The sequence below is a fragment of the Amblyomma maculatum genome, chromosome 2 (genome assembly GCF_055883805.1).
Source record: "Amblyomma maculatum isolate TAMU_Amacu chromosome 2, ASM5588380v1, whole genome shotgun sequence".
NCBI classification, from domain to species: Eukaryota; Metazoa; Arthropoda; class Arachnida; order Ixodida; family Ixodidae; genus Amblyomma; species Amblyomma maculatum.
The window spans coordinates 189,424,399-189,496,487 of record NC_139345.1 but is presented as its reverse complement, the minus strand read 5'-3'; the positions used below and the strand labels follow the sequence as shown (position 1 = coordinate 189,496,487).

General features: G+C 45.7%; 1 protein-coding gene and 1 long non-coding RNA gene across 2 annotated transcripts; both read left to right on the top strand.

Moving 5' to 3' along the window:
* Positions 1-29,837: 29,837 nt before the first annotated feature.
* Positions 29,838-70,060, top strand: LOC146200743 (uncharacterized). Its single transcript, XM_084592969.1, has 9 exons — positions 29,838-30,039; positions 31,401-31,564; positions 41,739-41,864; positions 44,204-44,416; positions 45,016-45,165; positions 47,832-47,976; positions 65,037-65,264; positions 67,423-67,784; positions 69,949-70,060. The coding sequence occupies exons 1-9, from the start codon at positions 29,863-29,865 to the stop codon at positions 70,058-70,060; spliced, it is 1,677 nt and encodes a 558-aa protein (XP_084449095.1). The 5' UTR covers positions 29,838-29,862.
* Positions 54,517-58,711, top strand: LOC146200744 (uncharacterized). The gene is made up of 3 exons (XR_014705266.1): positions 54,517-55,101; positions 55,210-55,557; positions 58,299-58,711. It is a non-coding gene; the product is annotated as an uncharacterized LOC146200744 (long non-coding RNA).
* Positions 70,061-72,089: the final 2,029 nt, after the last annotated feature.

Below are 72,089 nucleotides of genomic sequence, written 5' to 3'. Positions count from 1 at the left end.
TCATTTAGGACATTCTATCATTGACGTGAACTGATTCCATCTCCGTGTGGAGAAAACGCAGAATATGGCATTGCTTCTGCCTGTTCACGTTACCGATTTGTGAAATTTTGAGCTGGAATGTTTTTTGAGGTTCTTTGCAACTCACCACCCTGACTGCTCATGTGTTCTGGGATTCTTTTACATTTCATTCGATAAAAGCCATCTTCATAACTTCTAAAACTGAGTGGCAATATAAAATGAAGTTGTCATGAGCTGGAATTTTTCCTCTTCTAAAATTTTTTTATTGGCAGTGGGAGTTGGAAAGGCCAGATATTGCGAAGGAAGGCACGTAACATCATCAAAGTGTATTTTTATCTTTCCGCTTACTTGAAGGTCACAGGAGAAACAATAAAATGCGAATGCTAATTTACACGATAAAAAAATTATTGGTTGCACAGAAAATAAAAAATCTAAATTCAGGTTTCAAAAATTCAGTCACCAATTTTTTCAAAAGGGAGTTATAAACATTAACAGTGATAAAAACCTGTCGCTCGCTACTTTCTTTTTTTTTTTTTGGCTTCATAAGGTCAAAAATTAAGTACCGTCCCTTCCTATAGAAAGTTATAATACTAGTTAAAACAAATGAAGGTCTCCTCACGACATACGCACGAAGGAAGCTAAGAACATTTTGAACCCAGAAGAGCATCGATTTAGTTCGCGGTGCTCATGAGGGCAGTCAGAAGTATCAGCATTTTTAAAGTGAGAGTTAATGCTTCACGTTGGACTCAAACCCACTTCTTTCGCAAGCCTCGTGCAGTCCTCTACCAACTGGAATACGATGGCCGCTGAGTAGCCTTCACTTTTCGTGCGTATATATATTGCTTTTATTCTTATCTCGAGAGTGTTTAGCAGCGCATCATCGAATTAAATATTGTGATGGGTTTTGGTTTTGTAAGGTCTGTCATCCCAGTGCGACGAAGGATAGGAGGGGTGCCGTACTGGAGGGCTCCGGAATTTCTGTAACCTAGGATTCTTTAATCCCCGAGCACCTTGCTTTCTGATTCTACCGAAAAAGCGGCTGCTGCGGCGCGCATTCAGTACTCGAGCGTCGTAACAAGCGAGCCATTGTGGTCGGGAGAATAATCTAAAGGCAGGCTACACGCAGCCTAAATAAGTTCGAAAGCAGATGACTGTAGACCTGCCAATGCCAACATAGCTCAATGGATCATTTTGCAGTAGCGCACAACTGTTGCGGCCGCCAGGCAAATTTGTTTTCACCATTTCAAAATCTCAAGTGGTAGTTTCGTGTCCCGGCTTCGACATCACGGTTGTCACTAAATACCGAACGCTAATAGTTTACCTATGTGATAAGAAGTGGTTTTGGAGTGAATTACGTCCGCAGCACCTAAGAGTTCACTCCTAAAATTTTATTGTGCTATTTTGAACTCTCCACATTTAATCCTCTTTTTTGTATGCAGTAACACAAGGTATATGAATATTATTTAGCGCTCCTCCGCCTAAAATTATGCCAGTTGGTCCCCATCCTAGCTATTATACAACCGCAAGCCCCAATTAGTTCCGGACACACTGCTTCCTTCCCGTAGTGTTCCGCTTCGGAATAAGCCCGTGACCCAATTGCGCGCGCCGACCACGCCCGTCAACGAGACCACTCCCCACTTCCAACCTCGTAGACATCACAGCACGCCTATTAGGATCGCCGCTTCCATCATGTAACATCCTTCTCACCAACTTGGCGAGCGTCAGGATAGAGGAGAACTTTAATGGCATTCTGGCTCGTCCCGCGTACCGCGCCAGATCACAGAGGCTGCTGAAGAGGTAGCACCCACTTACGCAGATTCCCTGTTCCCCATCACTGAGCGTGACGCGGTGCTCTTCCCACGCTTGAAGCTCTACCACTCGCCGTTATACTTTCATTCCGATAGATGTGGTATTTCTGCGCGCCGCGCAACTAACAGCAATGTGACATGGGCTAGGAGGACAAATGCATATTTTTGTTACCCAGCGAATACTTTGTCCTCTGATCGTTTATCAATGCTACTAGTGGCAAATGTCTTCAATTGCCAAGAGTCGCAAAGTACCAGTCGCCTGTCAGTTTCTGAAGAGTCTGCGCCATCCTTCGCTTCCTTGCTCCGGTGGGTCACACAAGAACAAGCCACGGGTGCGTATATGCTTTCTTCAAGCCTTCAGTTGCCTCCTGTCACACAACCTGTCGCAGCTGGACTGCCTCTTACAAGAGCCCACTTCCCGTAGAAACAATTAGCCGAAGTGTAACTCTGCTTAACCCGATTAACATGTGAGAACCCACTGTGTGGTGGTTTAGCATTCAGACATTGGCGCAGTTTGACATAGTACCAGCCGCCTTTATTTCGTGGCGTACAACTGGAGGTGCATGTTCTCAGTTCGAGTCCCCGTCGCAAACTAGCCTCCAAGTTGACTAGCTGATTGAAGCTAAATGCAATGCGAAATGGCAATACACCACTGTGAACGATTCACAAAAAGCGGGTGCTTCACAATTGATAGAAAAAAGGGCAAATTAGGCGCCACTTAAATGGCTTGCCAGAAGAGATGGGGGGAAAAGGTGAACCACAATGATATCTGTTGTGCATGCCTTCGTCCCACCCGCCGTTTCAGTGGCTCGAAAATGACCGGCGCGCAGTTGCTATAACAACTAGCGTGGTACAGCAAGGTTTTCGTTTGTCTCCGGTTATCGTATGACTTCTTTCTCACTTAAAGCAAGATAAACTCCTCGAGACAAAATGACTGTAGAGCAGTCTCCGTAATTAGCCACCAGCCGCTTGCTCAAGCGAAAGAAGTAAGCTCATCTTCTCATAACTCTAGGCACTTCGGGTGATTGGTAGCTTAAAATCTTCCTAATGATTTTTGTTGTGCACGTTCCATATGAGTAATTCCAAGCATTGTACCACACTTAGCCATAGAATGAATTATAGAAACTGTGGTGCCGGCGACACATATTGCGAGTGGATGTAAAAAATCGCCAGGAGCTATGTCTCTTAAACCGATTAAGTGTGAAAGCACGGGAAGGTGTACTTTCAGCTGTGCATACGCTATCTAGGAGCCGCCTCGTAGGATGGCAAAGGTTTACTGTGCTCTCCGAGATCAGCTTCGGTGTAACGGCGTGCTTGTTCTGGAGGTGACGGGTTTGGGGCTGCATCCGGGAGCCACCGCGCCGACAGACGTATGTTCCACCCCACCTTAACGTAGTTTTAACAAGCGAAAGTATCCACCGTGCTGGCTCAGTGGTTAAGACATTCCTCGCCTACTGACCCGCAGTTCCAACCGAAGCGGTTTGAATCCACTCCGCAATTTTTTGTTTATGCGTGTGAGCGCAGTACAGAAGATCTTTGTCATTAACTGTTTAGTCATATGTATCATCAATCTCTCTGCTGGCTGAAGAAATCGAAATACACGTCAGGAAAATTCATGTGTTGGAGCCAGTATACCGAACTAAGTTTGAATTACGCGCATGAACTCACATGTTGTGACCTCACGAAACAGGTTATCAAATGAGAGCCACGGTACAAACAAGATCGGATGAGACGCTTAGTCGATGGTAGTGGTGTGAGTGAATGAGCGCTTTTGCACTAAAGAGTAAGCGAATCTTAAATACAAGTTAGAAATACTGAGATATTGCAGAAGTGGCGAAAAGTTGGTCACTCACTGTTCTCCAGACATGAAAAGGTCGCAACGTAACCACCGCAATTAAAAACATGATGTCATATGGAATAGAATAGAAAAGAATAGATTTATTTTCATGTATTATGAGTACATACATGCGGAGATAGGAGAAAAAGCTGCAATCATGCAGCTTGACTAGGCTCCCATCCCCTATACTTCAGCACAGCATCAGCTACAAATTCACAATGTATCAATGAAGCAAATGATAAATATATGATTGAACTACAATCAATAAAGTAAAAAAAACAACATTTACAATGAATAGAAAAGAGACCATAGGAATTCTTCACAGTGAATTGAGATTACAAAAGCACAGAAATTATATAACAGGAGTCATATGAGAGCCTTAAATAGTCATATATGCAGCGACGATAAGAAAATAATTGCGTTACTGCATGTTCTCCCCATTAATTTACAAAGCAACAACGGGCAATATATTTTAATCCAAAATTCATTCAGGATGATCAAAAGAACCGAGGTTTTTGGTGAAAAGGAACTCTGGGACATACATACATGATGCCATTAACAATGCAAACTACTCTTCATAACCCGTATAACCCGTGCTATGGTATTTCCAGTTGTGATGTATGGATGCGAGAGTTGGACTGTGAAAAAGGCTGACCGCCGAAGAATTGACGCGTTTGAATTGTGGTGCTGGCGAAGACTCTTAAGAGTTCCTTGGACTGCCAGAAGATCAAATCAGTCGATATTGTCGACCATAAACCCTGACTGCTCATTGGAGGGTCAAATTCTAAAGTTAAAGCTCAGCTACTTTGGTCATCTGATGAGAAGAGAGGAGTCGCTGGAGAAAGATTTGATGTTGGGAAAGGTGGAGGGTCGCCGGAGAAGGGGTAGGCAGCGAACGCGATGGTTAGATGGCATTCTCGAGGCATTGCAGATGAAGCTATGTGATGTTAAGAAGATAGTGAGAGACCGGGAAGCGTGGCGTGACATGGTCCATAGGGTCACGAAGAGTCGGACACGACTGAACGCCTGAACTGAACTGAACTCTTCATAACATAACAAATAGGCGCTTGCGCTCTTCACTAATTCACCTTTGTGAAATATAATCTCTGCTTTGAAAACATGGAGGAGGCCGTATAAGTTTTCAAATGAAAAAAAAAAAAAAAAAAAAAACAAGAGATAAATGAAACTATTTCCACGAGCACTTGTCTAAAGTTACAAAGCCGAGCTTAACGGCACATCCCAGAAACGCATCTCGCAATCGACGCACCTTCACTGTATTGTAAGGAAAGAGACTAGGTTCTGTTTTTCCTCGCTTTCATTCGTGTTCGCTTTGTGTGATCACAGAGCTTTCAGGCAGGTGTCGGATCCTGGCGCATTCTTTAACTGTGCGGAAGCTGCGCCACATTATACGAAATTGTTATTCGCATGTTTATTTGAATGGTATAAGCTTCCGAGGTGTCACAATAATTTATTTTAAGTTTTTTTAAGGCTGCGATCGGCAAAGCCGAAAGGAAACATGCAGTATACTGTACTAATGGGTCACTTCAATGCCAAGATAGGAAAAAAGCAGGCAAGAGACCCCGCAGTGGGCGCGTAGGACGTTGGTTCTAGGAATAACAGGGGAGAGTTACTAGTTGAGTTTGCAGAGCGCAATAACTCAAGAATCATGAATACCTTCTTCAGCAAGCGGAAGAAACGGAAGTGGACATGGAAAAGTTCTAATGGGGAGACCAAACATGAAATTGACTTCATAGTGTGTTCTGGCCCCGCCATTATGCAGGATGTAGAGGTAATCATGTAGTACGATGGCGTGACCACAGGATGGTAGGGTATCCAATTATTCTATATCTGAAGAGGGAACGAAACACGTTAGTAAAAAAGAAGTTCATCACCGAATTAGCGGTGAGGGGGAGGGCAGAAGAGTTCAGGATCTTGTTACAGAATAGCTGTTTAGCTCTGACTGAGGATGACGACATACCCTAGAAACAATGAACAATAATTTCAGAGATATCAATATCATTACTGAGTGCGCTGTGGAAGTAGGCGGTAGGATAGTTGGAGAGGATACCGGTAAGATGTCTAAGGAGACGAAAGTTTTGATTAAGAAACGCCAAAGTATGAAAGCTTCCAATCCAACCGACCATATCATATTGGCAGAGATATCAAAAGTAATCAATAAGCGCAAAGTGGTCGATATAAGGAAGTGTAACAAGGAGGAATTTGAGCATGCAGTAAAGAACGAGGGAAGCGTTAATGCGATTACGAAGAAATCGGGCATATGCAAAAATAAGATGTTTGCGTTAAGGGAAAAGGCGGGACATGTCATGACGAATATGGACAAGATAAAGTAACCGAGGAGTGCTCAACTGATCACCTGGGCCTCGTCAAGCTGCCTCGAGCTGCTTTTAGCCCAGGTTCTCCAACCAGCCAGCACCTGGTGAAAATAAACGATTTGATTTGATTTGATCTGTACAGTAGCCAAAGAAGTCAGGACATTAATGAGATTGGTGGTAGGGAAATGCAGTCAGACGCTCCGCCAGTGACGAGGGACGAAGTTAATAAAGCATTAGAATCTATGAAAAGGGAAAAAGCAAATGGAAAGGATCACGTAACTATAAATTTCTTGTAGGTCGGGGGTATATCCTGCTAGAAAAACTGGTCACTCTGTGTACACAGTGCCTTTTGTCCGCGATGGTACCGGAACCATAGAAGAACGTAAACATTATTCATAATTCATAAAAAAGGGGAATTGAAGGACTTGATAAATTACAGACCAATCAACTTACTGCCTGGTATGTATAAGGTATTTTCCAAGGTAATCGCTAATGGAATGAGGACAACTTTAGACTCCAACGAAGCATAAGATTGGGATGGAGCGCATTTGGAAAGCACTCGCAGATTTGACTAGCGGCTTACTGGTATCGCTAAAGAGGAAAGTATACTACAGTTGCATCCTATCTGTACCTATGGAGCTTACCTAGTGGCTGAAACGTGGTGGCTAAGAGAGTGGGTTCTACTTAAGGTGAGGACAACGCAGAGGGCTATGAAGATAGAAAATTTGTAGGGGCAACATTAAGAGTTAGGAAACGTGCAGAGTGGGTCGGAGGAGTAACTCGTCACTGAAATTCTAGTGAAAATCAAGAAGAAGAAATGGGCATGGGCAGGACATGTAGTGCGAAGAGAGGATAACCGATGGTCTCTTAGGGTAACAAGCTGGATTCCAAGGGAAGGAAAGCGTAGCAGGTGGCGGCAGAGAGTTAGCTGGGCGCATGAGCTTAAGAAGTTCGCAGAGGTCAAGTGGATGCAGCTAGCACAAGACCGGGTTAATTGGAGGAATATTGGAGAATCCTTCGCCCTGCAGTGGGCATAGCCAGGCTGATGATAATGAAGGCTGCGATTTGGGCCAGTTGGTATTGAGTCTTAGTGAAAACAGCGCGGGAATACTAGACGAACGATGAAAGACACAACACAATAGCTTCAACGTTTTTTCCTGTGCCCGTAGTGAGGTTTTTTTTCCTCAGCTAGTAGTTAAAACTGGAATAAGAAGCCAATGAGCTGCGTATTTGAAAGCAATTGTCTGGCAGCTGTGAAAAATTGCAAGAGAAATCCATGACTATATTGATAAAGACTGTCGATGCCTGTGATATTTAGGGAATTGTTTATTCTAAAGTTTGCCTTGCGCTTAGAAAGAGCATTGGGGCTTTACAAAGCAAAATAAAAAATATGGTTTTTAAATATTAGTTTGGCAACTGTGGGAAATCGCAAGATATTTTCATGAACATACTTATAGAAATGATTTAAGCTTCTGATACGTACCAAAATTTCTGTTCGGGAGTCAGTCCTTCGCTCACAAAAAATAATCAAGCTGTCATTAAAAAGAATTCAGGACCATGTTTGAAGAATAATAGTAAAAGACTAGAATTCTGCTAAGGGCACATCTGCAGATATGCGGATTGTTATCATGATTTTAAACAATACACAAAGTTACGTCAGTACATCTTCCTAACAAAATGTCAAACATTCACGAGTATATATGTAACAAAATGATGCACATTTCAGACACGTAAATATGGATTCTGAATCAGAAAATCGATTGCTGAGGCTGAATCGTGCAAGGGCAGCGCATGGGTGAATAGATGAAACATAGCACTGGTAAAGTCACGAAAACAATTGACGTTGCATGTACCAGATACAATATGCGAGCATAGGATATGAAAGGTTATGGCAGCGTAGTTAGGAGCAGAATGCAAACGAGGTCTCAGAGTTTAATAAAAGAAAGGGACAACCTTAGGAAAACGCTGCAGGTGCGAAGACAGCAAAATATAATCATGAGCTTCAGAAAGTCAAACCAATACTTGATGAAATTCATTTCAAAATCCGGCTGTACCTATGTCTGTAGTATATACAACTTTATGTGAAAAAGCATATAGTTACAAAATCAATGCACACAAATTTACACGGAATGCTGTTTTCGCGTAAGAATTCTTCCTGTGGGCCACACTTTCTCCCTATTTCCGTGATTGTTTCGTGTAGGAAATGCAAGTATGGCTTATTTTGATTTGGACTCCTTTACTGTAGTGTTAATCTTATTCCTGAGTTCTTTGTGCTGGGCTGAAAGTGTTTACCTTGCATTTCTGCTTCCCTTGTCGCTTATGACCTCTAGTGTCATAAGATTTGTTAGGCCTTAACTAAGTAGATATTAACTAAACTGCAAACAATATAACTACTCACTTATTATCTCCTAAATAATTAGCAATGATATATAATAATAAAATTCATTATTAATTATTATGTGCGCAGATAATGTTTAGTACTGCTGACTACTGTTTGCATTAATATTGTACCTTCTACATGAGTATTGTGGTGCTCGTGCACGTACCTGTGAGGATTATGTTATGAGTTACCTTACAAACTGACGCATTTGCGGTAGGAGTCGCCAAAGAATGCTAGCGCATACACATATCCTAGTAGGTGGCAACGCAGCCCATATAGAATCAGTGTGAGAGACCTGCGTAGTGTCGTGGATTTAATCATAATGAAAATGAAAAAAGCGTGCTGCAGTGAGGAAGTACATGGTTCATGAGTTTCGTGTACAGCGCCTACCACGTGATACGCGGACATTTCCATAACGCGTACATGCGTGGGCTACCAACGCGCCGAAATGCTTCAGCATCACCTTAAAAGCTCTATTTTATTGGTGACAGGTAACTAGAGCGAAGAACAGAAAGAACATTATCTTGCCGGACGTATCCCCTGGGTGAGAAAGCTAAAACAACACAAGCGGAGGGGCGCTGAAGCTATGCCCTATGCCACGCTCTTCACGCTCGCCGTTCACGCTTCATTTGTGAGGTCGTCCTTTCGGGAGGGGTGCGTGGACCCCTCAGGTCAGCTTACTCGGTTCGTTATATGCAGAACGTGTAGCCGTCAGCAGTCGGAAAGAACGGAGAGGGCGACAGGCATGTTCTTGCTGCCTTGTTCCCGCAGTAGGGCCAAATGAGCCTGGAAACAATAACCCAGTTTCACCGACGAAGTAAAGGAAAAGGGAGCACGCGGGATGAATGGGTCTGCATATTTAGGACGCTGTTAGCAGGCCGCGCAGCGCTCGAAATGAAGAGAAAAATTAAGCGAAGAAGTGAAGAGAGTGGGAAGGGGTGACGGGGTATGCAATTGGGGCGGGTGCTACCCTTCGACGCCGCGTGCAATATTACCGTGCGCCGGAGACTTCTTGCCTACCTTTACGTACCTGCCCTCCTCCCCCTCAGCTCAGCTTTTGCTCGTGAAGGAGCGTACGCGGACCAGTAAAGGGGAGAATATGGGTTGCCCTGCCCGCTTGTGGCACGTCGCCGGAGCGTGCGTGGCCGAAGCGAGGGGCCTCCTGGAATTCAATCATGGAAATGGACAGGGCGGAGTCCCGGCAACCTCACCACGCTACTGCGTCGCCGGCGCATCTCCCACGCAATATCGCTGAATAAGAGGAGGCGGAGGCTGAAAAAGGCGGCAAACACTGGATAGCCAGGTCGTGCAGCCTCTCCCCGCATACACGAATATTTGTGCTTGCAGGAAACATTTCCGCGGAAACTCTGAGTGAGGGATCAAAGAGCCCATAAAAGCGACCACCAGGGCACTCACGCGGCTTATCGAGGAGGGCGTTCGTTTATAGTCAATTAGCACATCCCTTTAGATTGATATAGCTTTCCAGGGGCAGCTGCAATGCAGAAAATATACGGAACGCGTCATATCTGTACCTTCAAACCAATGGAAGAAATTGATTCCATGATGCTTACTTTGCCAGTGCACTGTTATGAAAATTTAACGAAAGTTTAACGATATTTGAGCATACACGTAATTTCTTGCATCATCGTGATAATACTTGTGGACGAAACCTATACTTCCTCTTTCATATATAGCGTAAGCCTGGCTCAGAGCCCCCCCTCTCAATATTTCGCTGTACATACACGTGTTCATTTTGTGCACATTCAGTTTCCCACTATTGGCACAGAAGTGTGGGTGAGCCGAAGTGACTATAGGCTTCTATTTCTTTGCCATCTGGAAGCTTTACGATTTCACCCCGGTAATTGAGACTGCTGGCATGCATAAACGTCCGCTGCGTTGAAGCAGCCCGATCTACCATTTCCTGTGGCCTCCAGTTTTTCTCGACCGCAAATGGCATTCCAACGATTCAGTAGATGCTGATCTTCACACAAGCTAGTAGGTGAACTGTAGATCGGCATGAGATTGTAACCTTGTAGTGATGTTTTGCTGTCTTTGGCAGGTAGAGAAGCAGAAGACGATGATCTGATGATGGTCAGGAGAAGATATATATTTAAAGAAGCAAAATAGTATACATAGGCAAGGTTACAGCAAAAAGTCGCACAGACAACTGTAACTTAAAAGAAAATGAAGACTCTCGCACAGAGAAGTTACTTTACAGGCCCTTACTTTCCTACCGAGCGTTTCGGTTAAAGCCTAGGGGGTGTAAATACGTGCTAAGCACGGAGCCTCAATCTTGACTGTCGAACATGGTCCGAGGACCGCTTTTTGATACCAGACATCAACAAAGACCCAAGGGCGGTCACCTTAGGTGATCCGCCCCGAAAATGAAGCAGCCAATCAAATTATTTAAAAACATGCCACAACCCCAGTGGGTTGGGAATAATCTCGAACCCAGGTCCTTAATTACGTCAAATAAAAATACAACATTCAAAACACACACTCTTTCCACTCGCCGGTCCCCAAACCCACTCACACGGCGCCTGTCTTTGCCTCCCCTCCTCAGCGTGTTTGCGACGCGACCCTGCAGCTGGCGCCTTTGTGAAAGAAACGCCGCGGGGGATCTGGAGACCAGGCCACCCAGCCGTCCCGTTCGAGGAAAAGGGGGGGGGGGCACTGTCCCAGAGCAGCGTACAGTCGCCCAGTCGCCGTTGCTCGGACCCAATGTCTCGCGACACAGCGGGAGGCCGCTGGGCTGATTGCCTACTTGGGAGGGCCAAGGGTCGCGCCTATTGTCGCCTTCTGCAGGACATTTAGTGAGCGCTTGTGGCAGTGCAAAAAGCTTCATTAACGGCGTCTCCCTGCACCCATGCTTGGAACCACGGCGGGACATCGCTGGACGAGCTGGCCGTAAAGTGGTTCGCAGAAGCGTGCTGCTGTTGTTCCCGGCTGATAGGGATGCGTCTGCCGTTCGCTTCTTGGCGACGCCGCGGGGCGAAGGGGCGAAACAAACCAAGCCTCCCGCGCGCCCGCGCGCCCGCGCCCAAGAAAAGGGGAGAAAAGGAGAAAAACAAAAAAACAACAGCGCTCGCTCCTTGGCCTCGGCGCGTGGGGGTTCGACCGCCAGCTCGACTGCACGTGCGAGTCGCTTTTCACTGCGGCCTTACACTTGTGTACTAGAGTACACAAGTGAGTTCGTTTAAGGAAAACAATATCTTGGCTTCGGTGAATCGGGGCGAACGTATTACTGTACATGTTGTCTGTACTAAAACGCACTGAAACTTAAGATGTGTCAACTATGCTTATTCTAGACGCCAACCACTATAGCTTTGCTGAACATTAGCGGGAAGAGCCTTCAGCTCACCTCGCTGGCTTCTCTGTTTTTACTGCGCTGAATACAACGAATGCAAGACCCGAAAAGAAAAACTTAACAGTGGAAAAACCAGCACAAGCATAAATAGAGTGTTTCTAAAGTCGATGCAGAGATTCTTTTTATTCGTGTATGTCTGCACGCGGAAGGCAAGCACTGAAGAAAAGATTGAAATAATGTACTTGGAAAGATTAAGCACATCTAATTTCAAATATTCTAGTCCTTGGGACAGAAATGAACATGCGAAATTAGAGGCCAGAAACATCGATGGCCACATTAGGTTTTAAAGTTTCTGTATTGTGGTTATAGATATTGGCCCTGAAAAGAGTTTGATAAAAATTTAGCTTCCGTTTTCCGTACTGCGACTTGCTCAAATGGCGTCGCACAAAATATTTAAGGCTCATCTTACAGGCGAGGTTCAAGATTTGCTTTCTTTTGGCCTTAAATCAATATGGCACTTTCCTAATGCGGGGAATGCAACTGGTCGAGAAAATAAGTAACTTATAGGAGGCGTGTGTGTAGGAAAAATATAGATGAGGTGTTAATAATAGGTTATTGAATGAAATAGTGAATGGGAATTTTTTGATGTTAAACTCGATGAAGTGCTCCCAGTAAAGACACGGTGCGAAACGTCGAATCACGAGCAACCATAGCAATTGTTTTGCCTTCCTCTGAGTGGTGGTCATTTCTTTGGAGCACAGTGTGAGAAAAGTTCTTCTGTACTGCTTTTTTCCATGCTCGATATCTCCAGCCATGTTGGCAATTCTGAAACTCGGTTCGGTTTCCATTTATATGGCCCTCAAGATTCCACATATACTTAGTCTATAAAGGAAACTAAAATAATATGACTTAGTTCTGTTAACAGACGCCTTTCAGTGTGCTGCATAATCCCTCAGAGACCGCCACGATTCAACGGTTTGAAAAGAAAGGTCTGTGCCGACTGTAGAAAAAAGAGAACAGCCCGTATATAAAGAATTCTATAGTATAGCATTAGAACAACCTTTTATCAAACCCCTCCACTTCTCATTCGCATTTGCTTCTCATTGGGCACTATGTACTTTTGCACTAGAGCACGCTTACATGAATATCTTTATAATAATAACACTAATAATTGGTTCACAGGAAAGCAAAGGCGCGGTAACTGCCTCCTTGTTTTCTGTGGACATCTCAACCGCGCCGTAAGGGAATAGAGAAAGGTGGGAGTGAAAGTGGAAAGAGAGAAAGAGGAGCCGTAGTGGAGGGCTACGGAGTTATTTCGACCACATGGGGATCTTTAACGTGCGCTGACATCGCACAGAACACGGACACCACTTCGTTTCGCCTCCATCGAAACGCAGCCGCCGCGGTCGGGATCGAACTCGGGTACTCCGGCACAGTAGTCGGGTGTCACTACAGTGCCGGAGTACAAGTGTTCGATCCCGACCGCCGGCGGCTGCGTTTAGATGGAGGCGAAACGAAGTGGTGTCCGTGTTCTGTGCGATGTCAGCGCACGTTAAAGACCCCCCAGGTGGTTGAAATACTCCGGAGGCCTCCACTACGGCACACCTTTATCACCGCGTTTTGAGAATGTGTTTGCCTCTCGCAACAAGCCAGCTCATCACACTATGGCCCCACCCAGAAGTATTTAGCTGAAACCGGAGAAAAAAAAAAGGATTGATAAATATATTCGCAGCAAAGTAGTTTTATAAAGAGACCGTTCGATGAGCAGAAAAGAAGGCGCATAAGCGTTAGAGGTCCCCGAGGAATTTTACCCTAATGAGCTAATGCAGCTTTTTGGAAATAATTTGCCTTGGACGAAAGTATTCCGGCACAAAATAAACAATAAATAACATATCTGATATGCACAACGGGCACCTGATCAACCTTGACCCACAACTGCAGCCACTGAAATGATTTCGCTTTTTTTTTGGCGCCATCCTAGGTCGCTGTTTCATAGTAGCGTACAAGTCTCGGGTGCCAACCCAATCCCAGCCACACGCCTTTCACGCGTCATTTATGCGCCCAGTCTACGCCATGTAAGCGCTGTGGTCAGTGCACGGGCGTCCGCTCCCCTTATCGCCCCCTCCCCTTTTTGTCCTCGTGGGTGGGGCAAGCGACGTGACGCGGCCCCCTTCGTCTTGCTCTAGATGTGTGCAGTCGACGTCCACGCCGCCAGCGCACTCACACCGTGCCACTTCACCGAACATTGCAGCATATATTTCCCAGAACTGAAATAGATGCAGGCCCTCGTGTGTAACGGTATCCTAGGATCCAGAGGTAAAAGGCAGGCAATCATTGTATAGCAGGCAGACAAAAATACTGGATTAAAGGGTTCTCAAATTGTATACGATATTCCTACGCTCTGCTAGCAGAACATTGCACTTAAGTAACTGTCAGCTTCGGTAATCTCGCCTGCTTTCAAAGCAGGCATGAGCTCGTGAATATGTTCATATTTGCTAAACGGGATTTTGTTTTTGTGTACTACGTGATTCTAAATCGTTGCTAAGCGTCAGAGTTCTAGGTCCCCCTCCCCTTTTTTTTTTAATTTTTACCAACTTGCCATTACAGGCCACTGAGCGCCACAGTGTTGCGTGCCATATGCAGGAGGACCGTGCAGGCCAGAAGTGCGCATTATACGAGGTGACCCTGCTACGGTAAATGAACATCTAGCGACTGTTGTTAGGAAGCACACAAACCCATTGCAATTTTTTGTTCTTTCACGTACGTGAATAATTAATAGACATTAGCCAATTGCAATTTAAAATATCAATCTGAACGATCAAACGCCAACAAAAAAAGGTTTTAAGCACAAAGAAATAGCCCAACTTATGTGTTTTTCGACGAGATAGTCTTAGCGTAGCCCTTCTTATTGGCAAAAATCAAATCCCGCAAAGTTTAAACAATAACACGTGACAGCAGGCTCAGTGCGTCCTTGTGCACCGCGAGTATCATCCACGACCTCATAAAACTCTGTCGATTTCGTCCCTTCTGAACTTCTCACGACGGAGCTTTTTTTGCTGCTGGTCGACAGATAAGCGCCAAGGATTATGAGTGCGCTTTCCTAGTAGGTTGGCTGCAGATCTGGCGCTTATCTCCGAGCCAGCGCGCAGCGCAAAGCTCCATTGTGGACATCCCTAAAAGCGCAAATCTAGCAGAGCTTTACTAGCGTATGAGAGCACTGTAATCATCGAACGCTTGGCGCAGAGAGTGAGTGAGTGAGTGAGAAGATTTAATTTACACCGACATGGACCTCGAGGCAGGGGCTCAGCCAGGGGGAGGGTCTCCTTGCCTGCTCTCCTGCGCCATGGCCGCAGAGAAGGTCTTGAAGTAAGCCTCCTCCGCCAGGCGTAGGACGATCTTTGGTTCATCCACGTTTGGGCTGCGGATGTAGGACTCCCAGGTAATTTGATCAAGGGGACCAATTTCTTTAGCTCCCGGAGAATCGGGGCATTGCCAGATTAGGTGATTTGACTCAGAGTTACGTTGCAGAGATTGCAAGCCTCTGGGTCTACTGTCAACTCATTATGCAGAGTAACATGAGGAAAGAAACGATTGGCCTGAAATTTTGCCAGGCCCTGCATTCTGAGCGTATTAGGGACCTATCTAGTCCCTAATACCTTAGTCTTTGTCATTGTCTCCGGGCAGTGGGGTCTCTATGGGCACTCGGGTGTATGCCTAAAGCCCTTTTGAATGACGTTCTGATCATCTTCTCTAACTTCTCCACTTCACCAAGATTGAGATTGAGAAAGGGGGTGGCATAAGCTATCCTGCTGATTACAAAGGCACGGAGCAGTTTTATTGGGCAGTGTTCTCTGAGGCCTTTGTTCCTGAGAGAGATTCGCCTGAATATCCCCGTTACCTGGTCGACATACGTCTGCAGCTTTTTCAGGATGGTGGTTTTTTTCCTATTCTGCTGTAGGAAATACTCCAGGATCTTAATGGTGCTGACTCTCGGTACCTTGTTCCCTCCCACGTATACCTCCACTGGTTTCGATAGGTGCGGTAGGTGGGATTCTCTGGTTAGGTGTGATTTGCTGCACATTAAGAAACGTTCAGATTTGTGAGGAGAGCAAGATAGACCTCTATCTAGGGCGTAGTTCTCAACTATATACACCGCTTCCTGCAGCCTATGCGATATATCGGCGCTGGTGCCTCCATCGGTCTAGATTGTTATATTGTCTGCATAGATGCTATGTTTGATGCCTCCTATCTTATTAAGATGGGACGAGAGATATTTCATTGAAAAACTGAAGAGTACCGCTATTACGTGGTAGTGTTTGGACTTCGCGGGCTTTCATTTTATTGCGATAGCAATACTGCGCCAAGTTTCGTCCCATCGCGTCGTCCTGGGAACGGCCACATTTGACCTTGAACAGCCGTGAGAAAGAAGAAGCAAAAGACGGAGAAGAAGAAAGAGAAGAAGAAGAACGCTCAGTCACCGGCAGCTAATGCTTTCGCTCCACATTCGGTTAAGCAGCATTGAACCCTTCTCATTTATATGTGGGCTGGTAGCTTAAGCTCTCGCGTCATACTCTTAAAGGATGAGCTTAAGTATCCACGATAATGTAGCACCTTACACTGATAGGGCGTGATACGGGAAATGATGTAGCGGGCAGAAAACGTTTCCGTCGTTGCTATCGCAATTCAACACGGTTAACCAAAGGTAAACTAATTTTTTGTCAAATATAAAGGGCGGCGCTGAAGCTGATTCGATGAAAACACCCGGATTGCACTATTTTTGTGGTGGTTCACAACTTTATAATTTGGGCTAATATTTAAAAAGTTAATTTGGTAGTTTTTACCAATCATCTAAGTAGGCGGAATGTAAGAAATTCCAATGGAAACCTTATCTGACTCTAATAAACACATTTGTTTTCAGTTGGGAAGAACGCCAAAGATCTTTCTTTAAATGATCCAAGTTATCTAATGCACACACACGCGCGCAGAAGCACGCACGCACGCACGCAAAAGAATAAAAAAATTAAAAAGCCGACGAGCCGAAGGAAATTGCGCAGGATTTTTTCATTATTAGGAGAAAAGCTTTCTTGGCTCAGGTGCACTGTGTACAGAACGTGTGACCAGGAGCCATCCATCCCTCTGCCACTTAAAGAAAAATATCTGTCATCGCCACCGGCAATCGAATTGATGTGTCTTCGATTCGCAGCCGAGCGTGCAAACCAGTACTTCGTGCCAGGCGTTTTCAAATATTTGTTGCCTTCAAGGCGAGCCAATAAAATATAACAAACACACAACAATATGAAACAAAATATATCAACTCCAAACAGAGCAGTTGAATGCAATTTCACAAAAATGTAATGGACCTAGCTGGTAGTGAATACTCTAATTTCTTTATTTGTTTGAGTTTTCAAAACAGAACTGCAATTTAGTGTCTGTAGTCTTTGAAGGTCATCATATCGCGGACTTTCGCCACGTAAACCACTACATATTTGTACACAGATGGGATTCCGGACTCCTAGTGGCGGAAGGTCATTGCACTGCGCCAACCTACATGGAAGCCAAGAGGGAATACTATAATATTTGGGATCACTGCGTCCATTAGATGCGAAAACGTAAAACCGTGTGGTGTTAGGGTTGTTCTTAACTGTGCGCTGCAGCACATTCCAGAAGAATACTGCATTATTGGAGCGTATGAAGGCACGTCCAATGCTTTTATCTTTTTTTTTTACACAGAAAACAGTTTATCTCACAGGTATCGTTTTTCCCGAGATTCAAAGAAAGCCAGCAAAATACAAAAATAAATATAGGTTCAGTTCAGCTCGCATTTAAGCCTTAAAGGTATCATGTGATAGTGTAAGCTGTCATCCGACATATAAAGCATCGCTTTAAACAAGCCGTATGAACGCCTGCCCAGTGACTAAGCATCAAATTCAGCGGGGTCCAGAGTCATTTGGAATCCAAAGCAATGAGAGAGCAGACGCATGTGCAGCCCAAGCGCGAGACAATCAAATCAAGAAAGTAAATGCGCCTTTTAAATACTGTAAAAAGTGAGGGCATTGTAAACTGAGAGATAAATGACAGTCCACTAGGAGTAGCAAAGCAACAAACTCCAGGAGCTCATTTTGCCCGCTCAAACCACACTGAGAGCAGAGCAATCACGACATGCGCATCTGATGATGATGATGATGATGATGATGATGATGATGAATATGATGTCCTCGGTCATAATAGCATGTACGGCGGGGCGCATTGCAGATAAATTATTATCACTTGCGCAATTATGCGCAAGTGATATTTCTTTTCACATTTGCCGTTTTCTTTTCTTGTAGGGGCTGGGGATCTGTACAAATTTCTATTATTGCCTGAAGTAATTACTTATTTAGGTAAGCTATCTTAAGTAAAACGTCAAATAATTCCGAAACGAAGATTTCGTTATGCGTAAGGTGGCTGGCAGCAATATATAACTGGCTTCTATCGTCTGCCTCAAATTTTTATCTTTAGCCCTTGGCACAAGTTAGCTGGTTCGCGCGGTTTATATATGCATTTATACAAAGAATGAACCTTTGTTCGGGCTTAGCTGCCAATGCGAGGAAAAACAAAAAGCCAAATGCGATGATAAAGCTTTGATTTAACATCCTTTATTGAATAGGAAGGCTCATGGTCATGGATGGGGTAAAGGGGAGTAGGCAGAATCTTCATTGTTTGCACAGGTCGTCATATAAATCATATTGCTCTGATCAGGCCATAATGGAGCCGTACTTGCCAAATATCATCTATGTATTAGCATCAGTTTCTAGAAGGGAACGGTAGTTCCGGCGGCAGGCTTTGATCTCGGAGCATTCAGTAGAAAAAGCAGGGCAATCCCAGAGTAGATGAGATATGCCGCCGCGCGTTGGAGTCGTACAGTGAGGGCACGTAATGTTTTTTTTCTGTAGGCTGACGCCAGCGGGTCGTAATACGTGGCAAGTAAGCCGCATGGGCGATGAGCTTATTGAAGAAGCCTTTTTGACTTCGGGTTAGGTGGGTTTTTCTCGTAAAAAGTGGGTCTGGTGTGGTCACCTGCATGCGATGCTGACTGAGGCTACGAAGACTGGTCCGTGTATATATATAGTGAACAATTGGGCATATTTTGGCCGCGGACCGGCCTTCGTTAGAAAAAATATTAGGGGGTCCCATAGATATCTCTTCAGAGGAGAAAGGCGAAAGACTGCCCTTCCTCCCCCATCAATTGCCTCTCATAGTTTACCTCTTATTGGCGTTCGTTGCTGTGCTACATATAATTATAATAGATTTACAGGAAAGGAAAGGCGCAGTATCTGTCACACACTCTCCGGCAAGTAGGAGTTTGGACGGTACACCATCGCTCCAGTTGCGTGGCGTTTCTTGGCGCTAGTTCAAGAGAGGGATTGCAGATGGCAGGGACGCTAGACAAGAACACATCTGGCGGTATCTCGATGAATATGACAGATCTTGCGCACGGGATTTCGTTCCATGAGCATCGCTTGAAAATTTGAAGGACAAGAAGTCGCCATTATGCATGCTCTGGCGTTATCAGTGTGTGTACTTACGACGGTGGACAATTACGAAAAATATCATCTAGAATGAGACAGTAACCATGCAATAATTCACATATGTGCAGAAGGCGTACATTATAGGGGATCGCAGCTTCGCATGGGGGCGCTGCAAGCGCCAGTGAAAAGCGCCCTCTTCGGCGGCGTCCCGATAGTTGACCGCGTTGGCCGGTTCCCCCTCCTATTGAACAGCTGCGCGAGTGGCTCTTGAAAGGGGTCAGTTCTGCACGTGCTGGGCTGTTGCAGATTTGTTTATGCAGTCGCGTGCTTGCTCATGGGTGCGTGCGCGCTTACGCATGCTAATTCTTCAGAGAATTAGGAAAATCTCTCAGCGCGAACTCGAAAAAAAAACAACTTGTGGATAATGTCCTTTCCGTGAGGCAAATTGACGAAAACGCTATTATGTTAACGGCGCTTTTAGTGCCGCAAGTAATTAAGTGGCAAAACAGTTTACAGCGTAGAAAGTAAATCTATTTTTTTACATAGTCATCTTCACAATGCAAAATTTTATTCGATGGCTCAGTGTGGTGCACGGAACTTCGCTGACTTAATAGATTGGATTTTGATATTTTTTGTGCTAATAGTAAGGAAAATTACCGTTATTTTAACGCAAATTAAGAGTCCTGAAGGCGATATGCGTGGCTGAATAGAAAGACGCGACCATTCACCGAATATGTCTACCAACTGCTCGCTTATGGTTAAAAGGAAAATGTCGTGAGAGCAAAGCGGTTGCTTATTTATTTCAAGCTATCACAGCGCGCGCGTACCCTCAAGACAACCTATCTGCAGAGCCATCGATCATAAGCGAATGCTCACTGATGTGGATGACAAATGTTTTGACTTCAAAATTCTTTTTTCGAAACTGCATTCGGCCGCATGAACATTCGTAAGTAAATAACAATAATGGAGAAATGCTTAACTAAATGCTACGATTCCGTGCAAAAGTGTTGTAAATGTTTCTGCAATAAATAATGCCATACTTTTTCAATTGGATAGAAGTCTGGTCTAGTTGAAGGCCGTTCATGGCAAAACAATTATGGGCGCGTCTCCTCTTTCTCTGTACTCGTAAACTGTGCGACAAGGAAGTTTCATCGCGAACATTTTTTTAGCATTCATGGCTATGCTCTCCAAAGCAGCAGTTTACAAGCAGTGGCAAATGCACTTGCACGGCTAGCATTCTGTGGCACTGCAAGTATGGTGCTGTTGTGTGATTTTAATAAAAAGAACCAAGAGGGGCCATTCCGCACCCCTGGACACAATAACCTTTTTTTCCCTCTCTGAACGCCTTGGAATGCCGGCCAGACTCGCAGCGACCAGCAACATCTCTTTTGTGCACCTGCGAGTGAGACGGCGAGTGCATACAATGAAGGAGAGGGTGCCAACGGCGCGAGCAGTGCGCGTACCAGTCGGGACGTGGGTGGTTCAATGCGCTCCCCCGGCGACGTCCCCGACCAGTTGTTCAGAAATGACCGCCAGAGGAGGACACGGCGCTGGTGTAGTGGGAACAAACTTCAGGTGCGCTCCCCTATACATTAGTGACAACAGGAAGGAAACATGAACACACTGCTTAAGTACACTGCAGATGATAATGCAAGCGTACATGTGCCAGACCCAGTTAGCCACAGGAACAAGTTGTTGCTGTTGTTGTTGTGGCTGTAGGAAGAAGGAAAAGAAAATGTACGGGACTGCTACTGGCTCTGCAGCTGAGCCACCTGATTTGTTTATAGGAAGGGAAAGGCGTGGTAACTGTCTCACTTGTTTTATGTGGACACCGCAACCGCGCCGTAAGGGAAGGGAGGAAGGTGGGTGTGAAAGTGGAAAGAGAGAAAGAGGAGCCGTAGTGGAGGGCTACGGAGTAATTTCGACCACCTGGGGATTTTTAACGTGCGCTGACATCGCACAGCACACGACGCCTCTTCGTTTCGCCTCCATCGAAACGCAGCCGCTGAGGTCGGGTTCGAACCCGGCAACTCCGGCACAGTAGTCGGGCGTCTTACCACTGCACCACCCCGGTGGGGAGCTGAGCCACCTCCACAGCCTCGTGCGCACAGCCTCGTGCGTACAGAAGAGAGAGAGAGAGAGAGCAGAGAAAAAAGAAAAAGAAGAGGGAAAGAAAGACGCGCGCCGCAACAGCCGTCGTTCACCACCTAAGCGGTGGTGGGTGCAATGACGCCCTACAATAGATAAAAATTCGGTGGCTGGCTAGCCCCCACCGCAAGCGGCGTTGACCTACCGTCCTAGCCCCGTAGAGCCACGAACAGCCACCCTTCACCACCTCATACAGCAACAAGCTGTTGAATCCTGGTGAGCTAAGATAGGCTCTTGCGCTCCCTGGCGCAACCCCTGAAAGCTAACGCTGAGCGATCCACCCGGCTCCAGCACGGCTTGAAAGCGCCGTGCATGCAGTTTCGTGCCCAAACTGCACTTAGGCTAACATGCTTGAAGCGGTGATCCTTTTCTCCTTTTCTTCATCCCTTCTCTATAATCCCGTTCTCCTTTGCCGTCCACCGCAACAAAGCGAACGCTAAAAGTGGACGGTAAACTGTCCTCACTCACTTCCTATGAAACAATAAAGGAAGAAAAACGAAATCACATGGCAAAGCTACACTGCGATTGACAATGCGCAATCATCAATACGCACAAAATAAAATGAACCAAATAAAACCACACCAAAGGGTAATGACTCTTAGTGGCATGAAATATGACACAAATATGTAAACTGCATTTCAATAAACAGAGTGAAATCTGTGAGCTGATCTCCAGGGACTCATTCTGAGTAGCCAGTGTAATTTATGCAATTTAAATTAATCGTATCAAGTCTCAAGGGCATTAAGTGTTTTCAGTTGATGGCTAAAATACTTGTCGCCATCCTCCCCTCACCATTAAGATTTAACCTGGCGCGCACGGCTAACAAGGCAAAAAGAAAATGAGAATATTCGACCCTGAAAGGTCAGTAATTATGTTTAACTGTTTCGAAAGAAACCTTGCCGTTGATGTAAGAGAACTGGGCGTTGTTTTCTTGCTTCCAACCTAAACATTTATACTGATAGCTCCGCTCGAGCGATGGAAAGATAGTAAAATATACCGTAACTGCATGAACCAATCTCAAGGACTTGTGCGTATTTTTGCTCTAATGGTCATTGCCAAAAATAACTAGTGTGGCTGATTAGCTTGTTATCCCTGCGGTTGAGCTTTTATGACACTTCAGAAGTTCAAAATCACATGTATCAGATGGCATCGCTTCGTCAATGTCTGTTATTGACATTTTTTGTTTCCTTTTTGGGGCGGCTCTGCTACGCGCCTGAGAAGCAAGCCCTGCCACTCGGCTACTTTTTCCAAAGATGGCCCCTTCTCACTTCATATAAGAAATGCATAACGAGCAGTGGTTGCTTTTTAGTTACGTAATTCTAGTGACCAAGTATTGCAAGCACTTGAAACCAAAGCTCATCTGGGAATGATAAAACTTTCACTAAGTATCACCGTAGCCTTATTAAGTCTACAAAAATACGTTTGTGTTCCCTCCCCAGTTAAGGTCGGCCGTTCGTTGTGAGGAATAAAAAGTTATTGCTTGCTAAGCCTTCACTGTTCCAACACAGAGCTTCCCACGACTGCTTTAAATGTGCCTTACCAATATACAGTAAGAAGCCATGACGATAAGCACACGTTTTTGCGTTACCGTCGGTAAGCCTATTGGTATGCGAATCTATCAGCACCATGTCGACCACGAATCAGTTTGTGCAATTAATGCAATAAGCGGAGCTCTTTATATTCGCTCGGTGCCTTCGGTTTCGTAGTGTGCGTTGTACAGCGTACACAACTGCAGGACAAAACACTCTGTGGTTTGGTTTTCACAACAAAATTTTCATTTAATGACGAGTGTATCGTTGGAAATGTCGAATTCTTGTAAAGGCTCTCATATTTCGCAAGTATGTTTCTTTATAGCCACGGAAGCCAATGCTGTCGGTGCACGCAAATGCGTAACGAAGCGCTTTGAGTCATGTCCGTCCCCAAGCTCGGTCTCCTCAATCAAAGGAATGGAAGCGCAGCCTATCAGAAAACAGAGAGAGGGAGCCGTGGTGCATATCGATTCACTTTTGTAAAATGAGTCCTTTCTCGGTCACGGCTCACGTGTATGACAAGGACCCAATTGGTACCATTTTTCATCGAGGAAGCATAGTGACGAGCGTTGTGTATCGGTCATACTGCCTGTGCTGGATTTTGCCTGTCCAAAGGCATTAAGTCGGGTTTGTTCCCTGTAGGTCGTAACCTTATTTGTCCTATTTAGTGAAACCCGATTTCGGCAACTTGAGTTTTATCTTGTTCGTTTCTCTAAAATGAAAAGAGAAGCCCATTTTACTTTGTACTTGTGAACGTGACGTGTTTTAAATCAGGCTGACTTCCCCGTTCAAAGTAATCTTGTTAACTGCTTCCTGCATTTTACAAAGGTAGTGCATTTCGCGGAACCCATACCTTATTGGCAGCGACCACGTATACATTCATCGCCGTGCACGTGTGGGTCGACGTTGACGAGTACTCCGAAAAGACTCACCTCACTGATTGAGTGGCTTTGAGGCTCGGCTGCTGATTCAAAGGGCGTGGGTTCGATCCAAGCCGCGACGGCTGTATTCGGATGGAGGCGGGAAACAATTTTGTCGACACTTAGGTTCCACGTGAAGAAAAATGACTTTACAGACTTAACGGAACCTTTATAGCGGACTGGGATACTCTGCATAAACGTTTGCCGCTAATGTCACTGTTTTTTATTTTATATATCGCAAAATTTACTACACGGCACGTTAGATCTTTCTTTGACCGAGTCAAACGGGCATGCGTTCAAGACCTTAGGTTTCGTGTCTGACTCGCCAGACAAGGATTTGAAGTTCTATTTTCAATAATTACATAATAATGTTACGGTACGCAGTGAAAGAGACGATGACGAAGTGCTGGGCTAGTGGAGAAAGACGACGCTGCAGCTACGTCTGGTTCTCCTGTGAGTGTGTCCCTGACGGTGAACTGTTGCGGCTACGACGTACCATCGCCTCCTAACATCTCGACGTGCCTCGTAACAATATTTTAGCGCAACTACACTGTGACTTGTCACAAAGACGTTGAGAAATGTTGCCACCGTGTTCTCACAAACGTTTCTGATACTGTCTTCAATTTCAGTTCCGTGTGACATAATGACCCTCCGGAGCAATCTGTATTTCGTCGATACGGCAACTATGACGCTGTATCTCCGCTTCCGTGTTAAAAGTCAGTGGGCTGTTGCATGATGACAACACACAATGACATTTCAGGTTTTCGAAATTATTCAGATGCCTGCCATGCGACATCCCTCATAGCCAGCTTTTTGTCTCAAGGCGTTGAAAAAGGACAATTTGTAACCAAGAGTAGTCGGAAAGAATGTTAGCACAAAACTCTGGCGGATAAGGGGAGCAATGCTGGCTCTTCATTCCATTCGCCCATATAGAAAAGAGCTCTAATCCTGGTATTTATTATGTTCATAGTTTGTCATCTGAGAGACACATCAATGCCACACTTATGTTAGGTGGTATAGCTGTAGCCTATGGATTAGGTTAATAGTGGCCCTTTACGTTATTCAAATTTCATCCCTCTAAGTTATTTCATGAATGGGGTACTGCCTACGGTTTTTAGTTTTCTGTCTAGTTCAATATGGGCCCGAATTAATGCTTTGGTAATATAAATGTAAATGACGGTCACCTCACTGCTTCTGAAGAACGTGTTTTGTCATATGTATCGAGTTATTGCGGTTCGCCCTCCTTTTCTCTGTTTTCTTTTATTGTTGCCTTTGAATGATAAGCTTGCTAAGCAGATGTTTTTATCACCGTTTTTATCTATGTTCCCACCAGCTTGGACTTCTTTACTGCAGTAATTGTAAATAAGATATTAAATAAATTATGTAGAATTTTTTCATGTGAGCAATTTTTTTCTCGTAATATTTTTAAAAAGTTATCGAACATATCGTAAAACCCTTTGATGTATACTACTGTAAAAGCGTGAATTAATTATCTACCAGTATGAAAAAAGCCACCGGTACGTGACAAGACGTCTGTTATTGACAATGTACAGTGGTTTTTTATGGTTTAGTGATTATATTGGCTAATTTCCAACTTTTTTTCCCCTTTCATCGGTTGTTTACATGAACGGTGAAAGCAAGAAAAGGCAGCGAGGTCAAATTCCCTCAATTGTTAGGACAGTAAAATAGCTTTTAGAGTCCTCTATGTGGCACGTTAGTCTAGCTTCAGGTATAACAGTTTATTGACGCCCAAAAATGCTGTCAGCAGCATGAGCAATTGACCACCGATATTTCATTGGAACAGTGTGGTGGCGTACCAATCTTGCTAGCTTCTCCCAAACACCCACGGCATTTTTTCTGGTAATCTTTGACATTAACCTTATTGTTTTTCACAATACCATTCTCAAAGCTTACGATTTTGTCTTACTTTTAGCATTTCGTTTTCTGTAAAGACCTTTTGTAAGGGAAACAAAGGAGAGAGTGTGATACGCGGGCTTCTCGTATTGTGCAGTGCTGTAAAGCATCCCTTTGATCGCGCGTATCACTTCCTTTTCCTTTTGGGGCAGAACAATAAGCGCCACTACTCTTACAGGATATATAAGGCAAGATTGAAATGCTTATGGGACCACCACAGGTATATAGTTTCACTACCGAGAAACAAATTTAAGAATAATAAAATTTTATTTAAAGTCCCCTTTATACATATGCGGCTGGCGCCACACATTTCCGTTCATGTCTTTATGGAACAATAACTCACCGCTGAATAGAATAAGAATACTAAAGATAACAGGACTGGTCATCCCCAGCCTCTGCGTATTGGCTGTTGTATAGCAGATGGAATCCCCTTACGGCGACAATGTGCTTAAAATTTCTCTTAATGCAGGAAACCTGTACTTATATTCATGAAGGCCCTACCGTGAAGTATGTGAAGTATGTTCTGCAGGTCTGAACGCCCACTTTACATATAGGTTTTGCGAAGCACTGCCATGGAGAAATGCGAAGTGACTGGTCGTTGTTGTGGCTGGCTCACGGGATGAAATTATGAAAACCTGTCATTTTGATCCAACGTCTGGACTTCTGGGGTTTTGTCGAACATTCGCGCGAATATACTCCAATCAATAATGACCTCACCTATCATAAAGGGTCTTGATTACACCAGCATGCGCTGCGAATGTCAAAGAGGTAAGACGCTGCCTTTTTAGTCTGCAGGTTACCGTCACCGCATCGCGCTGGTGAAGACCATTTTGGCAAGTAGGCTGTGGGCTTTCAGCATGTGGCTTTTTCTCTCATCTCTCATGTCCAAATGAGTACCTAAAATACATTAACATTAAACAAATGTCACGGATCTGCTTGTTTGTTTTTTTTTTGTCCAACTTGGAGCATCGATAGATCGCTGTTGGCACGGACTACCTCACGCGGTATGCCGAATCGTGCGTGAACATTACTTTCCGGAACAACAGAGGATGTAGCCGAGATTTTCAAGTCAATTGTTCTTCGCCGCGGAGGCCTAAAGTTCCTGATCACTGATCGCGATGCCGTGTTTATGTCCCCACCTTATTTATTTATTTATTTGCATACAGCACCAAGCAGCATTGCAATCGCAGAGGGTAGTCGTAGATATTGCTCTTAAGTCCCGCTCACTACCTCAGAAATACTGCCATTTCCCAGGCGAACGGGCTGAACAAGCGCCTTAAGGCACCGCAGACATTATCTTTATGTGTGTGAATGTCGAGCGCGGAGAATTGGACGACATCCTTACTGACGTTACTTTTTAATGAAAACACCGCCGCTCAACCCCCGCGGTTTCGCCGGTCCGCCTGCTGAATGGAAGAGAAATGGTTTTAAAGCTTGATGCAATGCTGTCCCAAGTCAAGGCAAATAGATCCACGCTATTCATATGTAGCTTACCACGATATTCAACTCGTCCCCTAGCAGTCGGAGGATCTCAACAGCTGCAAAGACCACCAGCGCATCGATGCCGGTATAGATACAACATCCGGTATTGTGAAGTTCATTTGCAACCTGGTGCCAGAGTGTGGGTGTGGACTCCAGTTCGACGTCGAGGCCTTAGGGAGAAGCTCCTAAGACGCTTCTTTGGGCCTCATGAGGTGGTTTTCCGTGTAGGAGACGTTGATTACAAAGTGCTCCCGATTGTGGTTCGCCTGAAACCTTCCTGTGGCTTATAGAGGCACGTCGTCTGACTCTTGTTGGTCTAATTACGCTTCAACGTTTCAGATACACCAATACATGGGTGTTCAAGGAGTAGTGTCGCATGTCTGCTTGGGCCAGATAGGCAACTAATAAGAAAAGGATCGAGTGGAGTGCACCTGTACTCGGTCGCAGCCGCTTCGCCTGGTTCCCGCTTTTTCCAAGACGCTGGCTCAGGACGCCTTAGCCCTATCCTTCCCGGTCGCCTTTTCGGTTTCCCGCAACTACGCGTGAAATTTAATTAGTGAATAGTGTTAGTATTTTGTCATAATGTTTAAAGCCCGCCGGGAAGACGAAAGAGTACGCTCACATTTTGCAGATATTTCCTGTTTACTCTTAAACCTGATTTCTTGGACTAATTGGCAAAATATACATTTGAAAAATCTCAATATACCACTATTCAGGTGTTACAGCTGCACCCCTGTGATATAAAATGTAATAGCTTATTGTTGCAGCTTGTCGAACAGCAGGCATCAGTGATTTACATTGCATTGGTGCTTTCTCGCGCCTTTCCTTTATACCTTACCGAAACAAACTTCACACCACATTTTTGGCACGGCCCCTAAAACAAAATAGAGGGAACTGTTACGTTCCCTATGCCACTACAGGTTCATATCGGACCTTCTCACGGTCGGTGGAGCAGTAATCATGGGGATTCGTAGTCCTCGTCGCGCCAAGCTGCTTCGCACCCTGTCTACCCAGGCCAGAGTGCAGAGGCAATAGCGATTGCGAGATTAACAGAGCGTGAAGCGGTAAAAGAGAGGACGCTTAGGGCATCGCGTTTATTGCGCCCGCACATGTGCGTGCGTGTCGTCGCATTCCTAGATTCAGCAATGATGCCCAGAGCTTGCGCTCTACTTTCTAGCATTGCTGTGACCGAGATGCAGAGACGAGATATTGGCAAATAATTAGATTGCAACTTAGTCGAACGCGTCGGTGAACATCATGCTCTACATCACCTAAATATGATGTTCTTTAAAGCCGTTTAGAAAAGGTGATTTACGACTGAGCTTCCTCGCCGTCGCAGTGCCCGCATGTATTGCACTTCTGTACCTGTATCCTTTTATGGGCAAGTGCAGCAAGCTCACTGCAAATAAGAGATGTCTTCAGCATTAGCTTACGAAGTTCTCTGCTTTATTTCAGTGCATATTATCTCGAAAACCCTTATGTTTCATGCTTGAAAAAATTAATAATTGTCTAGTTGGAGCATGCTATAGAAAACCTAGCATTGAGCACTGCTGCTGACGAGAGAAAGCGGTGCGTCACAGTTGCCACAGTTAACAAATGCCTACGTATAAATCACTCTACGTTTTTTTTTTTTTTTTTTGGGGGGGGGGGGGGTAGGAGAGACGGTACACGGTGACACGTTATTTGACTTCCAGGCTCTGAGTGGCCGTCTAAGCCCCGATGCTGATGGCCGATAGAAGTAACAATCCCTGTGTAAACCGATCAGCCCGAAAATAATTGAACTAAAGATATCGGGCGCAATTTATTTCTTATACACATATATCTACGTCAGCAAGTTACCGATAAATTTGAATTCCGAAATGTCGGGAATGTTTAGGTTTCTATTCACGGTGGTTTTCAATGATTGCATGATGTGTTTATGCTCACTGCGGTTATTTCTGCTGTCTACGTCGGCATACTGATATGATGCTGTGCATCTTGGAAGTACAGTGCAGATGTTTGCTACTAAGTTACGTATTCAGTTTACAGATATAGCTTGATCAAAAATAACGCAACTGCTCCGGCAGCTGTCTGTTAGCGAGATATACGGGTCCATAATGATGGTTTGGGATGAGGCATCAATTAGGGAAGGGTGTGTATGTATAGTTCTTGTATTTGAGCAGGTGATATATGCAAACAGTTAACTTGGAGAAATGTATTGCAGAAGCTTCGCTGTTAATGCCACTGATATAGTGGCTTCAACACTTAAACTTTCGCATTCATTAAAAATCTGCTCATTAAAGGAACTCTTGTAGCCTCGTTACTTAATTGTGCTCAAAAGCGCTTCCCATTACCATGATTTCACGTAAAATGATGTCACCCATGTTGCGAGGAAACGTCTTGCAATCTGCAAAGATCACTTCTACAGCAGTGCCGAAGAACCACACTTGATCGCCCCGCCGGATTAACAAATGACACACTTCTGGCTATTTAAAGGAAAACAAATGCTTCGCATTGAAATCCACGTTGACGTTGCTAATGAGACAGGACCACGTTGCTAATGAGACAGGACAACATTCATATCCGGGCTTATAATGTACCGTTGCACGAAAGTGTGGATTATCTGAAGCCAAAATTTCTCACATGGTACTTCTCTTACAGCGCGCGTTCCTTGCGGCCTCCCCTAATGCAGCGCCGCAATGGAGGTGGAAATGAAGGCCCAAAATAGCCCTGGCGGCGGCAAGCTTGGGCGCAAGAAGCGCCTGACGAAGAAAGTCGGTGGCGGACGGAAGCCCACCGCCGCACCAACAGAGGAGCACCAGAATGGAGGAACCCCGCCACGCAGTGACCAGACTCCAGATTCACAAAGCAGTAGGGTAGGGTATTCGCCCCATTTTTGCCAAAATATTTTTGCTTCTATTTCTGTTTTTGGAGAGTTGAGCAAATGATTAGAAAATATACACGGGTACGTGCACCATAATAAACATTTCGGGGTAATGGTGGTAGAGGCTGAGAGCACAATAAAGCACATGGTAGGAATTAACTTGTGTTGCGCACCATTGTGTCGCCCTGCGAAATGCGCCAGTACAGTAGTTTCGCAGCGAGCTTAACACCAGTCATACGCCGCTAACAGCTTTGTTTCTTTTGTGACAACCGCGCTGCACGTAAGTCGTTGCATAACACACTGCGAAACATTTATTTTTCTTTACTTATGTGAAAGCTTACCCTTTTCTCCCAGTTTTACTGCTGGTTAGCGCGTAGTGACAATGCACGGGGACTCGTGAGTGTGTGGGCGTTCACTCGTCGATGTGAACTAAGCAACAGAAAAAGTGGGCGAAAAGAGTTGTGCAAGTGCAAGGTTTCTTCTGTGCAACGTTGTGCAAGTGCAACGTGTCCAGCGTCCACATACGCTGCATTACGATAAAAAACGATTGAATCTTTGCGCAGTTTACGCACCTAACCCGCTTGACCTACTTCCGCCCGTACTTCCTCCGCTTTGCGTGGCCTCATAGGCTTTCTGTCTTCAGTCGTTGAGCCGGATATCTATGTTTTCTGTAGTAATCATCACCAGCCTAAGCCCATTGCAGAGAAAATTCTAACTAAAAATGGTCGCCCGGACGCTGAAATGTTCTTTGTAGTTGTTTTCTGTGATTAAGAATGACATAGTATGATTTAGATGGAGCCAGATTTCAAGTGTTGATGACGCCTTTGAAGACAGTGCAATAATGAGCAGCAGTTAATGTTTCCGTTTCACGATTCTCGTGGGCTGGATGCGAAACGAGAGATCAAATGCCTGCTTTTTTGAAGCCTATACGGGCTGTTGCACATTAGGTGAGTGGTTATTCCGATTTCCTGCCCAGATAAATGCTGCTGGATCAAATTCTGGCCACAGCCACCTAGTCCCGTTGAAAAAAGGGTAACTGCGTTGAGCGATGTGTGTCTGCGTGTGTATGTGCCTGCACCGAAGAAAAAAAAAACCAAACAAAAATAAAAGAAACGCCAGTGAACGTACCTGTCCCTATATCAGCAAATGTGTATCAGCGGACGATAAAGAAAATCATATATTCAGAAGTGTTAAACTAGAGTTAAGCGCTTCATTCTATCTTTCACTTCGCTCCCCTCCCTCCCCTTCTCCTTCCCTCCTTTCGCCACGTCGCGGCTGATCCGCTGACTGAGATAAGAGAAAACTGCAGCGGCCTTGCTTGCGTGCATAACACTTTCGTATTCGTTCTCCCAGGGCAAGCAACAGCCCTCTGCCGGCGACGGCGGCACCATGCAACATGCTCCTCGGAACAAGGCAGCTTCGCTGATGCAGCAGCACCGCTCGGTTTGGCGAAACGAATTCCAGAAGCTGCGTGACGCGGAAGAGCGGCTCAAAAACGACATCGTCGACAAGCTCAGGTCGGGGTCCCATTCTAAGACTGTTAGCCTTGTTAGCGACTTGAACTTTTTTGGCCAGAAATATTTCGATACAAATGTGCTGGTTAGAATAAATGGGCAGGTCAATATTGTGAACACAGGATAACCGATGGTCACTAAGGGAAACCGACTGGATTCCTAGAGAAGGAAAGCGTAGCCGGGAGCGGCAGAAAATCAAGTGAGTGGATGAGGTTAAGAAGTTCGCAGGGATTAAGCGAATACAGCTAGCATATGATCGGCTCAGTCGGAGAAATATGGGAGAGGCCCTACAGTAGGTGTATTTCAGATGATGGTGATGTCATGTTTCGATATTTTCTTTGCGTCGTGAAGGTAGATGCATCATTGCATGCTTAAGCAAAAGCACATCCGCTCAAAAACGCATCGTATGCGCGACAAGCATTAGGTGGACTGTAATTCAGCTCTCGGCAGGCCAACCACACTCTCTTAGTACAGGTTGGAAGCATTATTCAAGTATCTTCCTACAGATGACACTTTAGGCTCTTGTACAGTTTTTTGTTAAAATCATTTATTTCCTGTGTCCGATGTCGATATTACGTACCCCATTGTATAGCTCTCCTGATGTGTTTAATTTCATTCGCAAGAATTTTGTTATCTTCAATAATAATTTTGCAGCTACAGCAATAGCCTAAAATTGTGAATTAAGCTGAAGATCAGCGACATTTTACGTTCTTAAAAAAAGAAAAAAAAAAGACAGTGGATAGGAATTAAGAAAGAAAGAATATGTTTAGAAGAAAATGGAGGTCATTTCATGCAATGGAAAGGGTTTCTGCGCAGCGCTCATTAAACGGCAGTACTGTCTAAATGTTGAGGTTCCTTACTGCTGCGCCTTCATTAGCAGAAAATTTTATTATTTAGGTAAATGTAACGCAACCCATACCGCAGTTGGTGTGCACGCATTAAAAAATGGATACCATGTGTGTCATACTCAGAAAAAACCACGTGCAATTGTGAAGACGGCGCCTAGCTCAGGAAAATTAGGTTAAACAGTTATAAATAAGCGACAGGAGAAAAACAGGGTGATCTTCAATCTGCGCTCGTAAATTGAGATGGATTTTTATCACTTCAGCCTTAAAGATACCGGTTTACGCATTTACCGTTCTCTTTATCAGAGGGAAAAAGTCTACTATCACATTTCTTGGAAAGACGACTAGTTTTGCGAGTCGGAAAGTTTTAGTCGATATCTAAGGGAATCTTAAAATTATTGAACACATGTTCAGGGCTTTCGTTTCTGCAAAGGCATATTGTGGGGCTAAGCTCTCTTCTTTGTCGCGCTGAAACATTATGTGCACCAGGCCTCCTGAATATTGGTCACTATAGGGGGACGTAAAAGGGCAGCACATGACTAAACAGCATGCGTCGAAACAGCATACAAAGAACAGCGCAGTGCAAAATCATCACATAGGAAAAACAGAGCATGTCGAAACAGCACATGCTGTAAAATAACAAAGCGAGAAAAGAGCAGACGGAGAAAACAACACATCGACGAAACATCACACAAAAAAAAAGACTACACCAAAGTGACGAAACAGCGCAGCCCACTACGGTGGAGCTCTGAAGGAGAGGGAAATTATCGTAGTCATTTACGCCAAGGTTAAATGAGAACGGATACAGCAGCAGGGTGTGGAGTTAGCGAGTGCTGTTTTTGTTACTTAATTAAAAGAACACGGGTATAATTTGACGTCTGAACATAACAGAAAGCGTGGCGAGTGGGAGGCTACTCTGCAAATGTTGCACTTTTCGTTTCTTAATGAAATAAATAGGACAATGATCCAACGTCTAAATAAGAGAGGAAACCCACTCTTACGCGGGACGTGCTTTTTTTTAGTGCATTTCATTTCAGGTCGAACAGTTGTTGACCGCACAAACTCTTTGACAGAGGACAATTACAAAGAATACAATGCGAACTATGTAAGCGAAATGGCTCAATTAAGAAGCGTTTGTTTGTGTGGTTTTCTGAACCGTGTAGAGATTAGTTTTTGACCATTTATTGAGTGCCAGGAATTCTATTACCACGCTTATGTATTACTAAAAAACAATGCCTATTGAGTAAACACCTGAGGTATTCGTAGCCACAGTGCCATCCTCATATAAAAATACTTGATGCTGGTGTCAGAAATCTAAGAACACATAGAAATATTGAATATCAACGGTACCAGCGGACTTCCTTGCGTAACACTGTATTTTCCAAGTTCAAATTCGGTGTATTTTTTTCATAACGTTGTTTGTTACCTAAGGAAATAAAGGAATAGGTAGAAAGAAAATTAAGATGGGTATTAAATGAAAGAAAACAGGTTAGCTGCTCTAATAAATTTTAAGGGGGAACGATGATAATGAATTTGCGTCCAAGCAATGAAAGATAATATCCAACCTTAAAGAACACCCGGAAAACATCAATGAAACAATGGTTTAGGTGCCAAATATTTAGGTGCTAAATATAAAATGGGTTATAACCGGACAACATTATTGAATTCTTAAATTCAAAGAGTAGGACATAATGCTGCAGCTAAAACACCAGCTGATCGAGGCCAGGAATAAAGACGCGAAAGTAGACCTGGGGCTGGACGTTTCCAAAGCTTCCGACAGCACCGAGCACGCAGCTATTCTAAACAGCTTGCAAAAAAAGAATTTCCTAACGGTTCGATACACAAGCATCGAATCTGGATATAAAAATCTCGAAGGGGCCGGCCGCGAAGTAATTCCGCAAAGACTAGTCTCATCACCAACGCTATTCAGCATCGCGATGTTAGTATGGAAGGCAAATGGAGATAGAAATCAGCAGATATATGCTGAACGAAATCGGCATTACACGCGCAAACTCGGCAGATCCGAGTGGAGACATTCCGGTCCACATGAACATGCTCGCTGTGCATCACGGCTTAAGCAGAAAGGGCTGGGTTGAAGAATTGCGGCGAAGATTCGAAGTTAGAAAAGATTGCTTCAACATTCATGCACAATAATAAGAGGGGAAAAGGGAAAAATCGGTGTTATCCTACGCGAAAAAGCGAACATAGTCGTGCTGTACGGTCAGGAATAATTCCATAAGGGCGGCAGAATTAGTCACTGCCCTTGTAACCACTACGAAACATGCAATTATTATAATTACAACTGCATGCCCGTCTCTGCGGTGGCAGCGAAACTTCTCTACAAAAACCAAATCTAGGTCCAGAACATTACGGAAAACAACGCTAGCAGACGAAGGACAAGGAAGAGGAGGACAAAGAACTGTTTATGTGACGCGGTTCGGCTGTTTTCGGAATAAAAGTCAAGTCGTTAGAGCAGTTGTGTTTCCTCTGTAAAGAAGACAAAGAACAGAAAACGCTGCGGCATCGCCATCACCATCGCTTGTCTCCGGCGCCAATCTCGCTCGCGCTGAAGCTGTGCCCTGCGGCTGGTAATTCGATCCCTTGTGCCCAAAGTACTGCCAGCGCTAGACGTTCCAACCAACCATTAAATCCACATTTCACTTGGTGGAGGTCAATCTGAAGTTCCCTGTACCCATCTCGCCCTGGAACTTCGCAGCAGAACATTGACTACCCCAATGACGGAGCCGACTTCATTGCACCTGCCTCCGCCCGTCACCTGCACAGGTGCGCTCCGTCAACGGGACCCGGCTACCTTCAGCGGAAGCAGCGATGACGACGTCGACGATTGGCTGACCACTTACGAACGGGTCAGCCGTCACAATATCTGGGACGACAACCGTAAGCTCAACAATGTCATCTTTTACTTGAGCGACGTCGCTAATCTGTGGTTTCGAAACCACGAGTCGGACTTTTCCACCTGGGCGAATTTCAAGACTAAATTTTCTGATGTCTTTGGCCGCCCCGCCGTCCGAAAACTCCGCGCGGAACAGCGTCTTCGATCGCGACTACAGCTGCCTGGTGAAACGTTCACCAGTTATATTGAGGACATTGTTGATTTGTGTCGCCGCGTTGACCCGACCATGACCGAGGCCGTTAAGATACGTCATGTCCTCACAGGAATTGATGCCGGCGCTTTCAACATGCTTATCGCCAAAGGTCCCAATACGCTCAAGGAAATATACGACCTCTGTCAAAGCTACGACGAACTCCGCAAGGAGCGTGCTTTGATTCGCCAGCCTGATGCATCACTCGCTGGATTAGCCGCGGAGAGGGAGTCATCTAGCCTCTCTGAAGACATCAAGGCTTTTATACGTCAGGAGGTCGCGCGCCAACTGTCCCTACAGCCATATGTTAAGGAGTCGTCAACAACTGGCCTTGTTCCGGAGCTTCGCCATGCAATCCAGCAGCATGTCTCTGAAATCCTCCCTAATCCTGTTCCTCAATCAGCTCCGGTCGCACCCTCAATGCCGTTACTCACGCCCACAGTTTCATCATCCGGCGTTGCGCCACTGAGCTACGCTCCAGCATTCGCGCCGGCTCCTCCTCAAGTATTGCGTCGCACGTATGCCGAAGTCACTTCAAGTCCACCGCCTGAGCCAGCATATGCCTATGCTTCGCCCCCCATGCGGTCCGCACCAACAGCCTTTGCTCCCCCCTTGCGTCAGACACCATCTCCATGGCGCACTGCAGACAACAGGCCTATTTGCTACCACTGCGGCATCCCCGGACACACTGCACGCAACTGCCGGCGCCGATTAAATATGGCCTTTGCTGCACGGCCTGCGCCACCTTATTTGGCCCCCCAGTTCCCAGTCCCATCGGGTCCTCCAACAGCACCCCCTGAACCTCCGGACTTCCGCCCTCGTCGTTCGCCATCACCACGTCGCCGCTCCATTTCGCCAATGCGCCGACGACCCGCTACCCAGCCGGAAAACTAACCGCCGCAGTTCGCGAGGCACGAACTGCGTATCCGACCGAATTTCAAAGTCCTCGTCTTAATCCCGCGAATGTTATTCCTGTCATCGTTGAAGGTGTTCATACTCTTGCGCTCGTCGACACCGGTGCCGCTGTATCAGTTATCAGCCAAAAACTCTGCCGCTCCATCCGAAAGGTGACTACGCCTCTCGAGGGACTATCGCTTCGTACCGCATCCGCTCACAGTATACAGCCGACAGCTATCTGCACTGCTCGCGTCGTCATTGTTGCAGCCTTGTACATTATCGAATTCGTCGTTCTCCCCACATGTTCTCATGACGTCATTCTTGGCTGGGATTTCCTGTCCCAGCATCATGCTATCATTGACTGCGCCAGTCCTCAAGTAGAGCTCATTGAATCGAGTGATGCACCGTCTGATGCCCTGCTCCACGAGCCGTGTCCTCGTTTTGCGACCAAACTCCTCGTAGCACATGACACAACCATCCCACCCGTTAGCGCTGTTCTGGTTCCCCTCACTGCCTCTTTTACCACCGCCGCGACAGTCCTCTTTGTGCCCTCTAACGTTGTCTGCCGCCGCCGCCACTTACCGCTGCCGTTTGCCGTCCTTGACATGAAAAACGGCGCTAGCACACTTCTGGTAGCCAATCCTCTTCCGTCTCCCGCTATGTTGATCGAAGGGGAGTGCCTCGGCCGCATCGAGCCCGTGGACCTTCTGTTCACCTTTGATGATGTGTCATTCCCTGTTTGCCAAGTTGACGCCTTGACTCCAACTCGTGTGGCTTCAGATCCGCTACAGCGGGACCTTTTTGACCATTCCGTGGACAGCACTCTAGAACCGCGCCACCGCGAGCAACTTCTCGACCTTCTACACCAATTCCGCGCCTCCTTCGACATTCCGCAATCTTCCTTGGGCCGCACGACGACCGTTTCCCACCTCATCGACACTGGCGCTCACCCACCTCTCCATCAGCGGCCGTATCGGGTGTCCCCGACTGAGCGCCGTGTTATTGCCCAACAAGTCGATGACATGCTGCAACGCGGAGTAATTAGAGAATCCTGTAGCCCATGGTCGTCTCCTGTGGTTCTAGTTAAAAAGAAGGATGGCTCCATACGATTTTGTGTTGATTACCGCCGCCTCAACAAAATCACTCGTCGTGATGTGTACCCCCTCCCACGAATCGACGATGCCCTAGACTGTTTGCAAGGCGCAGAATTCTTTTCCTCACTCGATTTACGCTCCGGGTATTGGCAGGTGCCCATGGCAGAGGCGGATCGTCCTAAGACCGCCTTTATTACTCCAGACGGACTATACGAATTTAATGTTATGCCATTCGGACTCTGTAACGCCCCAGCCACATTTGAAAGAATGATGGACACTGTACTGCGCGGCCTGAAATGGAACACCTGTTTATGCTACCTCGATGATATCGTCGTCTTTTCAACCGACTTCCCGACCCACCTGACTCGACTTCGCCAGGTCTTCACCTGCCTAACCCGCGCCGGTCTTCAACTCAACCTCAAAAAGTGCCGCTTTGGTGCCCGCCAGCTCACAATACTCGGACATGTTGTGTGTAAAGATGGAGTTCTTAAATCCACATTTCACCTCCTTTTTCTTGTCCTTTGTCTGTCAGCGCTGTTTTCCGTATTTCGCTACTAAATCGCCCAGCAACGTACATTGCTAGGGGAATATTATCTCTATATGAGCCCCCGCAAGCTATGGCAGGGAATTAAGGGGCATATATGACTGGCTCGAGGTCTCACATTCCGAGCCTGCTCACCTCCCCCCTCACATTCGGACATTCGGAGAACAAAGGTAGGTTGATATAGGTGCGAGGAAGCAGTCCAAAACTATAATAAACTAAGCCGGAAGCTATATCCGGACGCTAATCGCAAACTCAACGAGAAGGGGGAAGGAATTTGGAGGGGGTTACAGCAGCGAAAAGTGAAGAATAATATCGTAATAAGGAAATGTTAGCCGGGGCATTGCGGTGAAAAATCCAAACATTGCAGGGGCCATGCAGACACGATCAACATGATATGAACATGTACAGAGTTGGAAAAATATTCAGGGGGCATTAGAAATAAAGACACGTGGGATAGACAAAATAAAGGAATCATTCAAGCCCCCGCAGCCGCTAGTCCCATGAGACCTTGGCTGGTCGACTCCTAGCCTTGCAGTTTAAAACTTCCTCAAATTTTATCTTACCAAGTAGAGCTCAGTCTCTCCCTCTCTTCGGTTGAGCAGCTGACGTAATTTCAAAATTGTTTGTTGCCTCACTGTAGCCATTATTTGTTAGATTATTCAGAGAACTTTTTCGCAAAACAGCTGCATAACATATGCACGTGTTTTATTGCAATGCATTCAAGTGCATATATGATGGCTGTCGGGCTGCAGTTTGTGCAGTCACTTTACTTTTTTATACACATGCCATACCACTGCGGGTTCAGTTTATATCTTACTATTTGAGTAATCGTTTTGGTATCTTAAAAACTATACCTTTTAACTGTCGAAGTTTTATTTGAGATCCCTGCATTGGGTCTTACCACACGCCCTTGTGGATTTAATCTTTTAATTCTGCATGATGATTGGCGCTTGGAAGTCGCACGCCATTTCGAGGTTAGTACAGCGGCGCGGTTCAGGACGAAAGGGTTGCTCTATGCGGCTAACCCCGCCGTGGGAAACAGTGTTTTGAACAGCAAATTCTTCAGCTTAAAAGGTAGAGGTGTTTCTGTCTACAATCGCTTTGTCCAGCCCGAAGGCAAACGGCCTGTGTCTTCCCGGGAGGGGGGGGGGGAGGGCCTATCAGATTACTCCGGAGAGCATAGTATTCCCAGCACGCTAGTCGAGCCCCATTCCGCATCGCATCACAGACGTAAGGGAATGTCTCACTTTGTCGGCACCGCCGCCGAAAGCGCCTCCTGCGCCAGCGTCTGTCGAGTCTTCTCTGGAACGAGAAGAGCAACCCTCGAGTCAGTTGAACTTTGTGGATGGCGCAAACATGAAGGACTTGCCGTGCTCTCTGAAGAAACTCTAAACACACGATGGAATGACTGCGAAAAGGCATCGAATGGATATAGATTTGAACAGGCATTTTACGTGCATACCCATACAGCCTGGAGGACTCAAAGTCAACCATACAGAAGGGCCCCGATTGCGACCAGGAGCTTGAGGGAAGAGAGAACGGCAAATACTATTTCACCCGGCACATGAAAATTAGATATATTTGAACATCGTGTTAATAGGCCTTTAAGACTTATTGCGCTGCCTCGAGTGGTGACGCCTTCACATTAGCAATAATTTATTCGCGCTGGTATCAAATTCTGGACATGAGTTTGACTGCATTGAAGACCCTCTATTTTTATCAACTTCACTGCAGTTTTCACTTAGTCAGCCTTCCCTGAAGGCATTCTAGAAGGGGAAAAACAAATAGAATAATTCTACTGGGTATTGAAGCCGATGACAAAATCCCGCTCAGCGTTGTCGAAGAAGTCGCGTTTTGGAGCTTTATTGAAAAGTATCTTCCACTATTCAATCAAGTCTTCAGAAAGACATTAATTCGTCGGTAGTTGCGGATTTTACATGGGCATAATGGAACAATGCAGAGGAGTGATTATTTAATCTCGTACAAATTTGTATTTTAAAAAGTACGAGAAATATATCTCTGCTGCCTATGCAGGTGAATTTCTAAACCAATTAGACATGTGGCTGTAAAGAGGGCTTGATAATTGATCGATTACTTACCTATATTTAAAGAACTTCTTATTTGATTTTAAGAAGCAATAATATACTGCGACATCGTGAGCAGTCAGCATCCTTGGTGAGACCTTTTTTATGTTTTCTAATGCGGTCATTCCTGCCTTTCCCCCTCCTTTTCTCCTCCTCCTCTTCCTCCTCATTCGCCATCGTGGTTCGAAGTATAAAATGTTAAAAATATTCATCTGAAATCTCGCTGAAGTGCCTTTCCGGCACAATGAAACAGAAACAATCTCTGAGGATATGCTATGTCGTTTAACCTTCTGCGAAGATACGCTATGTCGTTTAATCTTCTGCTCCGCACTGCGCTGCGCGTTTTTGTCGTTTTGCAGTTTTTTACGTGTGATCTTTTGTCGCCACGTTGTTGTTGTTTTTTTTTCATTTGCTGAATTTTCGCTTTGCTTTTTCGCACCTTGTGCTGTTTTCTACCTATGTTGTATTGCCACAGTACTGTATTTGTGTGCTGTTTTGGCGCATGCTGTTTTTGACCTGTGCTTTTTTACCGCTGCGCAGTTTTTTGTGGGCTGTTTTGACCCATGCTGTTCTGTCGTGTGCTGCTCTTTCGTGGCGCCGTCACTAGAAACAGATAGTCTAATTAAGGAGCTCATTTGCCATTATGTGTGTAAAGAAGTACTTCCTTATTCCGAGCAGAAACCAACTCCTCTCCTAAGCGGTACAGTAAGCGTAGTTGAAGGAGTTGACTCGTTGGCGAGATAAGTGCAGCCGTATTTAATTACGGTGCAGTTCTTTCCTTGAGAACATTTCGTTCCTTCTTGAGGGCGTCTCGCTGCGTATTTGCAAAGTTTCTAGCAGCGCCCTCTATGGACGCAATTACGCGGCCTAATTAATACAAACTTACTCATACACTTTTGCAAGAGGTGAATAATGGAAGCAGGCTTGCGAAATGTTTCCTAATGTAACGAATGAGCCCGTTATAAATACGGCGCCTAAGTAGAAGAAGCGACTGTAACTAACCGTAGTTCAAGTTACTCGCTACCCCTGCGTGCGACGCCCGACTTTATGTCAAACCCCTGTAGACAAATGACAGCAGACTTTGTAGCCTTCTTGTCTCCGGCTTTTCTTGGTAGCTGAACACCCGATTTAACATAGCCTTGTGAAAAACTGCGCCGAAATAAACACACCACAAGACAGAAGACGGGACAAAGGCGCGGGACAAATAGCGCCTTTGTCCCGTCTTCTGTCTTGTGGTGTGTTTATTTCGGCGCAGTTTTTCACAGTACAAATATGAACCAACTAGCCCAAGAAACGGTATTAATGCAGTAACATAGCCTCTATATCGAGTGTGGTGTAGCTGCTTAAAAAAATGATTCTGAATCATTCGACACAGTGAATGCCCTTCCAGCATTTTGCGCGCTCAAACGATGGACACATTCACGTAGCATTGCTTTGATCTGAACCTCATGAAATCCGGAGCCAAATCGACTTCTGATTTAGCGTTCTGACCAACGCACTAAATGCTGGTGGAGGACACATGTGTCATCCCAACAAACATACCTTTGTGATGGCACTATTTTCTTTTCATAGTTTGTTGTGGCCAATCTGAACAGTTCCTATTGTGCAGGTATATATCGTCTACGGGTATCACCAGTGATGATGAGGCCGGCCAGTGTCTCGAAGACTGGATCGACTTCGAACTGGACCGCACAAAGTTCCAGGACAGCGCAGACTCCAGAGTTGAGTGGTTCAGGTGAGCGAACTACGCTGTCCTTCAAGAAATAGAGCGAAGTGGTTTTCGAACTTACGAATGTGATGCAATGTCTATAAGCGACTTGGTTACGCATTGCCAAGTCAAGCGTCACTAGTGCTCTGTAGAGAAGCCAGTGACATGATAAAAATTTGAAGCTGGACTACATGGTGTTACTTTAGAATTAGCGAACCAGCATGCAAAAAAGTAGGTGTTAGGAATGCGCGTGAGACAGAGGAGCGTTATAAAAATGTTTGCGTTCATATTCGAAAGCAGTTGATATATCACTCAATGTTGCTAGGAACTTTAAAGAGGAAACCTGCTATAAGCGGGGGGGAAGAACACCGTCAAATAAAAGCTTTAAAATTTAGAATAAGCGAGCATTTAGTGCAATCTAAAACCCACCCATCAGGTATGTAAAAAGGCTTCCGTTAAAGAAATATTACGGACGGTCACGGTGCACCCTGATGCGATCTTGTAGCGCATCTATTTGAGCGATTTTGTGATACATTAAGGCAAATAATTTGAATGATGCTTGCATGTATTTATGCGCAGTTACGTGGCACTCTGTGTTCTCACGAGCGAAAGAATATTTTTAAAAAGAGAAATAGGAGACACGAGTGAGCGACACAGAGCTCGTGGCTCTTCTTCCTGTGGAAAATTTTCTTTGGCTCGTGATACTCTCGTGTGGCTTGTCTTTTTAGTTACAGCCATAACGGCGACGTGGCTGAACCGCCGAACGGGCGCGTGAGAGCTGCTGCATTAGAAGTCGAATTTCTTGCAGGCGAAATAATGCCTCGCCGCAGGCGCTCGATGGCACTGGACTTCTGGTCCTGGTTTATGTACCTGTAAACGCATGTGTCGTTTGCGGTTTATTTGCTTGATTGCGTCTTTTTTATGCCAGATGTGCAGAACGTTTTATCATTTCACTGCTGAAGCTTCGAACGGAAGTCATTGGATTTGTAGTTGCTTTTGCCGGCTATTTGCCCGCGCCTGGGAAAACCTGCAAGATGGCATTGAGAGTATAGTGAATGAAAATAAATATATATAAATAAACTACTAGGTGCAGCAAAAGGGTGAAGAAAATGAGTTATGTTCATATTTCATTATCAAGTGAAGACTCAGCCTGTAAAATTACGACAGAATTCCACACCTACTCTGGATTCAGAGTTTAAAAAGATATTGCGAGTTGAATTTATTTTTCCTCCTTTTTCGCAACAGGCTTGAAATGAATCTGTCACTTAATACAATTCTGCGATGGCACTAGAAAAGACAGCATCACTAATACTAACTGCCACTCTTTTAGGCTCAAACTCGGAGTTAAAATTTCTCTTTTCTCCTCTGGCAGTATCGGCTACAACGATGACTGCTACATACTCACTAATGGACATACATATTTTTAGTTTGTTCTTGCTTTGTTAATTTATGTTTGCATCTGTACTAATGTCATCTCTCTGGACACAACAATTCGAAAATTGCAACACTAAATCTTAAAAAAATAAAACGAAATGATAAATATATCATCATGCCATGAGAGCCGTGCTTTCTTATGTATGGTGAGGCCCCTCATATTACATGACACCCATGTCATGGTAATAAAAAATTAACGAATGTGTTATGTGATGTGGCCTGTAAAATTATACACCCGCATGACATAATACTTAAGAGCCCAAATAATGTTCCTACGTTTTGTATGACGGCAAGAAGCGGCACAGCTGTAGCTGACTTCGGTCGTAGAAACAGAGGCTACTGCAGGTTCTGCTTTGTATGATAACGTGATAAACTGGGTGCTAATTCTAAAGCTGCCTGACGCACATTTATGTAAACAATGAAGCCAAACTTTTTAGATTGGAAACAGGCGTCATAATAAGAATTTGTTATCTGTAGTATTTAGAGCTTTGTGCTTTTTATGAAAAAAAAAAAACATGTCACTACGGTAGAGACAGTACAAAAAAGATTTCGTGCCCCTATCTGAAAAGACAACGTTTCGACTTGAATTCTAAGCAAGCAGCGAATTCAAATTTGTGACTCGTGCGTAGCAATTATATTTTTTGCGGGCTTGAGGTTGACATTTGGCAGGCCGCACCCATGGCGGTATTGGAAGGAAACGGGTCATCCTCGGGTGAGTGACAGGAGAGGCATCCAGGCCGCGGCCACTTAGAAGCTAGTATGCAATCCGAGCAGAGCTCTAAGAAGAATTGGACCATTCTAGTTAAGCGTGTGATTGTTAGCCTTCGCGCATTGCGGCAACAGGGGCAACACTCTCGCCGCGCCGCATATGCGTGGCGGCGCTGAGCGTAGTCCGTTCACACACGGCAGGTGGCCGTTTCGCCCACCACCAGGCGAATCCTGGCCTGCCGACTCGGGTTCATGGACGACCAGCAGGAAGAAGAAGGCGCGCAGCCGTCAGCCAACAGCGAGGCCCAGATGGTGTCCGAACTCCGAGAGGCCCATCGCGAGACGCGCGAGCTCACGGCTAGCCTGGAGGCCCAGTTCAGGGAAGCCGACGCCGAGGTGGCCAGGGCGTTTGAGGCCTCGCCCCTCAACAATGCAAGGTAAGCGCTGAACGATAATGCAACTACTACGTTCGCAAGACTGTGAAGTTCTTGTTTGTCTGGTACGAGAGCTGTCTGACGGTCGCAAGCGCTTTGTAGCGATAGCTTCACACTGCTAGATAAAGCCCGGTATCGTAATGTTTACAATAATCACGGTCATGTCGCTGGCAGGTGGTGCCTGACAGCTAACGTGGCCGAGCACTGACCGGAAGTAAGGCTGCCTGACATCACATTTCGCAGCAACTGCCTCTCTTTTCACATGGGGGATATCAGAATCAGCATGTCAAAACCGTTTGCATTCTCGTTACCCCAGCGACAGGCAGCCACCTAGGGGAATAATGTACAAAGCAAAAGAAGCTTCCACCGTTGCTTTCGCAATTCAACTAGGGTTAACCTGCGTTAAACCATTACTATTTTTTTTTCATCTCTTGACCCTATCAGCGCATAACGGTTAAGCAAAACTTCAATTTGCAAATCCGAACTGTGGTCAAGTCTATGAAACAAATACATTACGGGAGCCGTAAAGATTACTTGGCGATAATATTGGCCCTCCAGTAATTAGAGGCTTAATTTACAACTTACTTTATCTCCCCGTGCAGGTTCACGTTTTCACGCAACGTTGAGGATGACTTCCAGGCGTCATGGACGGGAGAAGAGCGCATGCGGCGGCCCCTGCTGGCTGAACTGAAGCAGATCGACCACAAGTTCGAGAGCAAGATCAAGGACATCGACAAGGCACACAAGCTTGAGTGAGTGGCAGGGCGAAAGGCAGACTCTTGACAATATAGGTTGTAAGAGACCATCTGCGCACCCCTACTTTTGTGTTAGGTCATCTTTTCTTTATTTTAATTGTTTTGCTTAGGCATCGAAATGGCAACATATTTGGGCCCCAGAGGTAGTGTTCTTCCCTAGCTGACATTTTGACATTAACCGACCGGTGTATATCACGTAATTGTAAGAGAGATCATGCAAATGCAGTTGCGATTGCGAGGCACGCGTCTGCAACCATCCAATATAGAAATGTAAACGACCGTGCATGACTTGACGTCGGGCGCTCCACGTTATTGCGAGCAGAACAGGACAATGTCACTAATGTAGAATGGCTTTCCTTATTGGACGAGCTCGGCTATTAAAAGCAGCCAGTGCGCATAGTCGTGTTTTTTAATTAAAGTGTCTCCATGACTGTCGGCCTGTCTCTATTCTTAGGAAGCCAGAGCTTCCAGGCTGAAGTGCGATAGCACCTTTCGCGTGGCTTAAATCTTGCCATATAAATGAGATTGTCTCCGACGGCAGCGTCTAGGAAATGTCTAACGACTAAAGGGTCAAACTGAAAAACAGATTTGATGAAACTGTTCCTTCTTGTTCCATCAACCCTAAACGACATATTTTTCGACATTTGCATATTCTGGTAAAACTTGTACTGTACGTTGTCCTCCCCGTCCTCACTCATTGTACCAAATTTAGGCTGCGTGCGGTAATGCATTCGTGTGCAACTCGACCTTAAATTGTGCAATATTCGTGGCCTCAGTTCAGACTATTTCGCCAGGCAACACTGCGCTTGTGATGTCACAAACATTACATCCGCGACGCTGCCCGCTCCCAGCGTCATCATGAAATTTTGAGGCTTGTATCTCGTACATTTTATGTATTGCGTCATGATTTCCATACTTTAATTCCACCATCCAACGCATGTGCGAGTGTTTTTCAAAATACTCAATGTGACCTCACCGTCTCGTGAACTGGAGCATCGTTTCTGGCCATGAAACCAACTTCGCTTTCGATTTGCTGTACTTTCTTTATAAACATAATTCTTGGAATTTCGAAAAACAGTTCTGTGTGTCGGAGTCAAGCAGACCAAAGAATGTAATACAATTTATAACTCGAAATGATAAAAAAACTGTCGGAATTGCTCTTTAAATACCACTTTTATAATATTTGCTAAGACTATCAATGCGGACGTCAATGGTTTATATTAAGGTTTAAATTTAAATACGGATATATGCAGGAGCAGAGCAGTGAACCTTCCATATGACCAAAACATTGAATTGAGAGGAGTGCTTCGACTTCCACGGTTGCTCAGTGGTTAATACAATCAGCTACTGAACCTGAGTACGGTGGTTCGAACCCGACAGCGGCGGCCGGGATTCTATGAAGGCGCAACGCAAAGTTGTCTGTATGATGTGCGACGTCAGTGCACATTAAAGATCTCCACGTGGTCGAAATTGTTACTCTGGCATCTCTTCTCTCTTTCTACTTTCACATCTAACTTCTCTTCTATTGTGGCGAGGTTCAGACGTCATCCGCCGGTATAAGTGACATGCTGTGTCTTTCCCTTCCTATAAAACAGTTTTACAGAAACTATTTCACTAATCCTTTGTGACCACATAGGACCCACGAAACCACCGTGGCAGTCAGGTACGCTCAATTACCCGCCGTGAAGGTTAATTATGCGCTCGCTGATGTCCTCACTCTGCGCATAAAAAAGAAGCGTGACATCAAAATACTGTAGGTTCGTTCGTGGCGCGTCCTTCATCACCTAATGAAAATTGATAAAAGTAGGTTTCGAGGTTGCTTTGAGAAGGGACATATTTGCCAGTATCCACTTCAGTGGCACTAGATGATAAGCTGTCAAAAATTCTACTACAAACAAAGAACAGCCCCCCCCCCCTTTTTTTTTCACGATTTCTGCACTATGATTTCCCATGAAAAAATTCTAGGGGGCACATTGAACCACTAAAGTGCGATGAGGCGAAAGCCTTTATAATAAAGCACGGTGATCCCCAGCCCTCCACTACCGACACCTCTGTCTCTCTTTCTTCTTCCACTCCTACCTTCCTCCTTTTCCTTACGGCTCGGTTCAGTGTTCCGTGGAGAATTGTGACAGATACTGGGCCTTTTCTTTCCTGTAAACCAATTTGAAACGGCGCTGATGCTTGCTGTACTGCGTCTTCTTCTCTATGTTATGTGGTGCGACGTTCGAGAAAGCGCTAAATGAAAAGAGCCGCGTGGACGCCTGGATCGAACGGCCGTAGGAACAGCTTTGTAGATGCGTAAATCGCCTGCTGACGTCACAGTCTCGCGGTATCTCGCGAAATCTCGCGACACTTCTCGCGATCGCGCGTACGCGCGGGTGAGTTAAGAGCAATCAAAAGGCTTCGCCTTAAAATAGACTTATTTCAAGGCATCTGGTGTAAACTATGTTTTACACGCCTAGCATTTGAACGGCTATCTTTAAAGCGCTGGCAGACTACCTTCACCCCAGCGAGAAGAAACGTACATATTTGAGCAATTGCTCTTGAATTTGTGGCATTTCAAGTCACGCTGACCATCATCGGCAATTCTGGCACGAGTTAGGATGGCTTTAATTTTATACTCCGCATCATGTCCATGGTTAGAAAACGCGGCATCTTCACAGAGAGGAGCCAGCCGATTGGAGCGCGGACGACTACGCTGTGGTGAACCACGTGCTGGAGCAGTACCCGAGCCACCTAGGGAACCGCAGGGCGCTCATCATGGACTGGCTGCGGAGACACTTCAAGAAGCGCTCAATTCTGGACATCGTGAGTGGCACTTGCTGCTTTCAGTGGGCTTTGAATGGTCTGTTACACCCATGGGTTCATATGCCAAGCAGAAGAAGCAGGTCATGTAGACTCTGTGTCACAAAACGCATTCATTTACCGGCAGCCGATTACGTCGCACTAGTAGCATTTTTCGTTACTGCCACATACGTGAGCAATACCGCTCAAAAAGGCAGCTTGAGAGTAACCATGGGAGAAAGCAGACTTTGACCGCTGCTATAGGGCGTGTTTCAATCGCCGCTGCTTCTTTTCGTGTCGCTTATCGGAACATATCGCCTCCAGCTGCACGGAAAACGTCTCGCAGATTGACATCTTTAGACAGTTGATTGCAGGAGTTCAGAACGTCATAGAGAAATTCGTATTTCGATATTGTATAATACTTAGAGTGCGTTTATTTCAACATTATTAAAAGAAACACAATATTCCTTTCTTTTATTGGGCAGTCAAATAAGCTTTCACGACATGCATCGCCAAGAAATTTTTCTCGGATCGGTACTTCGCAGAAAAAACATAAATGCGAAGTGATCGTGTGTACACTAATAAGGATGGCAGTAAAGCAATTTTATCCTTCTCCTTTAAACTCCATTTTAAGTTAAAAATTTATTTCTTATTAACAATATAATTAGTTTATATTCAGTGTGGCTGCATCACAACCGAACTAAGCACTTGCAGGAAAAAGCTAGTAATTATTAAGGAACATACGTGTTTCTAAAATCGTCGTTTGCCATGTATTCCATGTAGACGTTCCACGACATGTCAGAATTGTCACTGGCGTGCTTAATGATTCGCTTTTAAACTGCGACAGAAATGTCACTATAAAAAAACTTTTCGCGTAAGAAAAACCTTAAAATACCCCAGAGTGTCCCGTCCACTATTGCCTAATATCCGAAGTTAAAGCCGTACATTCTCGCAAAATCATATGGGTGCAGTCTGAACCCTATTTTTCTTTTGCCCTGCTGTGAGGGGTCAGTTGTTGCGATGCTGCAATACTCAGTCCGAGGACCAGAGTTCGAGCTTGGCCGTCGCAACGAGATGACGTCAATGTACACGGTAAAACAATCTCAGGTGGTCTCTCATGGCGGGCGTCACCGTATGTCACGGGTGTCGCATAGGAAGCTCGCCGCGCTCCTGAGAGTTCACGTCGCTGTAGGCAAGATAAATTTGTGCTCGCCGTCCGGGTAAAAGCCGATCGGCGCCATGGCAAGATAAAGTTGCGGCCTGGGACGAATGTCTCGCAGTAGCAAGAATGACGTCAGGAAGAATACATTGAGGGCGGTCCTTCACTGTGAAGCTACCGCCCCTGCTGTCTCAGACCGAGTTCGGACTTCGTGGGGCCGCGACAGAAAGAAAGCAGAGAAATCGTTAGCGCGAAGAACCACCACTGCTGCCGCACGCCTCAGGCCAATTGATCAACTAGGCCGTTGCCTGTACTTTAGCAGTTCTTTAAACGGCCGTCTGTGACACCTCAAAAGTTCGCCGATTTATTTATTTACAGCCAGTTTTTGCAAGCGTCCTAAAGCAAGTGCTGGTTTATTTCTTCGTGATTTTCTCTATAATGCAAAGCATACACGAGAGAGGAACTTTTGGTTCGAAAAAGAACCTTCTTTTTTTTTTCCCATGAGAGTGATGGATGCTCTCCCGTACCCCAGACGTATTACTGTAAAGAGAAAACTTTGCGAGCATGCTATATGTAGCCGAACTTCAGGCTACATGCTGACGCCGGGAAGTTGTTTACGCCACACCTAGGATACAATGGCCTGAAATCGCAAGTATACTTCAAATATCTGACTCTTTAGGCATTTCGATGATCAAAGCGTAAATGGTGCAGAGTGTTGGAATAGTCGATGAGAGTGTTTTGACGAAATGTTCTAACATTAGGCATATGATGAGTGGGGGGAAACAAAAGGGCAGGCCGAGTCTCAAAATAAATTTATTCTAGTAAGGTTAATAAAATGGTGTCATAATAATAAAAAAATACAAAACGTTTTGAAACAAAAATTTCAGAATTGTAGTTGGATATTCTTTTTGTTTCCCGAAGTGTGTTTTTTTTACGTAATATAATCGTAATATAAGGGCGACGCATTTAAACGCTTGTTTAAGCAATAAATTTGCAGGTACGGTTTCGGCGTTGTTACGTTTGAGGTCGCGAGTGCCGGGGTAGCGTACCGCTGCGGCGCGCGGCCCCTCGGTAGCGTTGGCCTTGCGGCTCCGTGGACGGCGGACGGCATCAAAGGTGCCAGCAAAGACGAAGCGTCTTCTAACGAAACAACCTTTACTGCAACATCTTGAAGAAACGGGCAGTGAAGCTGACCCGGAGAGATTACAGACACTCTCACACAGCTGGTGTCTAGCGTCGTGCCAACGGCGCGTCAAAGTAGTCTCTGTCCCAGCGGAGTCGGCCGCTGCTTTTTATAGTTTTTCCAGTTCACAGGGAAAGGGTAAACCCTCACAGGAAAGGGAGAGCCAAACATGTTGGTTCACGACGAATGACTCAATCGCAGGTGTTCCGACCTCATCTCCTCCACCTCCTGCAGACAGGAGAGGGCGACGCACTTTCCCTCGATCTCCAGGCTCGGCCAGCTTTTGCACACACACGCACGCACACACATTTGGCGCGTGGCAGGAACACGCTGAGACTTGTCGGCGGGAGGAAGCGTTGCGCGGCCGATGAACGGCGCCGAAATGGCCGATCCGCTCGCGGTTCTGCCTGTTGCTATGCGGTGGCCGCGTCAGCTGTCCCACTTCTCGGGGGAGAAACGTAACAGACTGCCCCGCCGGGGGAGGGAGATCCCGAAGGGCAGGGGACTGCATCCGCTGTCCGGAGGGATCGGGATGTTGCTGCTAGCCGGGGTCGTCCAACTCAGCTTCTCTTGAGCTCAAACAGCCTGAAGAAGTCCTTGGCAAGTCCGGGTTTCCAAGGCACACTGCAACTTGTCTTCAGGAGAGATTTCTGACAACCTACAGCATCACAACCACGTTAAAAACTCAACTGGTTATCCAGCAAGCACGGCACAAACTTCACTAAGTTTTGCCAGACTATTTCCCTCTTATGCCCCCATCTACATTAAAGGGCAGCTCAGCAGCACTTGGAACGCGTCTACAAATTTGAAAATCGCATTTTCAAAAACAGCACTTCAAACAAAAATAATGCAATGCAATCTGTTCAAAATCCTATGTCAGGAAGAAAAACAACAAGTGAAAATTGAGGCTTCTTCTCACGTTAAGGGCTTCGACTTAAGCCATCGGCATTACCGTTGAGATCACCCTTTTCACTAAAGCTTCGGCTGTCCGTTTCACGGAACAACCGTACCTTCCTGTTTCTGTGCAAAGAAACGCATGAGCATAAGTCACTAGCTTAGCTAAACAACCTATCCCTCTCTTTACGCTTGGCGCACCAGTCACGCATTTTCTCGGCATGGGCGCATTTGTGCCTTCGGGATAATCGCTTTCTTTTTCGCGATAGCCTCAACTTGCTCCATTCTTTCTCGCGCCTGCCTTTCCGTTTTTTTACACGACAGCACTGGAACACAGGCGTTTTTCTTTCTTTTCGCAATCGTTTGAGTGTCCTCTCCTTACGATGGCAGCATTCTTTATCGCGCCTGCCCTTTCGCGTTTTTCGTCGGCAGCACGGGAATACTAGCCTTCCGCTTTCTTTCTGCAATCGTTTGCTCTCCTTACGATGGCAGCATTCTTTCTCGCGCCTGCCTTTCCGCGTTTTTCGGTGGCAGCACTTGAATACTCTAGTCCTACTTTCTTTCGGCGCGAGCTCTGGCAAGCTAGCGGTTACCGGAGCTAGTAGGACACCGGTGTCGTCTGAGTGGTCAAAGCAGTCAAAGTGCGGCGCCGCGTCTGCATCGCGGCCAGCAGCGCATGACTCACTTTCCGTCAAGTCCGAACGACAACCGCTCACGCCAGCCCTCAAGCTAGGCATTTCCTCTGGCAGCTCGCCACTCACGTTACACGGGCCCTCCGATGAGCCGCATTGCTCAGCGCTAACCGGCGCACGATCAAGCTCATTCGACAGCTGGGGCGCTTCGGATAGCGTGAGGGTCATGTGTGCTACGTCCGCGTTCGCACTGGGGTTGCTTTCGCGAATACAACCTAGCGTGGTATCAGGGCACGAACGATTCTGACTCTGCTCTGGTCGCTCGCTGCCGCCTTCGCAAGTCTCGCTCTCTACAGCGGACGCGCACTCCTCGTCGGTCTGCCCTGGCTGATCACAACTCGCGGGCTGCGCAGTTTCGCTGATCGGCACTTCGTTTTTCGGTGTGCCCTGCTCTACGACACAGCTGATTTCGGAAACCGAAATTTTCTCATCTCCGTCGCGCTCTCCACAAGCTTCTGCTTTCGACTCGAGAGACGGTTCAGTTACTACCAGTTCCCCACTCTCATTTGATGGAACTGTACCTCCTACAGCTGCTTGGGTCGGCCTGCAGTTCACCTCGCTTAACGGCGTCACTTCGGACTTCTCGCCGATTAAGCCTGTGCTAACCGTCTCAGCTAGTGACTCGACCAAGGTAACACGATGCTCTTCTGTTCGAGAATCGGTCGGCTCACTACTGCGGTCACGTTGCTCGGCCGCTTCCCCAAGCTGTTTCTCACACTCCGGTGCAAGCTCGATTTGCTCCGGAACTTCCGCACTGTTTAGCCAATCGCTTACAGCGTCTTTCAACTGATACGCCAAATCAAAGTACGACTTGTAACACTTTTTCTCGCTCTCATATCTTTTCCGAAGATCATCAGGCGTTATCTGATATCGTATCAGCAATGACGCTTTTAGTTCAGCATAATTTTTCAAGCGGTCGCCAACCAATCGCTTGATTTCTTCCGACGCTTCAGCGGAGAGAAGAGCTACCAACATCTGCGCCCAACTATCTCGCTCGAAACGTTTACTTCTGCAGACACTTTCGAAGTCTGCCAAATACTTTGCCATATCCTCGGCGATGAGGAACGGTGGCGGACCGTCTCGCGGTATTGAACTGTTACAATGAATGGCATTAAAAGCTTTAATCTTTTCCACGCTCATTCCATGTGCTGAAATCTCCAGCTGTATCAGTTTGCTTACGCGGGCGTCCTCTTTCTCGTAACGTTCCCTACGTTCACGATCCTCTTTCTCGTGACGTTCTCTACGTTCACGAATCTCATTCTCGTGACGTTCACGTTCCTCTTTCTCATGAAGTTCACGTTCCTCTTTCTCGTGACGTTCGTCAATGATCTTAAGGCATTCCAAAAGCTCGTCATCTTCAGCTTCCAACGCAAGAATAGCCTTTAACACTTCTGGTTTTCCGAGTTTGTCTGACAAATCCAGACCCAACTCCTCCGCAAGCTCCAGCAATTTCGGTTTGCGCAACGACTTCAAATCCAAACCCATGGCTGTTCCGAATGCTGCCTTCTCTACTGCCCACTATTGCCTTGCTGCACTTAACCCAGCAACAACGACAACACAATTACCAGCTCTGTTCTCTACTTAACAAAAGCCTGGCAAAACTCAGTAGAAGAAAGTCCCGCACTCACCAAACCTCGCAGCCAAGAATCCAACGCAGTCGTTCCGCTGCAGGCAACCAGTCATCACACAGGGCTCGTTGCACTGCTCCCGCCTTTCCGCTGAGCTGCTTTGATTCACGAGTCACGCCTCGGACATCTCCGCTCTTCCCACCAGATGTTGCACCTCGGTCAGGCCTGGCTCGTTTCACCGACCACGGTCACTGCTTGGTCGTCCTCGTCTCTCCGCTGTTCACCAGTTGTTGGACGACGGTATCGCCTGGTTCGTCCCTCCAACCACGGTTACGGCTTGGTCGTCGTCGTCCCACCGCTGTTCACCAATTGTTACGTTTGAGGTCGCGAGTGCCGGGGTAGCGTACCGCTGCGGCGCGCGGCCCCTCGGTAGCGTTGGCCTTGCGGCTCCGTGGACGGCGGACGGCATCAAAGGTGCCAGCAAAGACGAGGCGTCTTCTAACGAAACAACCTTTACTGCAACATCTTGAAGAAACGGGCAGTGAAGCTGACCCGGAGAGATTACAGACACTCTCGCACAGCTGGTGTCTAGCGTCGTGCCAACGGCGCGTCAAAGTAGTCTCTGTCCCAGCGGAGTCGGCCGCTGCTTTTTATAGTTTTTCCAGTTCACAGAGAAAGGGTAAACCCTCACAGGAAAGGGAGAGCCAAACATGTTGGTTCACGACGAATGACTCAATCGCAGGTGTTCCGACCTCATCTCCTCCACCTCCTGCAGACAGGAGAGGGCGACGCACTTTCCCTCGATCTCCAGGCTTGGCCAGCTTTTGCACACACATTTGGCGCGTGGCAGGAACACGCTGAGACTTGTCGGCGGGAGGAAGCGTTGCGCGGCCGATGAACGGCGCCGAAATGGCCGATCCGCTCGCGGTTCTGCCTGTTGCTATGCGGTGGCCGCGTCAGCTGTCCCACTTCTCGGGGGAGAAACGTAACAGCGTCTGCTCTAATTATCTCTGCCCATTTCGTGTCTCTGGGCGTTGCCCTTCATACGGAAGACTTGTAAAGGGCCTGTCACACTAGCGCGACACGACACCGACGCAGACCCGACAACGACACCGACAGTCGGCCAACTCGTCGGCCGACCGTGTCTGCGGCCGACCAAGCTGTCACACTAGGCCGACGACGACACCAACACGACCGAAAACCAAATGTCTTCCCAGTGTGACAGGCTTTGAGGCCGGGGACACCGACAAAACCAGTCTGCCGACTGTCGGTGGCCGAGTCTTCGTGAGATCGGCCGCTGAGCAAAAATATGCCGAAGACAAGATCCAGTTCCAGCGGAGAATACATTTTGAATGTGTTGCGGCACTCATAAAACACTAAATTATCGTGACAGCCGCATTGACATCGCGTCAACATTGCTCCGCTCTCCATGCCTACCTTGCGTGAGGCCTGCGAAAGCGTGCACTTGATCACAACACTTCGGGTGTGCGATGTCGGCGGCTGTATTTTCAACGCAGACGGAGGCGGAGCTGATCTCCCTTGTAGAAGAACGCCGTATAATATGGGATATCAGAGATCAACATTATCACCGCCGAGAGCTCAAAGAAGCGGCATATGCTGAGATATGCGAGGCGCTGGGAGGCCAATACACAGGTATGTACGAAAACTTTGCGCTGAGATCCGGCGTTCATTTCGGGTGCGGTATCTGATGCTGTGATGTCTGTTTTTTATTTTTTCCTCTACCCACACCCTATAATTTAGCACTGCTTGTGTGGTTGCTGTGGCGTCGTGACGAGCCGACCGTCAATTGCATTAATTGACTGGGCGCCGTGCGTACGAGAAGCCAAACACAAGTCGCCAACTTTATCGCTGTCTCCCAATACCCACTGCGCATTTTCTTACTTTTCAGTTGCCCAAGTGCGCTCGCGCTTCGCGAATTTGCGGACCCAGTTTATGCGCGAAAGGCGGAAAATTAAAGCCCGCTCCGGTGCCAGCCCGGACGACATATATGAACCGAGGTGGGCACACTACAAGAGGCTGCTCTTTTTATCAAGCTCCTGTACCTCGCAGCCCAGTATGTCAACGTTGGACACGCAGGAAGAGGAGGAGGTATGTTGTATTCATCCCTTGCTAGCCGGGGGCCATGCAAGCGTCATTTATAAATGTAGTTTGTCTGGTCCCTTCATTGAAAGCTGCAGTTTATGTTTATAACATTCAGCTAATTTTTCAGGTATCTATGAAAATCCCATATCACTGAAGCTGATTTTTGTGAAGCAGATAATGAAATCTGGCTTGCTTTTTTGAAAAGAAAAAAAATGATAATCTTTTCTTCTGTCAAACTGCCCTGAAAGAAGTAGTAGTGGTCGACACAGACTATGTGAACTCAGATTTGCTCTGGGCCACAATACACTTTTCATATGCTGATATAGTTTTGCCCCTTCAAGCAGTATTTTTATATGCGTGGCTCTAATTGTGACCATTTTTTTAGAGACTAAGCTTCCCTATGGATTTTAACCGTGAACTATTTCCAGACAGTGGACTTGGTGCAAATATACAGCGGTTATTTAACATGTCACATAAATATAGCCACCAAACAAAACATTGACTTCCTCAACGAAATATTTCCATTGAATTTTGAGAGCCGGACACCAGTGCAAAATCCCGTATGATGACTGTTTTGTGGTTTCTTGCTTTTCTGTGCCGTGTTGCCATGTTGACTGGCGTTACCATTTGTCATATGGCATGAACAGTTGCTTTTTCTGCTGCTTTGCTATATTGTAACATTGGCAAAAAGACGTGTGAAAGCCGCAGAGCCAGTAACACAAAGAGCTGGTGTTGACGAAGTCCAGGGACGTACAGTCCGAGCGCGAGAGGAAACTTTGTTGTCTTCTGCTTGTCTTCATCAGACTGGCATAAATATTAGCGCTTTAAACTGTACGTCGTTATTTCAAAAGTAATGAATAGCACAATACCATGGTTGCAGCTGCCCGCCACTGTGCATTAAAACAGATATTAGTCATAAACGTTTTTTTCTTAATCTTTTTTTTTTTCATAATTACTTCACGCTGAAAATACTGAAATGGACAAGAGTTTTTCTCACTGCTGTCGACATTCAGTGAGACAAGGTTACTTGAATCCGTATACACAGATGACATTCTTTATGGACCGTTTAGCTTGAGAACCAAAGTAGATATAAATGAAGCACAACTGCTTTGCCTGATGTCACTTTACCTGTGGTGTCAAAAACTGTGTAGGTAATTTATGGAACTGTAGTGGTAATTTATGGAAGATTTGCAAAACATTCAGTTGAATAACAAAAATGTTTATTATTTAATGTTATTTCTCAAAACAAGTGTCAAAACATGTATTGCTTAATATGAGCAGAAGCTTATTCAACATATTGATAGTTGCTTATGGCATTATGCCATATAACATTCATCATATGATAAGCAGTCAGCATATGCATTGACAGCCTGCACTGGTGTTTCCACCTGTGTTCAGTGGCACAGAAGTTTTTCAATTTTTTTTATTCATGCTGTGTAGCTGTTCAAAGCCCTTGCACTGTGCTTTGCATTTTCATGTCTCATTGAAGCTAGCAGAAAGTATCACTTTGTTTATTGCAATTATGGCTTGCACACTTCTTATTCACAAACGAGCAAGTTAATGGGCGTACCAACAACAGGTTTGTACCTTGCATTATGATGTAGCTAACTTTATTAATGAAAGAAATACTCTGGATGCCTTTAGGTTGGTCACACAGATAATATACAGTAGGGCCTCCATCACAAAGCATTAACAAAAGACACAAAAGGACTGATATGCATGAGTTATTCGAAGGAAACAAGCAAAAGAAATTGGGCGCCAAAAACAAAAAAGAGCGCATAATGCCCCCGAATGCACGCTTTGCGATGCCAAAAAGGCCGACCTAACTCATATCTTACACATGTGCCCTAAGCTCCAATCCGAAGCCGAATGGCTATTATCTAACCCACTACAATGGGAGGCTGCGGTGACCAGCTCCGAACCTGTGGTACAACTGCGGGCGGTGAGCTGGGCTTTGGAAGTCGCCGAAAGACACGGTCTGACGGCCACATCACGAAGCCAACGGAAAGAAGCCCATTGATCATTTGACAAATGTCTTTCTTTTTTTTTCTCTCTCTCTCTTTACGGAAATAAAGTTTTCACCACCATCCACCTATGAGCCTAGTATAATTTAGGCCTGCACATTTTGATTTCTATACTTCTGTTATAAATTAACCCCATTTTTTTTTCCTTTCCATGTTGTCAGTAAAGGTGTTTGCTTTATCACCAATAATTTTGAAGTGCAATTGGTTGACATGTTCTTTTCTTGCATACTGCAGTAATACAGAAACTAATAACATCCATCACAACATTCATCTTGTAGCTCATTGTCTGAACAGGTTGCATTATTGCAGATCATTTTTTTCCTGGCATCATTTAGTTTTCCAAAACCGTGTCCGCAGTATTCACCGCAATATTTCAACGAGTGGCTATGACCTTTTGCTCATAAGCCAAAGAGTGCAGAATTAAGTTCTGGTCTTAGCTGCTGCATGTTGATGAAGACAACACATGAATTGCCCGCGTACTGTGCAAAGCCAGTACAGTGTAGGCCCAGGTAGTCAAAGTTATTTAGAAGCTGTACACTACACTATTTCTCATACTCTGTGTGCAGTTTTGGGTTTTGAGAAATACTGTATGGGATAAAATAATGACTAAATCTTAGCAGAAGTGTGGTTTCAGTTGTGGTCTCATACCTTAAATAAAAAACACAGTGAAAAACAGTTCAGCCTGTGTTGCTTTGTCTCAAGCTTTTGTGTCCTTTTTTTCAGGATATTGAACGCCAGTGTGACATCTGGAATTCTGAAGCTCTTGTTCCGGAAGCCAGTCACGAGGTGGAAGATTCGCCACCAATGTGTGCTGAGTCGTCGGCTGTGACCGCATCAAGACCTGCACAAAAGAGGAAGGCCTATGATGAAGAAAAAGAGCAGAGAAAAGTTCTGCTGACGTCGGCGGTTGAAACTTTGCAGAGGAGTCAGCAACGTCTCGCAGCTGCCGATGAGTGCGATGCATTTGGCAGCATGATTGCCCATGCTGTGCGGCAAATACCGGCAGGACCAGAGCGCCAATTGGCAATGTTAAATGCCCATCAGGCTATTGTTAAAGTAAGCCTATCGAAGCATACTACAGCAGTGGAGTACCTTGATGTAATTGACATGCAAGATTAAATGCATCTTTCTACTTACCTGGAGACAAGTCTCCATTGCCAGCTGACTTGGCCTTCATTGCAGAAATAGTGCTTAAACTGTTCTCTGACTTCTCGAGCACTTCTGCTTGAGTTCCCACCAGTCTTTGGCAGGGGCTGCATGGCACCACAAGGGCCGGCTTGATCTCTCCACGTTCCTTGGCGGATATGACCTGCATGTGAGCAAGCAATATGCAGCAGCAGTATGAAGCATGTGTTTTAGCACATGAACACAACAAAACCTTGTCATGGCTAAGATCCTTCCACATCCAATTCTTTTGCAAGAGCTGACAGTGCATGATTTATTTTGAGGTATCCAGCTTAAAAATATCCTTACAATACCTCATAACTGAACCATGTACTTTCCTGTTTTAGCTAAAGGTTACAGATCAGCATCCACCAGTAAAAAAAATTGTGGCACTGCTGAAAACTAAAAAACACCGGTTTCTGGTATGTTCGTGCTAGCCTATGACTTACTCTTGACATAAAGCTTCCCATTTCCCTTCCCTTCAGAGTACAGAGAGTGGCTAGCAAGCATTCAAAAAGCAAGAAGTCAGGGAAGGGGGGGGGGGGGTTCCAGAGGTTACACCCTGCTGGCTGCCTAAACACTTGCTAGCATCTCCAGTTATCAATAAGTCAGATTCTCCCCCAGGCCTGTTTTCTGACCGCAAGGACTAGTTCCCAGACAATACTCCCACATTCATTCTGGAATAGTAGTAGGAGAGCTGCTAGATGAATTCAGTAGGTACAAAAAGTTTGGCACATGAAAGTGTTACCACCAGTACACAGTGTGCGTTGTTGTCTAGCCTTCTTTGTTTTGGAAACTGCATGTGACTGGCCAGTATATTAGCCCAAGTATTTTTACGTTTTCCTACGTCATGCACTAATGCTGAGCGAGTACTCTCAAAATTTCATGCTTTCAATACAAAGATGCACGACAGTCTGTCTAGGTATGCTTGTGTCTATTACAATAAGCTCCAATAGCAGTTACTCCAAAGTCAGCAAATTGTCTTCGTTATGTAAAGCTGCATGCTTTGAGAATTACTTTTCACCAATAATTGCCATGTTTTACAGTTTTGCACCATGAAACTAGTTTAAAACCACTGATTTCAAGAAAGCATATAAATTTTGAAAAATATCCAACAAATTTTCGAAAAACTTCAGAAAGTATATGGCATACACATAATCGCTATTGAAAAGCACTGAACCTAGCTTATCCTGTTATAAGGTGGTGTAGTGGCGCGTCGAAGAGAGAAGTATTCTGCATTTTGAATGAAAGCGTCACCCTCCTATCTTTATCCATGTTATATGATGGGCAGAAATGTACATTGTTCCTGTTGTAGGAAAACTTCTACCAGGCAACATGGACAGAAAGGTTGTGCGGTTGTGCCTCATAACTATGGGCAGGCCAGTCTGCAAAAAACGAATAGTGAAGGGGAAAATGTTTAGGAAAAGGACAGCAACTTTGTGATTAAGATCCCTGGACCGCCCGGTGCATTATCCGCGTAGCCAATGGCTGAATTTCACCATTGCACTTGCAAAACGATAAAGTGCTACCTTTGATGACATCTGGCCCTGTGCATGCTCCAGCAATCAGTACTGCAAGCAGATGGCTGTGTTAAGTCAGGTCATCAGCGACCTGTATGTTTATGCAGCCTAGGAGTGCAAAACTTTAAGGCAGACATTTTAAAATATTCACAGCACTAAAAAAAAAAAAACTAAGGGTCAAAACATCGGTGTTGTTTCAAGACAGACAGACCAAGGTTTCTGCAAATATTACAAGGTAGAAGAAACTGGCATCTTGCCTGTAAGGACATCTTCAACGTCAAGGCTCTCAGGTGGCGTATACAGCTGCCTAGATGTCCTCTTCGACCGCAGGAAATTGTGCAAGGCTACAGTTGCTAGCACAAGCTGCATGGCCTTGATAGGCTTATGCCTCATTGGCGCGCGATATATCTGCCAGCAGCTGGCAAGAATGCCGAAGGCGTTCTCGGAGGTGCGTCTGGCACGAGATAGCCTGTAATGAATAGGTTCGAGCATGAGGACAAATGTAAAACAAATGAGCCCTCATAGCTGCTTTATGCGTTCGTGACTGAGCAGTAAATGCTCTCGTAAAGTGCATAACATTCCAGGGCAATGCTGAAAGCATGGTTTAACTGCACTATAAGACAGTCTGAATGAAAGAAAATGAGCTATAATGCAAACTAAGTAAGTTGCAACACCACTGTGCCTAAACTGCATCCAAAAACTGGGAAATCAACTACCTGAGGGTAAATTCAGTTAATGTGCAACCTGCTCCCTGGCCCTCATCATCCTCAGCTCAAGACACAAACATAGCTCCCACCACCAAAAAGCTTGTTGCCATGAAACTAATAATTTTTTTGCACTAATTTCAGAAATAACTGCAAAGGCTGAAAAAAAAAAAACGAACAGTTGAAAACAGTGAAATAATTTTTTATTAATATTACGTAGACCATACCTGTAGTTAAATATCCTTTTGTCTTGCTGCAGCTCAGCAACAGGATAAGGCCGCATAAGGTACGGCTTCAGGCCAAATCCTTCATCCCCCACTATTACATAGGGTGCAGTGCTGTTTGAGTTGGGCAGGTGATCTGGAGGTGGAAGGCATGTTGGGTCTGACTCGATTCGCAACCGCAGCTTTCCTTCGGTCCAGACCCCACTGTCATTTAGGCGTCCGTTTTTGCCAACGTCAACAAATATGAAGTTGAGGTCAGCATCCACAAGTGCCATGAGAACTATACTAAATGTTCCCTTGTAGTTTCGATAGGCAGCTCCACTTCTGGCGGGTGGAGCGACAACAACATGCTTCCCGTCGAGCGCCCCCAAGCAGTGTGGAAATTGCCACATTTCTTCAAACCCTTTCGCAATTACTTGCCATTCTTCATGACTCTCAGGTGTCTGTAAAAAAAAAAAGTGCAATATTGTTAGATACTGTGCTCAACTATATTAGTACCGGTGCACAATTTCAGTGTAAAAATACTGTGCTGTAAGTCTCCATGATAACGTTTTCAGTGTACTAGTTCATAGATAATATATGCACACATTTTGTTACTGCTAATCAAGGAACCTTGGCAAAATATGTATGCTTATATGAGCTTTTCTAGTGACGCACATATTTTTGTGCGGCAGTTTTGACCAGACTTGTACACCTGTGGACCGGGTCCAACATTACCTAAACTACAGGCAACACATTAAACTATTGATATGCATCATTGATTACATGTGAACTGCAGAAAATGGCAGTGACAGATACACACCTTCAGCACCTTTGGCTTCAAAACTTTGTACACTGCTCTGCACACTTCAAACACTATTCCAGCAATAGTGTTGTGGGCTACATAAAAGGCGAACTGGAGCGACATTTCGCTGTTTCCTGAAAAAGAAAATGTGGGCATTAGTGTACTCTGGTCACCTGCATTTCCTCTAGCGATAAGATATGTGGACGCAGTCCCACCAATGAAGCTGTGCTGCTTTTACAGTGTGTCCGATGCCAAAAAATGTACCTGAGGCGCCATGCACGCTCACCTGTTGCAAGGTACCGGAGAGTGATCGCGAGCCTCTCTCCAGCCTGGATCGCTTCACGAAATGGTGTATCCTGCTTCGTGATAAGCGGCGAAACTGCACTCAGCAGGGACTCAAACGTAGCCGTGTCCATTCTTATCCAACGGCGGTAGTTTTCGCCATCTTCGAGGGCTAGCTCCCGCATAAGGTTCTCGTATGCGCCCTGTTGCTTCCTGCGCTGTAGCCACGACGACACCCAGGAAGTACGCGGCTTCTTTGCCGGTGGCTCGTCGAGTAGCTCTAGAACTACTAAAGCTGCGGTAGCAGCAGCCGCCGCCGATTCAATGGCTTCCATATTCGCGGAGAGCGGAGTCTGTGGCCGGTGCCGAGCAGCGCAATGACAAAGTGAGAAAGAAAATCTCGGAACTAACACTGTAGTGCGCCCCGCTCGTGAGAAGGAGAGGGCGTGAAGTCGGCGAGAGGTTTTCGAGGGCTGTCTGGCTAGTGTGACATGGGAGTTTGCAGACCGTCGGCCGACAGCCGTCTTGCGACCGACACGAGGAGGACGCCGACAGTCGGCCGACTGTTTCCGTCGGCGCAGTGTGACATAGACGCAGACATCAGGAAGACGCTCTGTTGGCAGACCAAATCGGCCTCGTGTCGCGCTAGTGTGACAGGCCCTTAACAGGTGTAGCCTTCTTTTTTACTGACCGGACCCGGTTCTGATCCAAGTTGCTGGGCGTGTCGAATCAATGAGCCGCGTAGCGACACTCACCAAGGCTCTCCAATTTCTCGTGGTCAGCACCGGAAAGTTTTTATGTGCCCGCTGAACACCAAGAAAGAACTGTCTTATCCAAGGAAGTCTAAAAAAATCTGTTGGAGTGGAGGTCGTCTATACCTACCAATGGGCGGAAGTGAAGCCGAGCGACCATGTTGCCATGGGCAAGAAACCGGAGCCGGATCTCGCCCGCCACGTTTGATGCCTTGCCCCACCACGGTTTTTTAATCGTTATGGTGATTGTTGGTGGTAGTTAATGAATAATAGGCGGTTATAATAGACATTGAACAGGTAATGAATACAAATAACAGTTATGACTCATCATGACTGGTAATGACGAAGAAACGACCAATATGTCAAACGACGACTTGTAACGAATGTGAATGATTGAAAACGAGTAAACATGCTTAGCGATGAGTGGTAATGAGCACAATGATCGACTGCAATGACCGGCTAAAGCAATCTGCCGTGAAGTACGTCAAACATAAAGAGCCCCCGTCGTTTGGCTGCAAGCCTTCCCGCCGGACCGCGCCAATAAAACACCACGGCGGACGGCGCGATTTTTTCTTCTGACAAGATGGCGGCACGCAGCTTCAGCTCTGGGGCGTCCCCTCCCCTCCAGCAGTTTTTTTCTTTTTTTTTTAAACCTGGTCTTACGACTCGATAGCGAGAGGAGAAGCACAGTTACAGTGCCGATTCTCTCGCCTCATGTTGGCTATAGACAAAAGACGCTGAATTTGACAGTTTATATTTCCTTTTTTTTATTCTGTTTTTTTTTTTTTGAAGAGGATTGTACTCCATTCAAATACTTTATTTTTGAAGTCTGCATTCACTTGTCCTGCAAAAAGAAGATAGAACAAACGAGTGTTTGTTTTTCAATCTCTTGATGCGGCTGCTTTGCCAAACTGTAGCTTGCGCCTGTATTCACAACCAACTTTGTAACACTTCGTTAGCCAAGCCACAATTTAAAGCTTTGGTTTATACCTAGTATTGGTTATGGTGTTCATTGGACGTGTCGATTTTGGCGTAAGCGCCAAGATGCCTGGTATTCCAAATTCGTGGCAGTTGACGCCTTCATATGATCCAAGAGAAACAGAAATTCTATCCGCTCATGGTGCGCTTGTAGCCCTAGCTCAGCAGGCTCGTACAGAACGTGCTGTTGGGTAAGTTGGCTCGACGGCAATAGAAGCCGAGGAAAGGACAAAACGGAGAGCGCACGCGTAAGGAGCTCTAAATACTGACAGTTTACCTCACCAGTGGTGCGAGACGTGAACCTTGCTTCTTTTTTTTTTATTGGCTGGAGATGTACAATCTGTGTTACATGAAATAAACTCTTAGCATTAGGGCGCCTTCTGCGTATGTTATCCGTTTTGTCCTTAGCGCAGGTTTCTTTTTCACCAATCTATTTTAGGGTAAGTAGAATATTCATTTAACTTAGGTCGGTATCAGCATATTTTTGCTCCATCAGATGAAGATTAGACTACGTTCTTCACGATTTACACTTTTATTGAAAAAGTATTGCCGGAAAGTATTTGTTGAAAGTATCAAGCTTGGTCCTTGGCTGAATCGCAGGATAGCGGTGATATCATTTTAGTTTATGTTCTGTAGAAAGTCATAGACCTGACTCAGTACTGAATAAGACGCATTACTAAAAGTAGATAGCTGAAATGAAAGTGAGGGTCTCGTTATGATACATGAAGGAAAGAAGCCAACAGTTCGCGTGGCCAAGGAAAACATAGGGGAGTTAAAAAAGCTAAAAATCCCACTCACTAAAACGATTGTATTTGTTGAGCAAAAAATACATTCCCGGCTTCGATCTGAGGTGATCTGCTTGTGCTCGAAGTGCTTCCCGCTGAGTAAGTTTGGAATAACGATGTTATAAGTTTCGTAGAGGTGGCTTCATTCAACCTAAAGCAAGACAGAAGCAACTCTGAAATTTTCTATTATGAAACATATAGCTTCAGAACGTATCTCCGGTTAGATTCGTCGTTCTGAGTGCATTCCCACGGTTACCTTCTTGCGCAGTCGACGTACATGACCTGGTGCCAAAACCAGCGCTACCACCGGGACAAGGTCCAGTCGTGCCTGCAGGAATGGGAGCGCGCACGGGTCCAGTGGCTGGCCAAGGCCAAGCAGACCCCGACCACACGGAACGGTCCGGCGGGAACCGCGACCGCTTGGAGTGGACCGCCCCAGCGGCGGAAAACACTGCAGCATGTCGCGCTCCCACCGCCTCAATCGCAACTGAAGAAAGTAAGCCCGAGCTTCTAAAGGTCACTGGACGCGAGATGACATCACTCGCTTCACAACCGATGATCTACCCTGCTGACCATATGCGTTAACCTGGCGGAGCGGTATAGATGGTTGCCGAGAGGAAGCGAGTAAGCCGGGGGCGCACGTCAGTTTCAATGACACGGACTTTTTCTTGTCACTGGTGCATTATTACGGCTATTAACTATTTGCACAAGAAGCCACGCGCTGCACGTTCCAGGTGTTACGTTGCCTGCAAAACCGAATTTTTTCCACGTTCCAGTCGCACCACCAGTTGTTTCACAGGATATTGCTGAACTTGCTTGGCGTGACTTCGGGTTGTGGATGTTGCGTCTCTCTTATACGCATTCTAGTAAATACCTCCATTGTTGAAAAAATGCGTTTAGGCCAAAACCATAACTGTAGACTCCACTGGGAGAGAAGACGGCGCACAGAGGTCCCAAAAAGCTTCTCTGTAAGCCTTTCCTGTGCCAAACTAGTAATCATCATCCAGCTATTTCACTCAACACCCAAACAATGCTCTCTATTGTACAGTTTAGGGTTGGTGGGGATCAAATGCACGTAGCTCGCTACTCAGGCTATACAATGACATCGAAATAATCCGGTCCTTATCCCATGTCGCTACTGGAAAGCACAAATTCTTAATGTTTTCTACTGTTTTTGTTTTGCCTTGCAAAATATGAATTCTCCAAAAGCGGGAAGGTAGCTGGACGCGATGCGAGCGAACATGACCGAGGGGTTAAAATATATGACAGAAGTGGAGGACTGAATGCCCATAGTACAGTCTAGATCTAAATGGACAAGAACCGACACTGTTTCAGTGCCTTTCGCACTGCGCTACTCACCCGCAGTCGGCACGCAGTTTGACTTCATTGCTGTGCAGAAGTCTATCGGTAATTGGAAGTATCTCGTCTACTGAGGACCCCACGTAAACGGAAACTCGTGTGCTGTATATTATATGACCCTTGAATTGATTCCGAATAGGCAAAGGTCATAGGAAGCACTCCGCTGTAAAGCTTTTTATTACAGCGGTGCTTTGCCACTTGAACCTGACACTTTTTAGCAAACTTCTTAACAAGGCAGCCGCAGTGTTTCGGCTCATGAAGAGGAATGAATTAAAATAACAATGCCTTTTAAATGTAAAACAAGATCACTATAAGAGCACTATAAGTTCACCGAGCCCAAAAATAATTTGAAATGCTCACCCCGCCGTGGCTATTTCCCCTAGAAATGGTTTTGGTGAGGAAACTGCCATTATTTTCTTTCTCACGAGCCCAATTGTAATCGGATATTTTAGTCGACGCAGCATTTGGAAATTTGTTGTTTTATATTACAGCACAAAATATCCTGTTTGCAATTTTAATCCATGCGTAACCGACTGTCACGAAAATTTGCAACCATTCTGGGCTCACCATTAGTATTTTTCTCCGTAGTGCATCTTATTCAAGCTATTGAAATGTGCCCTTTGACCATGGTTCTGTAAACTTCCCGAGTGCTTTGTAGCTGGTGCACAGAGTAAATTAAAACGTGCGTACCTTAGCACATTTGTAGTTCTTTCTTTCTCAAAAGTAAATTCCTTTCATTATTTGCACTCAGTAATGAAGCGTAGACTAATTAAAAGATGCTGACCCGAAAATATCGCATTATTAATTACCGCTTCCTTTTTTCAACGCACTGTGAAACGTAGCTTTCATTCTTGTTATTTTACTAACGACTAGTTATAATTCTCAGAAACGTATACGCAGGCGCTATGAATACATGTAGTACATGAAACAATGAAAAACTTTGGTGGAAGGTGTTATTTTGCTTAGAAGTTTGAAGAGCTGGCATCTCAAGGTAGCTAAATGCTATATACACCCGAGAAAACCACGGTAACGCATCAAGAAAGCACTAAACTGGAGTCATTTACTATAAGTGCCTCAGTGATGTATAAAGCTAGAGGATGTATGGTGTATGACGAGGTGTAGCTAGCAAGCTTGCTACTTCTGAATACGGTGGTCGGCAACAGAACGCGACTACGTCTCGATGTTTAGCCCTCGGCTCGTTAAGTGGGGCCCCAGCACAAAAGTAAAACAAAAAAACAAAAAAAAACGAAGTAGCCTCCGCTGAGTCCGATCTGGACTGTGCATCTGTCGCGCAGCCTGGACGCCTACCGCCCATAGAAACAGAGGCCAAAGAACAGCGCTCACCGCGTCCAAGGGCGCGGGTGCGCATCGCACCGGCTCCCGCGTCAATGCCGTCGGCTGCCTCCCCGCCTCCACCACTGCTCAAGTCGGGCCTGAAAGCAGCGTCGGCGCGCAGCAAGGCCGAGCAGCTGCAGGAGAGCGAGCGGCGGGCGCTGGAGCAGCGCAACCACGAGTGGCGCCTGCGCTCCCTGTCCACAGTGCGCGAGATCGAGGTGCTTCGCATGCGGCGAAAGCAGTCCATCGCAGCCACGGGAAACGAAGACACGCCTGAAGCACAAGAACTGGCCAAGGTGCAGAGGCGACTCAACCTCGAGAGGTAGGAAGCTGCTCTGGAGAGGGCACCACCTGCCATCGTGCTCACTTAATTTGAGCAGGCTGACAAAAAGGCAGTGGCCCGCAGCTGTTCAGTGAAACTATAAGACATTGATTGTGGCCGTGAAGTGAGGCTCAGAGTATTTGGAAACCCTCCTTAATTCTATAACGATGCAACAATAATATGGCGAAAATTAGTCCGAGCTAGGTTCCGTTATGAGGAGGGAGGGAACCCAAGCAGCCAATGAGCATGTCAATACTCTAGCAATACGGTGCTGCTCCTGAAAAATGCCGTAGTTTGCGCTGCGCGCGCGCGCGCGCGCGCGTGTGTGTGTGTGTGTGTGTGTGTGTGTGTGTGTGTGTGTGTGTGTGTGTGTGTGTGTGTGTGCGTGCGTGCGTGCGTGCGTGCGTGCGTGTGTGTGTGTGTGTGTGTGTGTGTGTGTGTGTGTGTGTGTGTGTGTGTGTGTGTGTGTGTGTGTGTGTGTGTGTGTGTGTGTGTGTGTGTGTGTGTGTAGCCTCCCTACAACTGCACGAAGCGTATTGTTAAGATAGGGGCACCCTCGTTAGTGGGGGGGGGGAGGCATCAAAATTAATGTATTCCTGACCACGCCCTTATGGGTGCTCAATGCGTACACTTCTGGGTATAGGTATGGCTCCTCATCGTTGGAAACGGGCCTTTTAATTGCGGGGGTCTAGCTTTGGAGGGTGCAGGTATGTGGACACTCGTATGTGTGCCTGAGGCCCATGCCACAGCGGCGCGATGAAATAACTAATTAGAAAGCGATCAATACAAGAGTGAAATGCACAGCCTTTGTCAAAAATGTAGAGCGCGGGGGGTATACGTCTGAGCCATGTAGTGGAGCTGATTTAGCATTAGTGGAGGTCCTTCCCATAGGAAAGGGTAGACGAAAAATCTTACTCTCAAAATATTTGAAGCATTGTAAATGCATTACAAGCCGCACGATGTGGCTCAAAAGCAGACTCCCTGGGCTCTACACTTTGCACAAAGACTGTACTTACGAAGGAAATCATGTTTGCTGCAGCATATCGTATGATCACCTGCGCATTTTTTTATGAAAACGCGTGGCCTTCGGGGGTCCTTTGGTTTTTAAGTAGGAAAAAAAAAATGAAGCTATGCGATAAAATTTTTTCGGCAGCGTGATGCAACACTTTCAACTGGGTCACAGCGAGTCTCGTGAATAGTTGCGCCGTAATCGCGCAGGGGCGAACAGCCAACAGATGTATTGGTGGACAGCTGTGGGGAAGCGAGGGGGTTCAAGCTCTTGATTTCGTCGTAGGCCCGTTGCTGTGACTCATAGCGTGGAGAGACTCACATTTCTTTAACATTCCTAATTTTTGAACATCTGAGAAGAAAATGACGAAGACATAAATTTTGCCCTTTCAAGATCGGCAGATTATTTCAAGCCAGTTCTGTTCTTCATGATTTGACGCTTTGCGCAATCCGAGAAATGAGGCTCGTTATAACATCGTTGTGTTTGTAACATACCTTTGATGGCAGAGCTAAGTGGTAAATATTGGAGTTAACTTTACAAAGACACTTAAGTCGGGTACTAGACAACATGTAGCAGATCATTATAGATTAATTGCGATCACATAGAGCTGTGCCGCACTGATATTGCAAGCACACGTAGTACATTTCGTGCCTTAAGGTATGGCTTAGCGCCGACGATCGTGAATGAAAACATCAGGGCACAAATGGGGTAGTTTTTATTCACCCTGTTACATAGCTCTAGAGTTCCAATGACATTGATTTTCTACAAGGTGTTTAACTCGGAGTCATCACTGAAGTTTAGACAGCTTCAATGACAAAGTTGGATAACCATTCGTTGTCTTGCGGCTGCTCTTTGGCAGACACTGATCGGTAAATATAAAATTAAGCAAATGCTCTTAGTAAGCTGGCTCATATTCTCATCGACAAAGTATCTCTTATAACAGCCGTTTACTGGGACGGAGCTCTGAGAACGGTAGCACTTGACCGAGAAGAGGACTCTATAGGCCACGGGTCAAGTCGTGCCGCTTTGCTGCATGATAATGCCAGCGAATATCAGCAGTTCGGCAATATTTTGACGGATCTGATTGAATTATACTTTGGTAGTGTCTGCAAACCGTAATTTAAGATGTTAGTCCTTTGTTGCTTCATTTTCCAGGGTGAAATTTCGCCAGGAGCTCGCCATGAAGAAGCAACGAGATCGCTTGAGGGCTGAGCTGAAAAAGCAAGACCAGGCAAGGCACGAAAAGCTCAACGCGCAGGCAAGTTGATCAAGGACGCTATATTTTAGTTTAGAATGCTACATATCTCTTTTAATATTGCTTTCTGCCCGGTGCTTCCTGAAATGTGCGCTGTAGTCCTAGACAGTAGATTGCGTTTTCTAGCTAGTTAGGCTCATTTCGCGCTAGAATCTAGCGCTGCGGTTTTTGCTGTAAACGACCCAGCATTATTATGGCAAAATTTTCTTTCTGTTGTTATTATACCTCAGCTTTCAAATAAAGCCGAAAAAAATTTTAGCAGTACTTGCACGGGCTTTGTGGGTGCATGACTCGGATCTTAGGCCCACAGCAATGTTTTCGATCTTTTTGTCTCCATTTCGGACAGTTAGAAAGTTGCGCAAAATGTGGTGCGTCATAATTCTTCTATTTGGTTAGACAAAAATAAAAATTGCTATTAGGCACCATTTGTAATTTATTCCAAACAGCTAAAGTTTAGGAACAGACGCTGTGGCTAAACCGGTCGACAAGAGCGGTCCTAACTAGTTGCTCACTCTCTCAAAACAGTTGTCTAATGGTGGGCTAGCGACATATGCACAACGCGCTTTTATTTATTCAATAATATTGTACAGTCCAGTGTGACACGACAATGTAATATATATCACTGCGTCTTCCATGACGCACTTTTTTTATCTAAGCCGTATTTATAAAGTGTCCCTAAATTTAGACAACGTAATAAAAAAATAACAGAATTACCGAAATGAATACATTCTCTACAAACTCGATCCACAATCAGTTTCACATACGATAAAGCAATTTAGTATCTCCCAATTCAATTGTGAAAATAAAGACGGAGGTATCGTCATGGGTAATACAAGTTCTGATCTGAAAGAACCTAACATAACCGCGATCACTTTTGCTGGGCTTTTATGGGCATTTCAATACTGCAGCTTACACATGCTGGCTTCACGCTTGCCATAGTGTCCGGCGCATTTTGTATGCTGGGCCATAAACGTGAAGAAAATAATGTATTACTGATGAACTTTCTTGTTTATAGATCCGGTATTTTGCTGTCAGTACTCTTCTGCGCGAATCTAAATAATGCTAGCATCGCCATACTATAGATCGCGAACAGATTCTTTTCCTGCAACTGTTACTGGCACGCAAATTCTGGAATGTGAAAGTTTTACGGCGTGATGCAAAGAGTACAATGATCGACATTTGAAATACCGCCCTTGTTGTCTCTTGCAGTCGAAAGGTGCGACAATTCCCGGAACCAGATATGAATTAGATTAGCTTGAGAAGTGTTTCTCCATTTGCATTTTTTCCCGGAGCACACCCCAGAGTCACGGCATAGCTTTGTGAAATGCGTCATTGGCTTTCCTAAACCCTACATTATTTTCTGCTGCACGTGTTTTTCAGGTACAAGTGTCACAGTTTTGCATTTCTGATAATGAAAAGGGTAAATAAATATCGGCCTAATAAAAGATGACGGCCTATGGCGATGCTTTTAGGTCCCACAGTAGTGTCTTAGGTGCGCAGCCAACGAAGTTTTAGCGCATCGTTCACTTCTTACGTGGGGAGTTCATTCGGCGCGATTGCTATTGGCGGTGACTTGAAATGTGACGTAAGTAACGGGAATGTGTGGCGCTTGTTGTTCCGGGCCGCAGATGAGGGCAAGATCAGAGCGTTCCCGCATACTTAAGGAGCTGAACGCGGTTCGGCACGAATTGACGGTAGTCTCGCTGGCGCCTCGGTCAAGAGTGAGTTTTCGCACGGCCCGAGAGCATCTGTTGACCCCGCCTGTGTGGTGCTGAGCACGGTCGTTTCGCTTGCTGTCGTCGGTGGCTTGACTCCTGTAGCTTGCGTGGCTGCCCTCTGTGTGTCTTCCATGTTATGCGTACACCCGAGAGTTAATACGTTGAGAAAACCTGTCATCGTGCGCTGGAAGTAGGATGCGCAAGGCACTTAGGTCTTAAGGGAAAGAAGACGGTACGGGTCATTGGCGCCAAAGATAATGAAGGATAACAAAGCTTTCCAACTTTTCCATTGTCATTTGGCTCCTATCTCTGCCTATCTATGC

Bases quoted from the DNA above. Each gene is read 5' to 3' on its own strand.
- LOC146200743 (XM_084592969.1), top strand. From the start codon at position 29,863: ATGGAGGTGGAAATGAAGGCCCAAAATAGCCCTGGCGGCGGCAAGCTT. The intron at 44,417-45,015 runs GTAAGCGCTGAA...CTCCCCGTGCAG, and splicing joins TCGCCCCTCAACAATGCAAG to GTTCACGTTTTCACGCAACG. The intron at 67,785-69,948 runs GTAGGAAGCTGC...TTCATTTTCCAG, and splicing joins AGGCGACTCAACCTCGAGAG to GGTGAAATTTCGCCAGGAGC.